The sequence below is a fragment of the Hetaerina americana genome, unplaced genomic scaffold, assembly GCF_022747635.1.
Source record: "Hetaerina americana unplaced genomic scaffold, ioHetAmer1.1.p SCAF_76, whole genome shotgun sequence".
Taxonomy (NCBI): domain Eukaryota; kingdom Metazoa; phylum Arthropoda; class Insecta; order Odonata; family Calopterygidae; genus Hetaerina; species Hetaerina americana.
Window position 1 is genome coordinate 895,206 of NW_027287383.1, and position 53,812 is coordinate 949,017.

Genomic DNA, 53,812 nt, shown 5'->3' on the forward strand with positions numbered 1-53,812 from the left:
AGCTGCTACTCTGGATGCTACGCTACTCTGGGGGCAATGTGTTGGTTTTTCTTTGCCTCTCACATGGCAGTGCTGCAGCCGTTAAATAATTTTTAACTCTACTGCACTGAGATGAGTGTCACTATACCACGGTGATCTCCATCTTTCAAATCAAGGAACTGCTGCCCCCACCTCTGGGTAACTGGTGCCTACTTTTTGGTGGCAGTTAAAAGCTAAAACACATCACCGTCATAGTCTTTCGTAAAATATTTAGACCTAAACACCCATCTTCTACGTCCTCCCAGTGTCGCCATTTATTGTCCACCATTGATTTTTTAGTTCATTGGCTTATTTTACAGCTCACCTCAAGAAATAGAAGTTGACGTCTCAGAGTAGGCACTCAATGGCTAAAACCTCTACCACAAGAACTGCATATGTCATTGTAGAAACTACAAATTGCATATAATGAGCTTCATATCTCCAAACCAAATTGACAAGTCTAGCTAATACCTACATAAGAATATCAAGCAGAAAAGGCAAAAGGAAAAATCTAGACCATAGCCCATTCCGAGACTTATGTTGAACGATGTGAATAAAAGTGTTACGAAACCAGCCTCTACCGTTCGAAATTCGAAAAGGCGCCCTTATAAATGGGGGATGGGGTTATAATATTCATCGTTGGTGATTCTCAGAACACGACATCGACGATCATGACTCTAAGAAGTTAATCGCTGGTATTTGTGGCTAGTTAGTTCTTCGACGCTAGTTCAATGAGTCATTAAAGAAATTTTTTGTGTCGTAATTAAAATATTATGTACTTAGTTAAGTAGGGGTGGGGGTCCTAAAAAGTTTTGAGACTAAACAATTGAACAGCAAACATGGCGACAGCCATGGATGAGCATGGTAAGAAAATAGTGTGTGAACATACCGGTCACCCCAATTAATTATGATTACTATCCAGAATAAAGTGAAATTAATGGTTTAAATAGTTATAATTGCTGGCTTTGAGGATTTTTGTTCTCTTCTACTAAGGCATGTTGGTGATTTACGTGACAGCTATTTCGTGTCAAGCACTATCGGAAGATATTGCGCCCAAATTTTCTGTTTGTTAACTAGTTCCATATTTCATGTGTAACAATCCCATACCCTTAATAGTTGTTGTTTTAAAATTTATGTTTCTATGTTTTACGTTGTTGCAGTTCATCAGTGGCAAATTGATGAAGTTTACTGATCTAGTATTGTGTAGGTTGATCTCGGCATGATTGTGTCAGTTTATTTTTGTGCGACAAGAAATTAAGTTTCCAAATATAGTTTGATGAAAGTCAAGTTATGTAGGTTTTGATCATCAATTGTTAAATAATGAAGAATTAAGACTACTATTCCAAATATTTCCCGAAGGTGATGTAGTCAGGAACCGGCAAAGACCTGAAGAGTACAAAGGATATTTAGCTGTTTTGGAACTTTCAGTACTTATAAAAGTCGGTAAGAATAGAAAAGTGGGACTGAGAATTGATATAACCAATGTTCTGAGGTCCATTCAGTTCTTACGGCTACCCCGGTGTCAGCAGATTATTGTAATAGCCGGAAAGACTTCATGCAATTGCCATTGTTATTGATTCATGTTGTTGGTAATGGGCAGGACTTACTTTTTAACAACTGTGGAAGTTATATCCATGTTTAGGTATTGTAGGAATATGATATATATGTATAATTGGTGTCCATTTACTTTATTTTTGTTCTTGAGGTAAAAGCCTGCGATCAAATAATTCTTCCGAATCATTTTCATGCTTAGTGAACTGTTTTTTTAATATTCTAAGCCTAAATGATCATTAGGATAGCAAGGCACACATGTGGTTCTAACATACTTAGTGTGTACCAAATTTCATTTGCCTTATTATATGGAGTGGTGGTTTTTAGGTGGCACAATTGATGATAAAGTTTTCTTATATTGGTAAAATTGGTGTGATCAGTACGTCTGTTTGAATATGTGGTTAATGACATTTTTATATTTTGTTGATTATTTAGTACTACTTGACGAAGTTGTGACAGCAGTTGATGTTGCTGACGATATTGATAAATTCCAAGGTGCAGTTTTCAAATATGTTCCAAGGGTGCTACCAATTTTGTCAAGCCAGAAGGATGGAATACGCAAAAAGGTATTTATCATCGGAGGAACGCCTGAATAGAATTCAGAGCACTTTTCATACTTTGGAGAAAAGTCGTATTTAGTCCACATCTATATTCACCTTTGACTTTGGTTTTCTCTCGCCTGTCTCAGTAATATGGTTCCTTGCAAGTATCCAATTACTTTTCTTGGCTCGTGGAAAAGGAAAATATGCTCAATATGCAATTTATGTTTGTGAATAACATTCACCTTGCATGCAATTGATCGCAACGAATCGTCTTATATTTGAGCCACCACCCCTATTAGTCACATAGTACAATGAATGGAAGCAATTTATCATGAATTAAAGTAGTGATTTCAGAATTGATCAATATTTTCACTCTGAAATTTTTTAGATATTTTCATGTTTCCATTTTGCCTGTTGAATTCTGTGGTGATATTTTCTTAAAATGAATATTTGTAACCGGAGATGATTTTTTGGTGGACTTTTAATTTCTTTATAAATCTACTCAATTTTTCTTTCACTGACGAGAATTGGTTAATTGCAACCCTAAATTTTTCCATGTAAAGCTCGCCTTTTTGTCTTGTCTTGCCATCTTTTCTTTGGACTAACTGGTGTTTCTATATATACCTCGTTTCTCACTGACTGGACTTTTAATTTTATCAGTCCAGATGACTGCTTGCCAGTCCCACCTACCGTTCTTGTTTTCTCCTAGCAGTCATCTAGTGGATTTTGTGTGGGCAGTCCTCTCTTCATCTCTAGTATCTATCCTTGAAAGTTTACCCCTCATTATACTCATAGTATTCTAATGATTTTGTTATTTTTGCCGTGGTAGTTTTTCTCTCTTGCTCATGGTCTGCCTTTACATGGCTTTATGTTACTTGCTGGCCGTTGACATTAGAGCCTTTGCGACAGGAATCTCGAGGCTGGACTGGCATTTCCTTTTTTGGGACTTCCTACAGATGAACAAAATCTTGTTGATGTCTTGCAGTCTTTACAGCAACGTCAACCTCACCCTCCCATATTGATGTCAAAGAGATTGTGTAATGCTCAAATTTCTGTTCAATTTTTCGTTCTATATTTCACTTCAGTGTTCCTTAGATACTGGCAATGGGAGTAATCTTGAAAAAGAAACTGGGAATAACCTAGAATTGAGCCGTAAAACCTGGAGTTTTGGCATATTAATTTTATTTTGCTGCAAATAATTTGTGAATAGTGGTGGAATAAATGACTTCTTAATTTTCCTAATTTAATTCATTATGAATGACTAAGTAATGGTTATATTAAGCTAGCAACTTTCTCTGTGATACTTTTTACATTCTGCTTCAATGTAAAAAAAGTCACATCTATGTATTTTGAAGGTGAACTTGTGCGTGGCTGAGTGTTGCATTGAGAAACAACAGCCTACGAATGATTGTATTACAAATGATGAGTATCCATTAGGTACTTACTACTTTGAGGGAGAATTCATGGTAAATACTCCATTTTATAATTTATTATTTTAATTAACGATATATACCTACTGATATTCTCCTGTATTATCAAGTAATGTATTTCCCAGCCCATAAGATGTACCCTGATATTGCAGGTTAGACGTTATGAAAAATGCTTAAACAGAAAAGGTCAAAAATATTTTGATGTTAACACTTCATGCAAAGAAAATCTAATTGCTACATTAAAAAATAAGCAGCTATGTATACATTACAAATGATTCCCCCTGGGTGTGATATTTCACAGATATATAATCGGCAAATTTGAAAAACAGGTATCCATAGACAGGTAACTAGTCTTTATATCTAGAAAATGTTAGGATCCAACCTGTAGTTATTAATGTGTAACTGCTTTCATAATCACTCTACTTACATACTTGAATTCCCCATTGTGTAATTTTTCATGAAAAAATAATTGACAAATTTGATAAACAGGCAACCATAGGCATTCATAATATCTGGAAAATTTCAAGATCCAACCTATTATTGTTAATGAGTAATTTCTGACAAAAATACATCAGAATTTGGCTGATTAAGCAGAAGTGAAATCCCCTCTTAAATGACTGAGCTCATGGCTTTTGACTCCTAGGGGGAGTTGTATCTAATTCCAAATTCAACATTGTCAGATTCCATATTGTTTCCATAAATGTTTATATTTGTATAGTATAAGTATTGCCAGTGTGTGCAACATAAACAGTATGGCTTTGTTCCTCATTAATTATTAGCAAAATGAGGTTGAATATGCTATACATTATTGTGTCTGAGCTGCAAGCTTTGCTCTTTATTCTTCAGTGTTAAAACAGTTTTGTATTCATTGGTCAATTGTAAAATTTAAAGACTTGCCATCAAATGAATAGAAATGGCCTTTAACTAATTTGGTGTTGATATTCGGTGAGGTTGTATTTTTAATCTTTTCAGCAAATGTTACTGTATCAAAGCCTCTTAGTTTTGTGCTTAAATTTTATGGAATTTTTATATTATTTTGCGGAATAGTTATGTTAAAGTATTGAAAATGTTTGAAAATGCATATCTTTGACCTCTTCTCTATCATGAGGTTAAGAAACTACCCCATCGCCCCATTTTTTTGTGCCTGTGCAATTATGTTAATGGCTTTTCCATCAAATAAAAGAAAAAGTTTCGTAATTATTTAAACGAGATCTGTAATTTCCAGTATTCTTTTTTTATATCCCAGGTGATGGAAGTGTTGCTTCATATCAGTAAAAGACTGAAGAGCGAGCCAAGTGTACAGCTGCCGGTTGAGGAGTTGCTCACTATTTTCAAGGATCCTGAATCTGACTCCTTTGTAACAGTAAGTGACCAGTATTTGTTATAGTTAGACAATAGGTCATTTTCAGGACTGAATGTTTAAAATATTTTGTTTATTTTGGTACAAATGTGAGAATTTTACAAGTGTATACCATTCTGGTAGGGTAAATATGTGTGAGGGTGAAAATAAGCCTCTTATGTTAGGAATTATATGCATTGATTTGCATGCCTTTCCCTAAGAACACCATAGAATACAGGCTGTAACCTGTAAATACCGGCTTATTCACAGAAACTCCAGAAAATGCCACAGCAGTGACTTCATTGGAGTCACCTACTGATGTGTACACAAATCTGAAAATTTTTGACCATAAATCAAGGGATCGAGGTTCAAATCTTGGCCAAGGTAAATTATTTTTTATGCTTTGAACAGTCTTTAACCCTTGCATTGGACTACAATGATTTAAAAAGTGTATAGTGAAAACTAGGCATTAAATGCAATTTAACAATTCTGCAAATGAAAATAATCTTTTGCAGATATGTGGTAAGTTCAAAGGCAGATTGGTTAGGTTTTAATGGGTATGGTGAATACAGAGGATAAGTTGGTTAATGTGTACTTAGTTTGTGCACAGACAAAAGTTTTTCCACAAAAAGTCACTCACAGCATGAATTTATAGCTATATATGCTCAGATAATGTAATTCCATGCCTGTGGAAGGGCAATGGATTGCATTTATTTTTTAATTTAGGATATTTTTGAGACCTTATACCATCACTTCTGGTAAGTATTACTTCTACCACTGGTATTACTTCACACGGCCTGTGATTCAACACATGTCATCTTCTCCTATAGTGGAAATCGCAATTGTTAATTATCAACTCTCTCCAATATGGAAAGTTTCCACGAAGTCCTATATGGCACAATAAACTTTCTTTTGAACATTCATGCATTTTCCTTGTGCATGCTGAAGCGCTAGCAGATGATCAGCACATCCTCTTTTGCGTAAAATCATATTGCACTCCCAATATTTTGTCCATACACTCTCGATCAACAATTTAATAAATACATTTCTCAATATACTCCAAAGAGTAATTTTTGTATTCCATCTTATTTCCTTTACCTTTGTACAAAAGTTGCATTCTTCCAGTCATCTGATAGAAATAAATTTTTCAAGCATAAGTTAAGCATAATGCAAGGTTAGCAATAAGTGAATAGCCCCCACACCTACTTATTTCTCTAAATATATGTTCTTAAGCCCATGCATCCAGCTTTTTGTTCATTGAAATTCATACTGCTTTTGCAATCTAATTTTCATGCGCCAACTTCCTTGCATTCATTGTCGCCACCTGATGCATTTGGCCCACATTCATACTCCACATCACTATTATACAAACTGTCAAAATACTTAAACAGTCTCAAAGTCTGTATTGATCCCATGCAATATCACCGCTTTTATTCCTTAATGTATTCTTCCCTTAGCCCTCTCCTTGCTTTGACCCTTTCACCCACATATGTATTTGAAACTTTAAGTGATTTTGTACATTCCCGGAAAGGCTTTGAATGCATAATTTTTAAATACATAAAGACCAATTATGCACATGGAAACTTTGTGCAGATGGACTATTTCCTTAATGCTATAGTTAATCAGGAAGATGATAAATGTATATTTTGTTTCTTTTTCTTTCAGAATTTCTCTCTCAACTACATAAAAATGGGTTATCCACGTTTGCCAATTGAGAAACGAGCCAAACTAGTGCCAAGTCTTCTTGAATCTCTGGATGGGAAACCTCAGTCACATCTGGATGGGTAATAAGCATTACCTGACATAGGCCTGACCATATCATTTTATAAATTATATTTCCTTATGTGATAATGACATTACCTATAATTTGATTGAGAATGGGATTTATCAAACTTCATATAATATTTATAATGAACTATTTCTTAGGATATTGATGCTGATCATACCAGTATTGGGAGAAGTGGATGTTCCCAGTGATCCTGAAGAAAGGTCTAAGGAGTTTGGGTTGCAGGATAAACCTGCTGTCAGCAAAGCCTTAACTAGTTTTGCACTTGACGTCCTTCTTCTGCCTTATGGGTGAGTTAGATTGTGAAAGTGTTTGAGTGAACATTTTCAATTTATTTGAAATGCATCCAAATTTATAGAAATTTCAGTAATTGCAGCCATTTTTGTAATTTGTGAATGCACATTTTTAAGTAATGGTTCTTTCAATTGTAAATTTAGCATTTCATTTCCTTATTTATATTATATCATGGGGGACATGGCAGTCCAGTGGGTAGAGCATTGGACTACTGACTGGAGGGCTCTGGTTTGATTCCAGGGGATACCTCTGGGCACCCTCAGCTTAACCCAAGTTTTTTCCAAGAATTTTTGGGAACCAGGTGTTCCTATGTGATACAGGGAAAGCATTTGACCCCATGCCCTGATGTGTTAATTTCACATGCTGTTGGGTATAGTACTAAGTGAGCTATACCCTCACGTATCTAACCAATCTTTGGGCTGATAATTGTGGTTTTTATATTATATTGCATGATTTAATGTTGAAATAGTTTTTATTAAAAGCAAAGTTTGCAAATAATAACTAATTTCTAGGATTCATCACCGAAACAAATCAATAGCATATGATCAATTGGCGCAATGGCTTTCTGGTGTTTCATTTATAATTGATTTCTGATGATTTATTAATGAGGTCTGCAGTGGCATCCATAATATCTGCTCTACAGTATGTTAGTTCCTTTGTATTCTTTCTACCCTTGTCAAACTTAATTTAATGTTTTGAAGGGGGAGTCACCTAAATCACTCATAAGTGAGTCATTAGTGTCTCAAGCACACCAGTTTTTCTTGCTGTGACTTAGGAACCTTTTAGTGGTCACATATTGTGGGATTAGTTGCTCCCAATCCTGATGATGGAACATCAAACAGAAACTTTACATCCTTGTAGATTAAGTACTCACGAGTTCTTTCCATCATATATTTAACTATCTAATTTTTGTATATTTTTTGTCTTCCAATAAATATTTTTGGATCCAAATGAGCTATACAATATAAAAGTGCGTACCAGACATACTTGTTTAATTAATATTTATCTGAGGTTTCATGAAACATTAGAAGATCTAACTGACATTGGCAAAAAATATTACATATAAAGCGCTTGAAAGCCAGTTTCAAGCATGATTTGAAATTTATATTTCAATTTGTCTTTGGGTAATTTGTTGCAGAAAGAGTGTGAGTCATCATGGAGTAGCTGTAATGGTGGAGAAAAAAATATTAAGAATCAAATACTAACTGATGAAACATTTTTTAATAATAGGGTAACTACAGCCAGTATACGTGCTATGCAGCGGTCATCAAGGTCTTCCTCCTTTAGAAACTCAGCACCTTCTAATTCGCAGCCACCTGCATTCACCTATGCTCCTCCAGGCATGAGCGAATACTCATTGAGAAGAGTTACTGGAGAGAATACTCTCTCCAAAGAGGAGCTAGAAAAAGTAAGCATAATGGATTACTCATATGTTGAATCAACTCTTGTGTTATGTTGATTTTTAAGTGAATTTGTTTTGCTTGCTATTTTTTCTTATTTATTTCTCTTGAATAAATCAATGTAACAAGCTCCAACAATCTCATATGCCTGTGATTTTCTAATAATAGAATATTACTTTTATGAAATTCCCCTGTGTTTTCATGACTAAAAAGTGATAATGCCCATGTTGCCCTGTATTTTATGCACCTCATTGTCATGTTTCCTGCTTTGTGCATTTTTCACCTTCTGCTTTTTCTGATACAATGTACTGTGAAACTTTGATTTTATATTTTTGAAGTGACCTATGAAAAAGGAAGTAAGAACTGAAAATGGATATAACGATTTGATTTTTCCGAGGTAGACAAAATTTTCCGGGGCATTCCCTGTTTTTGTGTTTATACTATTGCATGAAGAACTCCATTAATCCATGGGAACTGTGAATAGTATTTTCATTTGAATATGAAAATTCCTGAATGCAGAAGTTTTCAATTAATTGAACATGAGATGTTGAAATAATGAAGACTATTGGAATTATTTTCTTTTAAGCATTCATACCTCAATACTGAGAAAATATTTTTTTGTGTGCATTCATACCTCAATACCTGGAAAAATTTTGGCTGGACTTGCTCAATACTAGCAATATCAAGTTAGAATATATAGTCCCTAAAAAATACTGTTTGTTGATAAACCAAATGCAAATAAAATATATAGTATAGTAGAGTTGTAGATTACTGTTAAAACAAGAAAGGAAATTATCGCTTTCTGAAGTACTTAAATTTTTGTTAAAAAATTATTGTAACAACCTCTTTTAAATTATACTTTTGGTTCGAAGACAAAATTCTGGAATAGTATTTATGTAATATCCACTACATGCATTGTTTCAGGTAGTAACATCTGAAAGTAGTGTGATAATGATTATATCAAATTAATTATAAAGTAAGACCAACAAGATATTTGTCCTGGGAAACCTGAATAAGTTTGGGAACATTGAAATAAGAAATTTTTATAATAAAAGATTTTGTTTTTGTGGATGAGTAACTCTTGAATATAATCGTGGGAGATTCTGTGGTCTCTTTTATTCTCCCCAGTGTCCACGCAGTAGTAAATTTATGGTGCAGGTGGTGAGAATGGCTTTTTATTTTTCAGACGAAACTTGATGTCCTGAGTTTTCTTTCATCTGGAGTTCTTCCTCTAGAGGACATAATAACTCATCTAATTGTTGGTTCTGCGGACCCTTCTGAAGCTGTGTCGCAATCAGCTGGCATTGTGTTAACAAGTGCTGTTAGGTTAGTTGATACTATATATATATATATGTATATGATAATTTTTAGTTTACTTGTTGTGTTCTTCAAATTTTCTGTCATGTCTTGAGATGAAAACTGTAAATTTGATTTTCATAATATTATATTTAGATTAGTGCTGTCAAAGCTTCTATGGACAGGTGTTGAAAGATACTTCTACCTCAGTTCAGGAGCATTTAGAAATTCAGGTTCAATATGTATCACTCTTCCTAGGTTATGATTTTTCTACCTTGGCAACTTTGTCCTTCCTCCGAGTTACCCAATTCCCTCTACCCATTATCCCTATCTGAATAACAGGTTCTCAAATGCATATTCCTGATGACATTAGTTCAGTGAAGAGGAGGAATTCAAACTGGAATTTGAAAAACCATTGTTTTTGGGAAAGCTATATCTTGAAATCTTGGTTTTCACTGCTTGAATTTTTTCATTGCTACTAATATATGTAGATGGATGCTATGTATGGTTTTTCTTATGTCTTGGGTAAAAAAGTTGTAGCTTTCACTTTTGGGTTTACTTCAATTCATTAATTACGAGCATTGTGAAAACTGAAATTTTACTGTTAAGCATTGCTGCTAATTCGATTTCTTTGTTTGTTATTTCCTATTGAGAGTTTCAGTAGTGCATTAAAAAGAGAACCATAGCAGACAGATCTATTGAACTTGTGTCCTACTAAAGTTGGAATTTATCTTGTTGCCTGAACTATTTTAAAGTTTAGAAAAGCAAAGACGTGCAAATGTATGCAAACAGTTTGAAAAAACTTCATGTTTTAAATTTATTGGAAAAACTATTGGAAGTCTGGTATTTTTTTTAGATTAAAGGGAATGTTGTAAATGTCGCAATTATATGGATATGCATATTGCAAAAATGTATTCCCCCAAAACATTATATCTGGGGATATAACATTAGATCAAGATATAGGGTTATCAAGAAAAGGGGTAGAAAAAAGTGGTGGAAATAAAATTACGACAGTGTACCCACATTAGTTGAAAAAAGTTTTAAGAAGATTGGGTTCTCATCTGGATAATACCTAATCAGGCGAAGCCATATTTTTTGGTGAGATGATGAGAAGTGAGTTGGATGATGAGGAAGGTGATTCAAGGATATTTATTCACACCTCGCCGTATATCAAACATAAAATGTGTACAATTCTGTGAATTACATTTCATAATCCCTGATGTCCAAACCTCTAATAACAGAACTTTTGAACTGAAGTTATAAAGTATGTAGGTTTTAAAACCAAGTTAACAAAACTTTATTTTATTCAATACAGGAAAATTAAGTTCAACACACCCTCAGTTGTTCAACCATTGTATCAGCTTTTCCTAGGAACTGCGAGGGATCGTTTTGTTACATCCAATACATCTAGTCTACCGTCATCATCATCTCGAAATGGATCCACAGGTTCTCCTTCGTCGTGTTTATCTTGTTTGCCCTTCACTTTGCCTGAGCCTTCATCATTACCTCCTCCCCCTACAAAAGCTGACCTTCAAACTACTCCTGCAGATTTTAGGCTTCGCCTGAGTTTGCTGCCATATATTTGCCGCTCACAAGGCTCAGGAATAATTTATCCAGATTGCCTGCAGGTTAGTATGCAGACCATAGTTTGTGTTTTGTATCAAATATTGATCATGCACTGAAATATATTTTCAATTTTTTGAAATGAATTATTTATCAGGCAATAGAATACAATGAACAGTAGTTTTTTCCCTCAATGGGTTTTACTTGCCATGTATGAGGTCTGTTCAAAAAGTATTGCGACCTTTGTGTTTCTTCAAATAGTATTTATTTATTCATGAATATCTATTTGGTCCCCTTCAAAGTAATCCCCGTTAGATATTATACACTTGTGCCAACGTTTTTTCCAATCCTCAAAGCACTTCAAAAAATCATTTTTTGTGATCTTGTTGAGCTCCTCCTTTGGTGCGGTCTTTATCTCATCAATTGTAGCGTAGCATAGTCATTTCATGGGTCTCTTCAGTTTCGGGAACAAGAAAAAGGTCACTGAGGACCAGATCTGGGGAATATGGTGGCTGCGGCATCATTTGTGTGTTGTTTTTGGCCAAAAAATTGCACACAAGTAACCATGTGCATGCAGGGGCGTTATCATGGTGCAAAAGCCAATTTTTGTTCTTCAAACAAAGCCGGACGTTTGTGGCGGGTCACTTTGCGCAAATTGCTTCGCGCCACAGCTTTCAAATATTAACAGAACATTCCAAATGGCCGAACTTTTTGGCATAAGTGAGAGACATAGTACCAACATAACGTATTGTCAGCAACCTAGTCACAAACCTCCTAATTTATGGTGGTTTCAGTATCAAACTCCCAGGGGTTGGGATGGTGTGGTGGCTAACGTACTGGCTTTCCACGCAGATGGCTGGGGTTTGAATCCCAGAGGAGGCAGATAATTTTCAGCAGTATCCTGAACCCCACTTGTGGTGCTCTGTGGAGGGCACTTGGTGTTAGTACGCCGTCCGTCAGATGGGATGTTAAGCTGTGGGCTCCTTCTGTTAAGAGTAGGCTAATGCTGATGCCGACAATGGTTTCTCTCCTCCTGTCATCCTTTCCTATCCATCCCTAATGGTGCCAGTGACTTCACCTGTCGGTCGCCTCCCCTACTACTATCTAAACACCCAGCCAAGAGCTTCTGAAATTCCAAAGAAACTGCGGGAGATGCCGCAACAGTAACTTTAAACAGAGTCATCCGCTAATGTGCATTTCAATGCAACAATTTCAGAGTGTAAAAATCATTCGCCTTGACTGAAGGCGAATGATTTTTACACTCTGAAATTGTTGCATTGCTTCTGAAATTGTTGATTGTAGGGCAAACCAGAGTTTTTATTTCAATGTAATTACTAAAGCAAGATTAACAATCTCTACGATTTAATGATGTATGTGATGCCCCGTTTCATAGTTTTTAAAATTTCGTTTGATGGTTAAGTCTTTCTGATTTGTAATTGGTAAAATGTTAAGTTCAAACTTCTCCCTCCTCACCATATTTTGTGATATTTGGATAATCCCTTATTTGTTTCAGATTGAATTTTCTTCTTCTCTTATAGTTTTGTTGTTTTTTTTGCAGATAGTTTATGATAGCCTATATTCACCAGACTCCAACTTGAAACTGAAATTCATTGCCCTAGAATTTGTCATTGTCATCATTTGTGAGTGAGTAACAAAATTTTCAAAGCATCAAATATCAAATTTTTGAATGGCATTTATTACAAAGTGTGCATTTTCCTAGTTCCAGTGCATCAAAGCTGCAGACCGTTGGTAGTGTACTTCTGTCGTGCCTTCTTAAGTTGATTGTTTCAGAGGTAAGTGGAAGGGTGAAACCAAATTTGGCCCAGTGAAATACATGTAAATTCTGATGTAACAAACCCAACCCATCTGAGGCATGGTGAAATAACCTTGTTACTTATGACACATGTTCTTGTTATTGAACTAGTGCAGTTACTGAGGTCAGCCTCTAAAAATTGTTAATATTTATCTATTATAATGATTCATGCAATAAAAATCAGGCCAAGTCATGAAAGTGAACAATAATTCACATTAATAGTTAATTAGTTTATTGGTTAAAAGTGCAGTAAACCATTAACTAATCTGAATCCAGTTGATCCGAATACAATGGAGCCTCATACGATGAGCCTAATTCATTCTGCAATCTTTCTCGTGAAGGGAAACACACGTTCAGTGAAACAACTTTTTCCATGTAAATTAATGTAAAATACGATAATGTGTTCCATTACAAAAATAAATATGTGCAAGGTTTATTCGAAGAGAATTATCTGCACATTTTTTAGGATAGTGGATCATGTTCATCTCTTTTTCTGATGTGGAAAGAAGCAACTGGGAATGCAAACTCTATTTGTAAAAGCAAAAAAGAATCAAAATAAATTGCTTATTATTTATGATGCATACGTTATTCCTTTTTACTATAAAGCTGTCTAGAGACCGTGACCTCCACATAAAATTTAGTTTGCTGTTTTGGAATTAGCACTTTTTGAAGGCCCATAAAGTTACTGAATGATAAACAAGCTGAGGTATAATTTTGAAATTGCCACTTGTATTTGTGCAAAATAGCAGCATCAGACAGCCTTTAAATTAACTTGTGGCTGGGCAGTGCCATCTTTTCTATTGTCATGTGAACAAATATAGGTTTGCATCTGCTGCTACGAACCATCTGGGACTATGATCCCGGAGAGAAACACACTTATACACTGCCTAAAGATATTACTCGCCTATGAGTCTTTACTGTGTCTTTTCATTTTAAATTTTCTTCATAGTAATAAGCCACTTCACGGCCAGACGGATCTCTTTCTCCGTCCTCTAAGTTATTTTAGTATCATTTTATCCGCTTTACGGTCTTGCTGTCACCTGCTTCCTCTTGCCCAAGTGTAATTTCCTGCTGTGGGTAATGGGCGACCCTCGCCTCCGCTTCCTTTTTGTACCACTCTATGCTCAGAGTGTGCCGGTGGGCTGTTAGTGCTCTTAGTGAAGTACTTTTTTTTCTTTTGTAAAAAGCCTTTCCCTGTCGGCTCTCCTTTCTTGTTAGATTAAGAATTCATATTTTATTCCTAGTTTTAAGTTTCACTTTCTCGCAAACCACACTTCCACCTCAGCCATGTTTCTTTCTTCAATGCCGTGCGTTTCTTATGTACAATGACCGGTAAAGGTGGGACTTCACACACCGGGATGGTTTATACTTGCCCGCTTGGGCAGTCAATGAACTTTTGTTTGTATAGGTTTGCTTCAGCATCATCTTCCACAAGAGATCCATTTCGCACAATTGAAAACCTGTTGGGGCAGGTAGCCCTCTGAAACTATCAGCTTCTTGAAGTCACCGATGAAGTTCTCTGCTGGCTTTGACTCAGAGCTTGCTGCTTCTCAATGCCGTTGATGCCGGTTCTTCTCGTAAACTTCTCCTGCCATGCAAAGCTCCCCCTAAATACCTTTTCAGCCATGGATGACATCTTATTAACGAGGTTGACGAAAATAATTTCCTCCATTTAACAAATGATATTCTCATTTATGGTGTCATATGGAAATTGCTTTTTGTTGTGTGATGAGAAGCAACCTTTTAACATCATTGAGAATACGTAATCATTGCATGGATATTCTTGTCACTCTCTTTGAAGCTTCTATCTACTTTATTTTGTCCGTGTTCTTGAACAAAATGCAAATCATTGATGTCGATCGATTGTTGATGTGCGTTCTAAATCAGCCATGCTCACACCTTGTTCCGGATTGTTGGTGATTTTACTTTTCATTACTACTGTTATTTTTATTGTCTTATGGCTTTCTTCTTACAGATTTTACGTCAAGGTCATTTTTAAAAATATGCGCAAAATATTATTAAACTTTGTACAAAAAAATCTAATAATATGTTTGAACATAAGTTTGGAAAAAATTGTGATCACTGGCAATTTATATATGCTAGTGAAACGAGTGCTAAACACAAACTGAAGTAACAGGCATGAAATCGATCTGAGATTTCCCCTCTCCTCGTCACTTGCTATGCAAAAAGTTGCTTTTTGAGCGGATCATTTTCGGGGCCAATATTTTTGCTGGCAATGGGAATTACTCGCTGTGCTAGGTGCTTGCTAAGTGAGGTTCCTCTGTACCCACTTAATCGATGCAGACTCAGGCCATGTATTGGAGGTTGACCTCCAATGAGATCACAAGGTGGCCAAAAATTTCATTCACTGATGGCTGAATATGATTGACAATTATGTCAATGATGTATTGCTGGTGGAATGCTCCTGATCTGGAGAGTTTGGCCAGAAAGTACTCAATTTTTACAAAATAAACCGAAGGTCTTTGGGCAATAATAGCAGAAAGGAAAGGGTCTCTATACTTCAGTGTGCAATTGCAGATGATAGCCACATGTTGAAGTATTGTTAGGGTAAAATTCTATAACCTTAAGCTATGAGGAAAAAAATTAATGAACTCCCTGTACTTAATAGGCATTTGGCAAATGCATGGTTTACTAGAGGTATCATAATGGATTGGTTCTAAATTTACTTTGTTCCTTTGTTGTGAAATACCAAATTGATGATATGGAAATAGCAAAGGATAAGAGAAAAGCATTTCAAATTTTGGACAATCCCTTCCATCCTGACGTTGACAATTTGCACAGTGGGGATTGCAAGATTATAGGTGCTTTGCTTTGTCCAGAAATATTTATTATAATTATTTCAGCTGATGTATCAAGCAATTGCTTACAAAAGGTTGCCCTGGCAAATGTTTTAAAAGTGCTACGGTGAAGTGTTGATGAGATCGAAGGCAGAGTGGGAGGAAACAACATCGAATATAAAATATGAAGTATTGTTGTATAGTATTGCACTTCAACTAGGCCGATTCTTGCAGGGAGGTGAAACAGTTCAATATTGCAACTGTATGGAAAAAGATGTACGATTTCTACTTAATATGATTTGAACCTGATGATTGTCTGGCATTAGAACTAAGCAACTTCAAAGAAGCAAGTGAAGTAAAATAAGTAAATTTTTCATAAAATTTCCTATTTCTTTCCATGTATGTCTACAGCCTAATACATCATGTGCCAATGATGAAATGTAAAAAGTCCATATGCATGTGTGTTTATGACAACAATGAAATATTTTTTCTGTGTGCTTAAAAATAATTAAATTTTCTCTTCTCATACTACTTTGTAAAAGTCAACATAATTTGGGGTGAATAAAAATCATTTACAGAAAGTGACATTAGTTACTAGCTTTTAAATTTTGGTAAAATAGTTATATAGCAGAGAAATTCTTCAAGGAATTATCTTAACATGACTACAGTGTTGTAATATGTATTATTTAACTCACTATACTATTTAATTATTACTATTTTATTAATAATTATCATCATAGCGATCATGAAAATGGAAACAAATACTCTCACACTGTAATTCATTAGTCACTTCATTTGAATGTAGAATCCTGTAATTTTATATAAAAACTTGAAGAATTCAGTTGCCATTAACTAGATCAGCTGTCACATTGAAAACTGTCTGTTGTTATATCCCTAAATATTCCATCACGATTAAGTTATCTGGCACAATTTTCAACAGATACAGTCATATCTATTAAATAGCATCCTGAGTGATTCGCTTAATTGGTGTAAATTGATTAAGTAAATGGGATAATATCATAAAGTGGATTGTAATGCATTATCTGTGTAGATTGAAGTTACTTATGAATAACTGACAATATTTCTGAGGACATTCTGTGATGTATTTTATTTAAATACAATAATCCCAACTCTTAATAAGATATTTTTACATTTAAGGCTTCCTGTTCATTATATAAAGTTATTTTAAGTCATCTGTGATTAAGTGTGCACAAGAATAGTGGTTAAAAATATTCTGTGGGTTGACATGTGTCAAATCTCCAATTAATATGGATTTTGCTCAATCCAGACAACCTCTGTCCCCATGTAGTTGGGATCAGTGAGGGGTTTCTGTGTGTGTACAGGTATATTCAATGCCATGAACTGAAAATTAGGGAATTAGTTTGATGTTAAAATATATTGTTTATTTTCAATTTAAAACAAAAATATAAATCTCAAATTACTTAATTTTTCACTCCCTTACTCTGTGCCTAAGTGGTACCCGATAAAAATATAGAAACAATGTCACTCTCATGTGTTCAAAAATTAAAATTGTTTTATTATTTAGGCAACAAATGAATGTGTACATAATGTAGAGCAAAGTTGCGTTTTACTGTCTATTGAATCTAATATGTGTTGTACTAATAATGTTATCCATATGCTGAAGTATGTGGAATATAATTAGGAATTGAGTGTACTGACTTATAGGTACTCAAATTTAATCATGCAATCCTAATTCCATCTGTATAAAATTCATGTCTAGATATAGAAATGAAGTTTTTGATTCTCTTTATCGTTCATCCTTTTAATTTTGATTGTTTTAAAGGGAATGGAAATCAAATTACTGGCCTATCTTGCTGTTGGAGAACTGGGAGTACGAATGCCTAGCCTGGTTAACAAAGATTTGGCCCTTCTCTTTACATTCTTTGAGGCTCTGGACAAGGTAATCATTTAATATTTAATATCTATTTTGGCCAGTAATCATTAGTGATAATAAATACCTGTATCATATTGAAACTGATTTTTAAGTTTTTATTGGATGGTAAATTTACATTTCTGTAATGAAAAAAATGTTTACTGTTCTTAAAGGCTTAATTTTCCACCTGTAAAAGTAAACAGCCCTTGCAAATTAAAATTAATTGGATTAATTAATGTAGACCTTTTAAAGTTTCATTGTAGCTTTACTGGAGCAAACTGTAAAAGTTAAGAATATATTTTTGTGATGCACTACAGAGTGACCACAGTCCTTAGAAACAAGGAACTCTTCAGTCTACTATCTTACTGGAAACCAGGAATTCTCCTTCATTTGGAGATATTTTGGAATTTCTGTATGAATTTCCTTGATTTTTTGTTAAGTATGTGGAATTATCCCAGGGTCAATGCTTTCCCTTTAAATTTTGTTGTAGTTTTAGGATTGTCTTTAAATCAAGAAATTTTTAGGATGGAAAAGTCTTCATGCCCTGAGAAAGCATGCAATCATTATAGAACAATCTTTGGTGATGACATTGCTTGACATTTGTATGATTATGTACCAGATGCAGTGAATCCTTTGATTTAGGATAACTTTCCTGTGACTTAATCTCCTGTTAAATTAATTGGATTAGATCCAGTTACTCACTTCGGGAAATGAACTATTTTTGATCCGGGAAAACAGAAGGAAGGAGGGGCAGAACTCTTCCTTTTTCTCTTTTTGTATTTCCAAATGAGTGGTACATAACCTTTGATGAATTTCTTTGACATATTTCATTATAAACCTAAGCTGGGAAAATATTTATGCATTTTTATTCAATTTGCATTAAAATTGTCGTCAATGTGGCATAGCATTATCTGGTGTCCCCAAACCAGAATCTGTGTTTAATAAAGCAAGCAGAGGATTAATAAATCAATCTAGGGGGTTAAAAACCCTTATTAATTGAATATATTAGTGTGATCACTAGTGCAACTTCCTAATAGAATGAAATGTAGAATGAATGACTATGTTTTGATCCTTGCAGATGGAAGAGTATATAGTTATCATTAGATGCATACAGAATAATAAAAAGTTAATAAAATAAAAAAATATAAGTATTATTATATTGGCAATTTAAACTTATGTTCCATTTATAAATACTGAAAAAAGTTTTTCTTGATAGACTGAAAGTTTATTATAATAATTATCAATGTCATTCTAACTAATCATTTATATCTCTTATAAAACTTTTATCATGTAGAAATATTGACAATTTTGCAGATTTGTTGAATTAATTAATGAGAAGAACATTATTAACCTATTGTTGCCTAAATGATATCAAATTATTTGGTCATCCTACTATCTCCTTGCAGTTTTAATAAATAGTTAATATTTGCATTATTTGATCACTGTGTTACAAAAACAGTGAAATTGTTCAGTTTTCATAACAATTGGTTTTGTACCTACTCAATTCTGTCCATGTTAATCTAAGAATATGTAATTTGTAATTTAATTATTTTGCCATTAATTATTGTTCTTAACTTTTCATCTAATATCTGAAAATTTAAGATAATATCAGTTTTTTATGGGTGTAATACAATTTTATGGAGATGAATTTAAACCACCTGTTTCAATTAGTTTGATGTAATCAATGCTGTGAAATATCACTCAGGGAAAGGGTAAGTGGACATGTATTACTTCAGTGGAGGAAATAATTCAATAGCATCATAAAGACCATTGTAGAATAATTGAAATACATCTGACTAGAATATTAGATAACGCACTGGCTCAGTTTTGTATTCAAAATATGCATTGATACTCTGAAAATCACTTCAAAGGATATCTTTCAAGCATATAAAGAAAAATAATAATCAACTCTATGAGGAAAAAAATCTAAAGGCACTAAATGGTTAACAACAGCAATTGGTTTAGTTGGATTATCATTAATGAAATCTTATTACTCATTTCGATTAGTCTACTGATCAAGTTAGGTTTTCAGTAGATCCATCACCTACCAACTGCTTTATTTATAACCTCCACCTTGTGTTTCTTTTCCATTATAACTGCATGAGATAAATAATTGAATTGGTTTCCCATTGCTTTCCTCAATGCAGTTTTTAAACACTGTGACACCATCACTTTAAATGACTGTCCCACTGGGATCAGATGCCTTTGCAACTGCCTCACTGAGGAACAGACTCTGTGCAGACTATCTCTTGTTTGACTTATACCCTTCTACCTATCTGGTATGGGTGGTCCTACTGAGAGCAGTTATCATTAGTCCAACCAACCCTGCGCATTAGGCTATATGAACATGCCCTGCATCCATGTCAAGGTGATGCTCTTTGGGTGGGGGGGGGGTAGTCGAAACAAAGCCAACCATATTATTTTGCACATTAAAGATATGACTGTATAGCTGCAAGTTATTAATTTTGTCTTGGGAGTACTGTACTGAACATTAGGTGGAATGAAACCAGATGTTGAGTTTTTAGGAAAATAGTATTAACCCTTTGCACTCGGGTGCTTTTTTCTCGATTGCCTTAGTCTACTCTGGATTCAATTTTTTAAATGCCCCAAATTAGCTAAGCATGGCACTAGAATGAAAAACTGGAGTTTCTTTTCATGCAAACTTATTTATTTGCATTTTTTGACAGAATTATTGTTAACTTCATTGATAAACCATAATTTAAGCTCTATAATTTTTCATGGTATGATATTTTTGGAAGCATTCACCAACATGAAGACCTGGTTTACATTCACACATCTCACAGATATATATCGTCTCTCTTCTCCCTCCTTTGATTTTTCGGTCAGAGCAAACCGCACAGTCTTTATGTTTTTTGTTAGGGTGAGGTGTGATTATATGGAGTTTTCCATCTAAACGTTGCTCTATGTTTGTGGATGTAATCTAACCGTGGACGTTTGTGTACCATCTCAGAATTCTCCAAAGAGATTGTGTACTAGTTTCTTAACAAATTTCACATGCGAGATCGGTTTTTCATTTTTTCTTTGTTGGCATTCTTTATACAATATAAATGAATTTACAACACTGACCTGAAGCCCCCAGAAAAACAATTTATGCCACCATTTTAGAGTTTTCCTCATGAAACAGCTGCTTTCTAATTCTTTGGAATACTTATCCATCGTGAGGAGGGGAAAATCGTTCAGAATGAGCAACTAATAGCTGGCAAAGCATTCGTCCAAAGGGAAAGCATCTGTTAGAAGAGAATCCTTTGCCATTAGTGAAAACACCTGCGTTATGCTTCTAGAAACGTAAGTAAACCTCGGAGACTAAGATAAGGAAGGTTTTTTTACCACAGGAGGATGATGCAACCTCAAAAAAGCACAACTCTAGGAAAATGCCTAAGGTTCGTGTTTTACTATGAATATAATAGATCATATCTTGGACCCTCCGACTCAAGATTCCTGACTATGCAATAGATAGGAAAAGAGCAGGCAGAATGGTTGATGAGACCGCGGACACTAGGGAGAAAAGGAATTGAAAGAGTCAAAACTAGAAAGCAATGAACTAAGGGTCAGCTGACTGAGGTAACTTTACATTCTGGCGATCTTTTTTCAGGCACCGATAATCTCTAAAAGACATTGCTTTACATTTAGCTGACTTCCAAGTAATGACAAGCAAACAATACAAATGAAAAAGAACTTACAACACAGTAAATAGATTACAAAAAACATCTGCGTAGGTGGTGGCATACTTTGGGAGACGGCATTTATGTCGACGACGACATCATGGGTCGATACTATTCATTTATAAAACAAGCCATGCTATAAATTAAGCTTTAACTTTCCTTTTCCTTTCATGCAGATGACTACAAGAAAAGTTATTGGAAAAATAGACAAAAATCCCAATTCCCCTCGTGGTGAAACTCCGTGTCGAGTGTGGCTCGACATACGAGCTGCTACCGTTGCTAACCGTGTCGAGTCACACTCGACATCCGAGTGCAAAAGGTTTACAAAATAAATCACTCCTTAAAATGCAATTGCAAAAGTATGAGTCATGTATTAAATATTACCAATATGTTTTTATTCCAAAATAAATGGATTAAATAAACCTCTAATTTGGAGGTGACTTACTCATCTGATAATTACTACCAAGAAATTATGAATCATTTTGCTAAAATATCAATTAAAAAAATATGTGATTAGCCATGCAAGTAACTGCAAGCAAACCGTGAAAATGGCAATTTCCAACTTAAAAGAAATTAAAAATTACTGTTAGTTGGAAATCATTGTTCTCGCATAATCTTTCAAAACTATAGTAACTGCTCTTGGAACAATTGTGTCTCAGTAATGAGTCATTACAAGTAAAACACTCATCAATAGAAAGCCAGGTAGTCATATAGTAGAAATAAAAAATGTTTCAATTAAATCAAGGGTTTATTTATGTTAAGATTGGCAGAAGAGCTCATTTTTTGTGCTTCCCAGTTGAAGGTGCAATTTTGAAGATCAAAACTTGAACTTCAGTAGTAATTCCACATTTTACAGTTTCCCTTTCACAAGATATGACTCATACAAGGTGTCCACCCATTCAGAATGCCTGGGGAAAACCTAGACATTCTGATATAAACCTGGAAAATCCTTCTTTCTGCCTAACTTATTTTTTAAGAACCTGAAGGATAAGGCCCCCTCGTTACCTTCTTCCTGGGCCTTATATGACTGTAGTTGAGACAGGGCTGCAATGCAGGATTCTGGGTCCTCACACAGTGATGTCATTTGTTTCCTGTTTACTACACTGACCAGATTCTCCCTTTAAAAAGTATTGTCATCTTTTGTTTTAGTCAGATGGGATATATATGGATGGATATATGGGTGGAATGTAAAATCAGAGTAAGGTAGAAGGAAGGATAAGCAGTTAAATAATAAACTGAGGCTGGAAACAAATAGAGTGACAGAAGTATGGTGGCCTATTCAGTGCAAGAATATGGAAAGCTTATAAAGGAAATGAAAATGGTGCACTGTAGAGGAATGTGAAAGCACTGTCAGGGAAAAAGACTGGAAAATCTGTGCTTGCAATCAAAGATAAGTCAAGAAAATTATTAATTGAACCAGGGAATAGTCAAGAGAGATGGTATATTGTAAAGACATCAAGCCATCAATCTTAGACGTATAAAGATAATATGGCATTGATGAGGATAGCTTAGGTAAAGGCTCAAATTGAAATGAAATAAAGCTGTTGGGGTAGGAAAAATTCCCGCAAAACTATTTTAAGGTTCAGAAAAATGTGGGAGGAAGAGTATTTATGGAGTAATTCACGAGGGAACAATTTGACCAGAAGATTTCATCATATCAGTGTTAGTTCCTGTTCCAAAAAAGGTAAAAGTAGGCATATGTGAGGACTACAGAACAATAAGTTTGATTTTGAGCACAGCTAAATTGGTTCTCAGTATCTTGGGTAAGGGGATGGATAGCTGAGGAAATTATTACTCATGGTATAATCAGTTCGGTTCCGATCAACCTGCACTTGACTCAGACTGCTCCGGTACATGTGGCTGATAGAGAGGCTGGATGGACAGTGTTAGGAATAGGGGTTAGACGGGTGTCCGTTATCACCCGTGCTTTTCAATGTTTACGTGGAGTAAATGGTCAAAGTAGTTTGGGAACAGTTGGTGATAGGAATGTAAGTCGGTGGAGAATTCATAAAATCAGTTAGGTTTGCAGATAATCAAGATTTAGTTTGCCAGTCAGCCAAGGGATTGCAAGCACTGGTCAGTTGTAGGTATGGGTTAAGAATAAATTTAAAAGATAGGTAATTAATCCTTTATGAGTAAACATGTAATGCATCAATGCTCTGGGAAGAAATATGTGTAGCAGATGCCTCTGTCTTTTTGTTCCCATGTTGTGATTGGTAAAGATGGAAAAAAATTGAGCAGTGATTAAATGCTTTGTGAAGAAAGGTATGAAAGAAAAGTAAATTCATGCCGACTTTCAGAACACACTCGGGGACTTTGCTCCTTCATATTCAACTGTTGCCAAGTGGACAAACGAGTTTAAGTTTGGATGGGACAGCTAAGATAATGATTCACGTAGTGGTCGGCCAAAATGTGCCACTGCCCCAGAAGTCATTGCAAAAAGGTGTCAAGTGGTCATGGAGAATTGCCAACTGAAAGTGCAAGAAATCGCTGAAGCTGTAGGGATATTATCTGATTGGGCATATCACATTTTAACAGTGGAATTGGATATGAGAAAATTATCTGCTAGATGGGGGGCATGACTCTTGATGCAGGATCACAAATGCTTCAGAATGGAAATTTCCGAACAATGTTTGACCCAAACTTAGGTACACTACTCTGCCCCAGAGACCAAACAGCAGTCCAAGCAGTGGAAACATGTTGATTCACCTCCACCAAAGAAATCAAAGGCAATATGGTCAGCCAGAAAGACGATGGCTTCAGTTTTCTGTGATGCAAAAGGGATTCTGCTGATCGATTATCTTCCCAATACATTCGATAGATTCAGGTGAAATGTAGTGGAAGTTTGTCATTATGAGAAAAACAAAACCCTGGCCCCTACACAAGAAAAGCCCAAAAATGTTGTTTATTTATGTCGTCGTGTTTGCGGGTGATCTTTCCTATAAGATTGCCCAAAAATTTTATGAAATAAAGTTGAATATATAATTTCATAATCCTCATACTGTGGGAAAAATTCTTTGCCGCAACAAAGACAAACTAGAACCCATCCTACAGTCCAGCATTTACTAAGTGAAGTGTGATTCCTGTTACTTGTGCTACATAGGCCAGACTGGAAGAAGTTTCAAGACAAGAATAAAAGAGTATGAAAGATGCTGGAGGACTTATGCTGAAACGACACTCCTACCTAAGCTTCTACTCCGATCATCCCACTCATGTAAATTTCATCCTGAGACTCTGCACCGCAAAAACAAGGGCAAAAGACTTGATATTTTAGAACCACTTGAAATGATACAGTTAAACATGAATGCTCTGTCAATTGATCCAATTTTTTATAAACCACTCTGCGCTCCTAAGAATCCTGTTTCCACTGCAAACAGTGGAACTCCCTCTCTCCAACCTACTCCACCCGATGCAGTTTTTCCCATCCACCCACCTGACTACCCTTCACTCTTAGTTTTGTGTAGAACAACCTTTCCCTGATCCCTTATTAGAATCACTTATACATCATCCCTCAACCTGCCTCTGTCCCTTCTATGTCCCCTTCCTGCCTAACCCTTCTGCATGCCTTCCTCCTCTCTACCGTCAGGGTACCAGCTACCTGCCACCGTCCTCTCAATAATGGCAGCAGATACACATCCTTTCCCTCCCTCGCGTTAACCCCTTCATTTCTTTGGTATCTCTCTTGCCTTGGGGTTTTCCATCTTTCCCCTCTGTCCCCACCTACCCTACTCCTCAATCCTTTTCTTCCCCTTTCCTCAAACATGTAGAAATACAATGTATTCACTATTTGACATGTCTTATACCTGAAGAAAAACACGTAGTATGTTACCAATAAACTTGTGGAAAAGTGCAAATTTGTTTTTCTCATAAGATGATCTTTCCCTTTGATAAAACAATTACTGGAAAATACCACGCTAGCCTCCTGGGCCAACTACATAAAAAAATACACAAAAAAGACCAGGTTTGGCAGGGAAGAAAGTCGTCTTTCATCAAGACAGTGCACGCTCATAAAAAGTGTTGTTGTATCACTAAAATACGTGAACTAAGGTACGAATTGTTGCCACACCCACCTCATTTGCCTGGTATGCCTCCATCAGATTTCCATCTCTTCCCCAAACTGAAAATTTTCCTTTGAGGACTGAGATTTTGGTAAAGCAAAGAATTAATGGCCGAAGTTGACTGATATTTGGCAGGCCTAAAGGAATCTAACCTTTGAGATGGGATCAAGACATGGGAGCATCTCTGGACCAAGTGCATTAGTGTAAAGAGAGACTACATTGAAAAATAGAAAAGTATCACCGAGGTAAGTCGTTTATTTCTATTCCATTTTGAGAACTTTTATAACTACTCTAGTAGGAGCTCATAAACTTGAGCAGGTGGAATAGTTACCTATTTTGGAAGTGTTTAGGAACAAAACGGTAAAAGCAGTGGGGGACATAAGAAGAAGAATTGTGTTAGGCAAAGATGCTTAAACAGGAAGGAGGTTATCAATTGCAAGGATGTTGAGTAATGATGTTAAGAAAAGGCTCATTTAAACTTTGATATGGACTCTGGGTTTGTGTGGAAACATGGTCATCAAAGCAGGACAATAGGCATATTTTGGGGGCATTTGTAATGTGGGATGAGATGAAGGATGGGAAAGGTGAAATGGATAGAAAGGAAAACAAACAAGGAAGTGCTAGACATGTTCTGGGAGGAGAGTACAAGATATTGTTGGGGGAAGTCCAAAGCTGGTAGGAAAGATGGATGCAGAGCATTTTGAGTGTGAATGGGATAGTGAATTCTGTGATTGAGGGGAGAACGCTATACAAATGAGAAAGTGGCAAAAATAGAAAAGGTATGTTGGACATAATTAATTTAGGAAGGAAGTATGCTGAATTGAAGATGGACTTCTTTAAGTGTCAGATGTCTGGTTGTGTTTTGTTAGGAGAGGTTAGTGTATTTATCGATGTACTGTAGTATAGGCTGTGACCATCCTAAACGAAACTTAACCTGTATAATACTAATAATTATTATTATTTTATGACAGGAAACTGCTGAGGTGAAAATATCCATAAGAGATTGTCTGCTTACTCTGATGGAAGCATTTAAAGATCTTTGTGTGGGACCGCAACGTAATAAGCTTGAGACACATTTGGCCATATTGGTGGAGCGGGCCTCAGAACCTATGGCAAGGATGTTGGCAGTAAACTATGCTGCCTCACTCTTCCCTCCAGATCATGCAATGTCTCGCTTCATCCTTTTAATGGCGACAGGAGATCGGTGAGTGCATCTAAGAGGGGCATATAATTGGCTAATTTTAATTTGGGCATGATATTTTCTCTTTGTCGCTGGTTAATATAAATGATGTTTTATAAAAAATGCTGTCATTGTGCTAGACTGATTGAATGTCATATAAGATGTCTAAACTCTTGTTTCAGTGGTGTGGTACCATAGAGGGCTACCCACTACTTATCTTTGAGCTATTTATTAGGCTGCAAAATGGCACCAATAAGTACCATTGGGGTTCCATGAGGTTATCAGCCATTATTTTAAATAAAACCCATAGCTTCGGAAGAATTAGAGCAAAATTTTGTTTTGCTCTCTGACATTTTCATTACTCTCTTTATCTATGAGTTATAAAAATGAGATGATCATGTACAATGCTTTTGCATTCTCAAGCCTCTCAAGACTGAAGCAAAGTCTTCACTTATGAAGTAGATTGGTTGCTACAATATTATAGAAACTGAGCAAAACATTTCTTATACAACCTAAACTTGAAAGCCATCATATTTCAGTGAAATATGTAACATTGTACTATGTAATGTATGTAATTATAGGAAATAACTCATTATAGCTGCAGATAATTTTGTGGTTAGTAAAGTGAAAGTAAAATAAACAATGATTGTGAGGGAAATTCAATCTTTATAATTGAATTTTGTTAGTTAGAGGACGTATGTTCTGGTTAACTGCATTTAGCATGTTCATTTAATTTTTTTGCAGTCAAAAAGAGGTGGCCTTGGAGGCTGGAAGAGCCCTTTATGGTTTTGATTCAGAGAAAAAATCTGATAGTTCGGAAAGCAAGCAGTGCCTCCCAGTTCCCAGCTTTTTAAGGATGAATTTGTGCCTCTCCCTAATTGCAGAAGCTAGAGTACAATCTAACAAACAAAACCATCAATCTAGTAATCCAGCGCTGCCATTTCCTTTGCTCATAATGAATGAGGTGAGTAATTGTACATCCCTCTGGTGAATACATAATATTTCTCCTTTATATGCTATGCTAATGTAAAAATACACTGTTACTGTTGTGAATAATTGACATTACTGCAAGTGGCATGGAAAATGGGAAATTGCCCAAAACAACTTGCCCAGGCTTAGGAATTGAGCATTCATTATTTCTTAGAAATGTTTACAACCATGATTGTAAATAAATCAGCTGATATATACCATTGTTTTCCAGGTCAAGAATTGTATTCAGTATTGTTAAAAATTGGCTGAAGTCTTTGAGTGAAATGCTATATTCTCATTTGTGCTTACAAATGGTCAACTTTTTACTTGAGACATTTCATAGAACCATTCTTTAATGCTGTTGGTAATGCTTCTGGGAACTCTGGTTTTTGGATTTGTATTCTTGATCTGGGAAATTAATTTCTTATTTCTGTCTCAATATTCATAGATGCTGATCTACTTGAGGATGTGCCTTCTCAGGGAAGTGAATATTCCTGCCACTAGAACTGTTTCATATCACCCACAGTATACAGTTCCTAAAATAAGAGATTTTTTAAGTAACCTCCTTAGTGCAGAAGAGTCTGAGGGAAATACTAATTCCAAATCCATGGGAGCCCTTGATAAATATTTGCATCTCATACAGCAGTATTTGAGAGCTCAACCAGGTCATTACTCAAAATTCTTTGCATGTGTTTATAATTTCTAGATGTGAGTGCCCTTAAATTAATATTTGAGATGTTTTTCCATTTGTTTTCAATGAAGTGAGATAGAGGTGATTTTTTTTCTCTGCCACTCTAAAGTTACTATGCACAATGATTATTACTCCTGTAGACTTAATATCTTAGTAATTTTGAAATCATCATACTAATGAAAAATATTGTCAATTTCTTTTTAGAATTCATAGTGCTGTGCTGCCTTTTGGATTTGGTTGGAAGTTTGCCAGACTATTTTGCTCCGAAATTTTTATCTAATTTGAAATGGTTGGAGGTAAAAATAAGTTTCATTATAGGATGTAAATTTTTTCCAACATCATTAGAAATATTTTTTTCTTGTTCACTACTTTCTTCATTTTAATTAATTTATCTTGCTTGATTACCTTTTAAGAATGTTATATATGTTGCTTTTAAAATAATACTCAATGAAATTAAGCTCAGGGCAAAATACCACGTGTACTTTTTTTCAGAGCTTTGTTTTTTCTCCATCAGAAGAAATAAGGGAAGTTGGTTCAATAATTTATGGTTTTGTTGTTGCTCATGGCTTAGATGATGGTGATTACAATCAAACAATTACAAACCTCCTGCGACAACTAGGAAAGAAGGTAAATGGGCAATGGAAATATCTGATCAAAATTTCAATCAGCTTTTAAACAGTTGTATCTGTATATACAGATTCACAAGATATAATAATATCAATTTTATTTTATGATCTGGGATCGGAAGATGTGTAGTCATTCTCAATAAAACTGTATTCTGTTTCTTACAGAATCTAGACACTCAGCATGGGTGTATATTAGCTATATGCTACTGTTTGGAACGCCGCATTTACATGAAAAAGAGTCAGGAAACGGAGTCTGATTCCAGTGTCTCCTCACTCATCTCAAGGTCAACGTACAAGAAAGGAGTGAAGGCGATAATTCCCTTCCTTGAGCACACCAACTCCATGCTGGTCACTGCAGCATGCACAGCAATTGGTATTATTGGTCGCTCTGCATCTCTCCCCCTTCCAGATGGACAGCTTGATGAATCCAAGCAAGATGGTTCTACTAAAGGGAATCATCAGCTCACCAGCAAAATGGATGTAGTCAACAAACTTGGGGCTGTGATGGTCAGCCCTAACTACACAAACAAAGTTTGTAACTTTTTGTTTTTCCTTAGGTAAAGTGTAATGGTTTTTAACAAAAGAGATACTATAATTTACAGCTTTGTGATTAATATCATACTGTTATTATTAGTAGTAAATTAATTTCAAAATTTAATCGATTGAAAGTTTTCAATTTTTCATTCCTGATTCCAATGCCATAAATTCCTTTTTTTAAACCAGTTAATCCCAGTTATTAAAATTAATGCTCAAAAGTGTACAATTGTATGATGAAACTACTTGATATAATTTAACGATATGGCATAACATCAATTCAGTACAATTTCTGAAATTCAGGAAGGAATGCACCTAAAATGAATGTTTAGTGACTTAATCTTTGAAACAATTAAAATATGAAATAATTTCATATTATTATACTTTCTGTATTTAATATTATTTCAGCACGGTAAACATATTATCATTTAAAATCTGCAATCTAAAATAACTTGTTCTTTCATTCTCCTTTAACATATTTTAAAGTGGTATTAAGAGAGCCAACCATGTTGACTCAAGCAGGTTGAAGGTTCTTTCTTTTCTGTCACATTTTTTATACTGATCTATGTCAGAAAAGAGTGAAAAATGTTAAAATGTTCACAAGTTAAAATTATGTCTTTGCATTAACAGATTGCCTTCCTAACCCATTCTAATATGTGATGTGCGACCTCCAGCCAATGGCATGCCATGTCCATTATATTAAATGAATTTAGTCAATGAAATTGATTTGTACAGACACTTATTGTTACAATATGGCAATGCATGCTATGAAAATCATGCCAAGTCCTCAAAATGTACAATTTGTTATTGCTAACAGTTTCCTGGTTGATATCCATGTTCATATTATGTAAAATGCCCACATTGGTTACCGGTGTATCCTAAAAATTCATCAGAGTTAGCTAACAAGTAATGTATTTTAAGTCACCATCAGTGATAACATGAACTTGATACAGTGAGTGAATTTGTAGGGACTGTGTCCTCTTGTAATTTTGAGATTCAACTGTACTTTCATCCTGGAGTAGAATCAGCTTTCTTGTATTCTACTAGGATTTTGGTTCTTGGTATTCCGGGCCTCCCGTGCATTGCTTGAGTTTGAGCTAATTATTGAAAAATATGAATCATTGTGGGGAATAAAGGGATGCCAAGTGCGTTAAATTAATTAGTAAAAATGTAGTCTGTGCAAAGTGTTATGTCTCACCATTAGACAGCAGATTCAGATTGTCATATTCAAACGATTTGTGTGCTGATAAATTGAGTGTGATTGGTCAATCAAAGTGCCTACTGTTATAACAATATTTTTGTGGTTTTTCATGATGTTTCACTTAATGAAAGTTGTCACATCTAGGGTGAATTTTCTTGTTTATTCTGCAGGACGACTACCATGTCAGAGATCTCGATAACTGTATTTTTTATTTTTCCCCCCTCTGTGAAGATGTTAAAATTGGTACAGATATCATTAAATATTCTAAGTAATATTGTTTGGGTGTTAAATGAGTACCTAGGTATTTGTATTGATCATCAATCTACCACTACTTGGTTATCTCATACTGTACTGTAATTTCAATTACTTTGTGCCACACATGCATATCTATACATATTTTATTTTTTCAGGAAGGAATGAGGGTGAAATTGGAGGCTGTAAAAGCTGCAGGCTATCTATGTGTTGGGGAAAATTTTCCTCACAGACAACTTGTTATTAAAAAACTATTTGATTTAGCTCAAGTTCAAGTAAGTTATAACATTCCACTTGCTGTAGTTTTTTTGTCAACCCATGAAAACATTTTGGTAAAGTTTTTAATTAATTACTAATGCTAAGACAGCAAAGACTTGATATAAGTTAACCTAATGGGACTGTAGACATTAGCCCTTCACAACAAAGTTACCCAGAATGAGTGGTTTATTTTGTGAAATACATATTTTTTCTGTTTATTCACTCCTGTTTGGTGTTAGTCAAATAATTTCCATAATTGTTTAAGAAGTTATTGGGAGGTTTTAAGAATGGAAAAATACATGAACATGAGAGTGCTTGTGGTGGGATTATGAAGACTCATAAATGGAATGTATGAAATAGCTGGCGATAAGTGACCGACATTAATCCATTGCAGATATTATTATTATTAATTATCCTTGGTAATGGTCGCGGTAGTCCAGGGGTTAGAGAGTTGGACTGCTGACCGGAGGGGCCCGGGTTCAATTCCCGGGCAAGGCACTCTGGGCACCTGTAGCTCCACCCAAGCTGTGTGATTTTTCGGGTACCAAGATCTTCCTGGGAAACCATAACCAGCACAGGGAAAGGAACTGGCCCCCCTACCCTGATATATGAATTTCACACGCTGTTCGGGCTTTGTACTGGGTAATGGGAAGAACTGGAGTTAGGAATGAAAGTCATTGGGGAATTCATAAAATCAGTTTGGTGTGCTAATTATCAAGATTTTGTTTGTCAGTCAGCCATGGGATTGCAAGCATTGCCCAATGCATTGAAAGTTAGTGCAATAGGTATGGGATGAGAATAAATGCAAACAAAATGCGATGTGGTTTCCCAGAAAAAAGAAGGCTATATTAAATCTCAAAATAAGAGTTAATAAACGGAGCAGGTGGAACAGGTTACCTATCGTGGAAGTGCTCTGGACCAAAATTGTCAAAGTAGTAGGGACATAAGGAGAGGAATTGTATCAGGTTTAGAAGTTTTCAATGAGAGGAGGGAATTTGTGGCGGGGACATTTAAGTAAGAATGTTAAGAAAGAGCTCGTTTAAACTAAGATATGGACCATAGTAATGTATGGCATGGAAAAAAGTCATTGAAGAAAGATGAGTGACGTAGATTAGAGGCGATAAATCCAAAGAATGGAGGAAAGTTGGATATAGAGCATTTTGATTGGCAATGGTATGTTTAAATCTTTAATAGAGGGAACTTAGGCAAATGAAGAAGGGGTGCAAATAGGATAGGCATGTTGGGCTGAATGAACGGAGGAAGGAAGTATGCGGAATTGAAAATTGACTTATTGCAGTGTTGGATGTCAGGTTGTGGTTTGTTGGGAGGGGTAAGTAAATGGTTGGTTTTACTGTTTTATGGGCTGTGTCCATCCAAACCCTATCTTAACCGATAGAATACTGTTAGTAATAATTGTACAAATAATTCACCCATGAATAAGAAAGAGTTGACTGATAAATTGGCCATTACTTTTGATTGATTTTCATTAATTATAAAAATATTTAAATCATCCATGCCAGTGATGTACATTGTTTTGAGCAGGAAAGATTTATAATTCATTCTGTCGAAAAATTCTAAATTGATCACTTCAATCAGGCCAAATACTTTTACATTATTATGTGCTCACCACTTAGTGACTTGAACAGTGTATTGCAACTTTTTGCTACATTGAATTAAATCTGGTTTATTTTTTATAATTATTGTTTAAAATTAATGCATTGTATGAGCTAATGATGAGTAGTCATGTTGAGATATTTCTTAATCCCTTAGGTTAATGTAAGAATGGAAAAAACAATGACCTGTTGCATACTGGGTCCATTAGCATTTGCTAGTTCTGATCCCTGGAAATTTTCAAAAGATTCCAAAAACTTAGTGGAAAGCTGTGCAAAAGATGAATCCTGTGATCAAGTTGGTACTTGGATTTTAGATGAAATACTCACCAGAAGCAATGCAGATCCTTGTGTGGATATTAGAAAGGTAATAAGCTATCTCTCTAGGTAAAGAGCTGATACATCTTTATGATGGTAAAAGTTTTTAAAATTATAAATTACTATCAGCTATGCCCTGCTTTGCTAGAACAATTTCTCCTAACTATTTTAAGTGGATTTAATTTTTGTTATATTCTTTTTTCTGTATGCATGTACTGTGGTCATATTGTGTGGGTAAAAATATAAATATTTCTTAATAAAATATCCAATGTAATTTTGAAATACTGCAATGTGAGCAATATTAATGTTTGTAATTTGATCCATATTGCAATATAGTTTAATGTATAACATAATTTGATAATTATTGCTTGACAGTATTAGGTACAGCATTCGTGGTGTTGCTACTTTTCTTTAAAAGTTTACACTTAAAGAAATACAAGTTCTGTCCCAAAAGTGGTACGACTAATTTTTTCTCTGATAGAAGGATGGACTGGTGGTGGTTTCTGTGGCTGGGTTCGAGGGAGGGGAGTTTCAGAAAAGGCTGGAGGCTGGTGGTGGTTGGCTCCCAGCCATTGTGGAGTGTGGATCATTCGTTTGCAAAACCTCTTTAACATGACCTCATTGCATTCTGTCATGAACTGGTTATTGGAACAGTGCTATGCCATCAAATTTTGCGTGAAACTGACAAAACCAGGAAAGAGACTCATGGCATGCTCAAAGCAGCTTATGGTGATAATGACGGTAGATCGGGCATATTTTAAGCGAGACAAGAGTTCGGGAGGGTATTTATTTTATTTATTTATCGACTTATTGGGCGAGGTTGGGACTATTAGTCCCTTCTTCCACCTAACCCTACATTACAGACATTATGGTGAAGACAATTACATACAACCAAGCCCTAGATGGAGGGAAATCCACCTTGGCGGGAATCAAACCCGCGACCTTTGGGATAGTAGGCGAGGACGTTACCCCGCCGCCACCGAGGCCGGCTAGGGTAGGGAAGATGTCGAAGACGCAAAATGTTCAGGGCGCCCTTCGACCTTGAAAATTGACGAAAATCTTGCACGAGTGAAGGCTTTGTTAGACAGGGTTTTTAGGTTTTGTTCGCATGATTTCTGATGCACTTGGCATCCCTAAAAGTGATGTGCATCAACTTGTGACTGAAAACAGGGGCATGAGAAAGGTGTGTGTGAAGTTGATGCCATGAGCACTCTCAGAGGAACCGAAGGAAACATGTATGCGGATCTGCCAAGAGCTTCTCAAACATACCTCAGCCACCCTACAGCCCTGACATTGCCCCAGCAGACTTTTTCCTTTTCCCCTGCCTCAAATCTGTGCTGAAAGGACGTCACTATGACTCGGTGGAAGCATTATAATAGGTTATGAGAAGAGAGCATAACAAAATTCCAGGCGCCACCTTTCAGAAGGCGTACAAGGCATGGAAAACTCACTGGCAGTGGTGTGTGGACACAACAAGGGTGCTATTTCAAAGACTTATGAGTAAATGTATCAATTGTAACGATACATTTTTTTTAATCGTCTCAGTCCTACTACTTTTGGGGCAGGCCTTGTAATTAAAAGCCATCAAATTTCACAGTTGCAGTTTACTGAAGAAACATTTAAAGAAATAAACTGAGGCTATGAAATTTTACAGCAGCCATTTACAATGTACAAAAGCATCTTCCCAGCCATTGCTATCAATCATAATATACATTTATAAATGTTATAATTTCTAGTGAAAGAATGCAGCTTTTAAATTTTTCCTCCTCATTTAAGTAAATGAGTTGCTTGTAAAGTCTGAATGAATAAGCTGCAAATGTCAGCAAGACAAACTCAGGAGTTGATACCAACATTTCACATGAAACACTTGGAACATCCATCATACAGTCACAACTTAGCCTCCAGTGATTTTTATCTTTTTGGTCCATTAAGAAAATCATTTTTGGTGGCTGACCTTTTGAAAATGATGGTACCATTGGCCATAGAGGTTACTTGTTGGCTGCGACAGCAAACAAAAGACTTGTTCCAAAGAAACTGCGGGAGATGCCGCAGCAGTAACTTTTAACGGAGTCATCCGCTAATGTGCAGCTCAATGCAACAATTTCAGAGTTTAGGATGCCTGGATACACTTTAGAGTAAGAGGACGCCTCGATAGCTTAACTGGCTAAAGCAGTCGACCGGATATTGAGGGATCTGGGTTCGAATCCCAGTCAAGGTGAATGATTTTTACACTCTGAAATGTTGCAACAAAAGACTTCTTTGCTGCTAGTTATCAAGGACTTGTGAAGGGATTGGATAAGTGCATGAATGTATAGGGTGACTGTGTAGAAAAGTGAAATAAATTTCAGGAAGTTACTTTGATTATTATTGCCAGTTTTGCAACTTATTAACTTTCACTCATATATAAGAAATGTAGAAATCGTTTTTGCCAGTAATGCTCTTATTATTGGTGTATACTTTTTTCTCAGTTTAGAATTGGTATGTTGCCTTTGGTGTTTTTCCATCCAATTGGTGTCCTTCTTTATTATAAGATAAAAAGACAATGAAATTTTCTTCTTACTAGGCATGGTTTCGGTGGATTCCTGTTTTGCTAAGGTGCTGTACCTGTGAAAGGGAAATGACTAAGCATTTAGTAAAAGGGATTCCAGACTTAGTTGTCCTGAAAGTGGAAAAAAGGAGTAAGTACATTTTATTTAACTATGCCATATATATTTGATTTTCTCCAGGTTGAAACAATTATAAACCTCTGGGGATATTATTTTTGCTTGAAATCAATTGAAACTTACTAAGAGAAAGCTGTTGTGTATTCTTTTAGGTTAAACCAATTCCCTTGTGGTCACTTTATTCATGAAAGAGTACCTTAGGTTTTAATCATATGAGCATGCAGTATTTATATTGTAAGCCTTTTTGTATTTTGTGCTTTGGCTAAACCTATGAAGTGTATGGTATTGAGGACACTATCTTAGTTTCTCTCTCTTTCAGCATTTTCATCAATGCCGCCAACTTTGTTAAGGCTTGTGGGGTCAAGTCCATCAATTGGTGAGGTAATCAATTCTTATATTTCCATGTAAATCAATTCTCTAACCTTCAACAAGCATATACAGCTTTATCAATTTAAAACCTTGCTCCACTCTGTTGTTTAAACTGCCCAAATACTGTCATTGTAGCTTCTGCTTTGAATTTTTGGGGACTTTCCATTGTTTTATTGCTTTTAGTGTGTACTGTGGAACCTCATACAATGAGCATAATTCGTTCTGCAATCTTTCTTGTAAAGCAAAATACACTTACTTTTTGCATATAAAATAAGGTAAACTATGATAATGCATTCCATGCCAAAAAATATAAATTATGTACACGGTTAATTCGAAGAAAATTATTTATACATTATTTAGAATTGTGGATCATCATCTTCTTTTCTTCTAATGTGGAATGAAGCAACCAGATATGCAAACTCGATTTGTAAAATGAAAAAAGAATCAAAATAATTAGTTATAATTTATGGTATATTCCTTATTCTATTTTAAAATAAAGCTGCCTGGAGACATTTGTGTTTGCCATTGCTTCAAAATTTTGTAGAGATGCGATTTTTGGTGTGCATTGCCACTGCCTCATTAGGGCGATGCCTCGTATGGCCTTTCATTGGCTTGTGGCCTTACAATGCATTCTCCTCTATGTATGCAGATATTGTTTTGCATTGGCATCTTTTTCCTAAAGAGACCTGTCTTGTCACAATTAAAAACCCATTAGGGCAGGTAACCCTCAGAAGCTACAAGCTTCTTTAAGTCACCAATGAAGTTTTCTGCTGCCTTTGGGTTAAAGCTTGCTGCTTCAACATTCCTCACAACGCCGTGGATGCTGGTTCTTCTCGTAAACTTCTCGAACCACTGCAAGACTCCTTTTAAATACTTTTTCAGCCATTGATGAACCTGAAATCTTATTACCGAGGTTAGCAGATTACACTTACCTCTTTTCACAAAAGATATTCTCGTTAACGGTGTTGCATGCAATTGCTTTTTGTTTATCCATACCAGAAGCAACCTTACAACATCGTAGATCAGTCTCACTCACACCATTTTCCCAATTTTCAATGATTTTACCTTCATTTCTGCTGTTATTTTAATTCTCTTATGACTGTCTTTTTACAGATTTTGCTTCAGTAACATTTTAAAAACTATGCCCAAAATATTATTAAACTTTCCACAAAATAATCACAAATGATGTGTCTAAACGCAAGTTTGGAAAAATGCAATCACTATCAACAGTAAGGTGCTAGAGAAACAAGGGCTTAACATAAACTGAGGGCTTAACACAAACTGATGTAGCAGGGGTGAAATAATTCTGGGAATTCCCCTCCTCTTGTCACTTTTCATTTTCAGGACCAATATTTTTTTCCTCAGAAATGTGAAATACTTGCAGTGTGAAATGCTCATTGCACATGGTTCCACTGTACAGTTATATGAGTTTGGCATGTTATTTATACTGCCAGCAAATTTACAACTCCCAAAAGTCCTTCACCTTTGGAAGTGATGAAATATATTTTATCTTTACCATCCCAGGGTTTCAAGCATTTCAAATGAACCTGGCATTTTGCATTTGCAAACTCACGTTCATTTGAATATCCTGGGTTTTGTAACCACTTCTATTGACTGCCTAGTAGTTATAAAAGAAAAGTTCCAACAGTTTTATATCTAAAATTCTATAAGAAGATATCAAAATCTACAAATATTGAATAGCAAGCAACTATTTCCCTCAGTCTTTGCAGGGTGTAACTAGTTAAAACAGATGGAAACACTGAGTGGATTTTCTTTGATGAATTTGGAGCAACCCAAGTGTTTTCGGAATGGTGAGACCCCAAAACAAATTGTAACTGGTGAATTTAAACCATAACCCAAGTTAAAACCAAAATTTAGGAGTGCCATTATGAGTTAGGGTCATATTAACCTAGTGGATAGAATATCTACCGAATAGAGCACTCTAAGTCACATCCAGGTGATCCTCTGCATTTTGAACTGCATATTGTCAACTTCACCCAAGGGGTGATTTTTTTAATACTTGATATTCATTTTGGGGCCTGTTGAGTAAAGCATTCAGCTTCTCTCACCAGAGGATCTGGGAGGACCCATTGAAAATCCTCAACCCAAGCATGGGATATATTTGAATTCCAGACCTTACTGGAAAATAAAGTGACCACACTATCCTGATGCATGGATTGCTCATACCATACTCTATGGGGATCAAAACACTTGAGAACGAGGTGGTTTGAAAAATAGCTACACAACTCCAGAGCTTCACCATTGTTCCATAATAATTAATCATAAGATGTCTGAAAATTGCCCATTCTGTAGGAACAATCATCATTGGAAGCCTTTGCTTTTTTTATCCCCAGTTTGATGTGCATATTAGTAATTCAGTTCCTGTTTAATTGGATTCTTAAAATGTGTGACAAAAAGTGATGATCCTTGCTGTAAATATTTCACACAGTTTTTTTGCACATCTAAACTATATGGAAATATTTAACATTTCTCTTTTTTGATGTAGCATCCTGCTCCATTGCCATTGCAGCCAATGCCAACAGTGTGGAACCCAAGTCTCAAGTTGCCTCCACAAAAACCTGTACTCACGCTTTCCAAAGTAATTAATGGTAAGCAGATAGATGTATGGCAAATGAGGTCTAACCTGTAACCAGTCTGTCAAATGATAGTGCTCTATCCCTTGGGTAGTGCTGGTGGCTGCACTAGTTTGTAGGGTGGCATCCTGAATGTGAGGTTGGTGGGAAGTGCTGGTAATGAATTATAAAATATCATGAGAGAAAAAAACTATCCTCCATCGAAAAGCTCCTGCTGTGCTAAGGGCTGAAGAGATAATCTGGGGGATTAAAGTCTTCTAAAAGAAATAACATAATGGTACACTGCTCATTGAAACTACCAACAACGTACAAAGTGAAAAACCACTTTGGATGAGAATGCTCCTTGATTGTTACATATCTGTAGAGATTCACTGCACCTTAAACACCTGCAGGGGAGCCAACAATGATTTGAACTTATTAACCATGGAATTTGAGGAAATAGAAAACATATATCCTCTCAAAGCATTAATAAAATAATAACTCCTTACCAGGTGAAAGGGTGAAGTAATAATTACTACCTTCATTATCTTGATGATCACCATGAGCAAACTTCCCAATATTGCATTAATTAGTTTTGAATCAGTACCAGTCCATCCTTTCATCCCTGCTCCCATGTGTTGCATTCAATGCCACAGCTTCAACCATGCTGCTACCAGATGTGAGGGCATGACTACCTGAGGATAAGGAAGAACAATCATGAGAATGAAAGTGCCCCACCAACCCATCTTAGATTAATTGTTGCAGGGCAGGGGCACCCTGTGTACTCTCACGATTGCCCAAAGATGGATGAAAGGAAAGTCACACATGTAGAAATAAGAGTAACAATTTCAGATTGAAATTGTTGCATTGAAATGCACATTAGTGGATGACTCCATTAAAAGTTACTGTTGTGGCATCTCCCGCAGTTTCTTTGGAATGTAGACATAAAGATGCTCGACAAGATCACTTACCTAAAGACAAGGAAGAAGTACTGGGAACAAATGTTACTCAGTGGTCTTAAACTTACTTGGTGATTTCAATGCCCACAATTCTTAATGGGGAAGTTCTGGCGTATGATGTAACCATTAAAGATGGATTTGATCTAGTTTTATCAAAGAGCAAAGAGTCTTGCTTAATTTTACTGAACAATAAGGAAAAAAACTGATTCAGTTCTTTCACTGGTGACTTCTCCAACATTGACCTTGCAATATTTTTTAGCAGTGTGGCTACAAGCTTAATTCCGTCCATGCCCAATGATTTATGTGGGAGCAATCACTCCCAAACTTTACTTGCAAAGGTAGGATGTTACAAAACTTATTTATCTAGACTGAAAATTGGAATACCGGTTCCTGAAATCCAGCAAAATGGTAAAGTCATAGTCATAGTCCAGTGATAAGATCCCTTTTTGTAGATGGCCTCACCATTTTTGTAGGGCCTCCAGATTAAGCACAACAAAGCAAGCTCTCTCTGTGGCTGTTCATAGGTTGTAGAAATGATAAAAGAAAATGGGGCTTCAGTTCTCTGAGGTAAAAACAAAAAAGATGCGCCCTAAAATATTAAGTGGAATATCCTCAATTCTCCATAAATTTAGGTAGTAATCCACAGCATTTTACGAGTCCGTTGCATTCCTGGGTTATTATTCAACCAATGGCTCACCAGGCAGCCACATGTAGGAGCTTTGAGAGACAAGTGTCTTAAAACCTTAAATTCACTATGCTATATCAGCTGCATCTCCTAAGACACTGACCATTGTATAGATTGTTGGCTCAGTCTAAACTTGACCATGGCAGTTTCATTTACTCATCAGGGAGAGACCAATACTTAGCCCCACTGATGTCAATACACAATTCAGGAATATGATCGGCATCAGGGACATTCAGGACCAGCTCAGTTCTGAATTAATACTTGGGAATCAGTGAGCTACCACTGGACATCCAAAGGAATGTTCTTATGTTTAATTATGTAGCCAAGCATTTATCTATGATTTATCACCTCTGTTTAAATATTGTTTTTAAACCTTGGCTTTTAAATATTTCAGCATTGACAAATGTCTATGATGCCTTTCAGGATTCATTTTAATGATTTTATGTTGAAAGCTAATTTTGTTTTGCTGAAAATTTTACCCAATTATGTAGGGGTTCCTCCTCCCATTGGGACTGCCAATTTCTATTGTTTTGGTGCACAAAATCATCCACCACTGCAGTGGAGACCAAAGTAAAATTAGCAAGTTGTTGAGCCAACACCCCAGTGTTACAGCAATCAATATGAATGATTCAAAATTGGCAGGTGGAACTGCGCACTCTATAACTTCTTCCTATCTTGGTCTTATTCAAGTAAAGATCCACTTTGTAGCATCTTCACAGCTTAGCACTTCATGATTAAACTCTCCCTTTGTAAAATCCACTGCAGTAACAGATGCTTTCTCATCTGCTTGGGCTCATTTGGTGCATTACAATCCTATTCTGGATATTTTCCCTTTAACCAGTCCAAAAAATTCAGTCAACTCTCTTAGGCTTAGAAGTTCAGAATGTTAACATATTATTCCTGTGGGTTCCAGGGCACATTGGAATAGCAGTAAATGAGATGGCCAATACAGTGGCAAAAGAAGCTCTAAGTAAGTGGCATTTGTATTCACAATCTGTTCTGGCATAAGATATAAGGATAAAGCCAAAGAGAGTATGTTAGTTGCTAAGTGGAGAACAATGTGGTATGCCTTAAATAAAAGGTTTTGGGGTGTAGAACCAGAAGTCTCTCCATGGATGTCTTCATCAGAGATGACAGTGAGAGGTGGTCATCACCACATACCTAAAGATAGGGCACTGTGCCCTAACTCATGCTTATCTCTTCACTGAGGATAAAGTCGGACTGTGGTGCAATGTGAGGAAGATATGAATATGTAAATATGAGGGGAGACCTTGATATTTTTCTTGGTGATAATCTTGAAGTCATATCCAGCATGATTTTGTTTTGTAAGGAAGACAGTTTGTTTAACACTTAAGTATTAGTTGTAGAATATTAATTTACAAAGTAAATCATTGGGGGAAAAGGATATTCTAAACATTCTGAATTCCTTTCTTTTCCTCAATAAAGACACAGTAAGGTGCAAATGACCTCAGTTGTCGAGGCACCTAAAAAACTAAATTACTACTGCTACACAAATCCAATAAATAATTAATAAGAAGTTTTCAGTAATGGATTTTTTAACTCGGTAATTATTTTTCTTTTAGGAGTTGTTCTATCCTGGAATGTCCATATAACATCAAATCATGAAGAAATTGGAAAATACCAGTTGTTTGCATACCAGGAAAGTAACTTTCCCCCTTCAACTTCATTGTGGAAAAAGGTTGGGGATGTGAAACCTCTAAAACTGCCAATGTCATGCACTCTGTCACAGGTATGAATTCCCCATATGTTTCAGATCAGTATTTTTGGATGAATTATATTGTGTCATGTTTTCCATTTCCAATAGAAAATCAATTCTTAGCAAGTCATGGTTCACTACTCCAATAGTTAATTTAAACTAAAATGACCCTTTGATAGTTTTGTCAAATATCATCAATGCCACAATAATGGTTAAGTAGATCTTAGCTAGATGCTAATGATTGTCTATGCTAATATCGGGTTTTGTATACGACAAAACCATAGTGACACCACTCACTGTAAAGGTTTTATAAAATAAGTACCTCGTCTTAATTATTCATTTTTTCTTTGCTTGGTGAAATCTATTGTTCTCTTAGGATTTCATTCATAGGATTTCAGTCATATTTGACATGCCCTGTGCTTGTAGAGCTGAAACCAATAGCTTCTTAAAAATTATGCAAAACTAAATAAAGAAGAATTTCTATTTGCAATACATGTTTATAAATAATAATTCCTGTATGCCATAATCAAGCATGTACAAACAAGTTTTCACTTTCACTAATCTTCTGTTGGTATGTAATTCATTTGTAGCAACAAAAGCATGCCTATCACTATTTTATCAATCTCTGCTAAAATTAATTGAGTTTTATTGTGATGACTTCTATTTAAATTGATAATTTTGAATCCAGAGCTGCATAAGGATGATTAAATAATAAAAGATAATAGATTTTAATTTGGTAAATTCCAAAGAAACTGCGGGAGATGCCGCAACAGTAACTTTTAACGGAGTCATCTGCTAATGTGCATTTCAATGCAACAATTTCAGAGTGTAAAAATCATTTGCCTTAAGGCGAATGATTTTTACACTCTGAAATTGTTGCATTTAATTTGGTAGCTATATTGCCATAATTCTTGAGTTAATTTATTATATTCATGGAATTATTGCTGTCAAATGTTATTATGCCTGATATCACTCAATCTTGGTTTATTTATTTTTTACAGTTTACTAAAGGATATAGGTACTACTTTGCAATACGAGCTGTGGATGTTCATGCCAGAATTGGGCCATTCAGCAAGACCCTTTCCATTCTCTTGTCTGACTCATAAAGTACATATGATGATGTAAAAAAAAGGTCTTATGAGGAATGACATACACCAAGAGGGCCTTGAAAGGTGATTTAAGGAAATGCCTTTCTGCGGTTTTTACTTGGCTGTACTAAATATTGTCTGATAATCAACACCATTTTATTGTGTTGTGCAACTGAAAAATTATGCCAACTTTTTGAAGAGTAGAGAAACATTGTGCTGAAGTTCAATTTTAAGGTAAAATAACAATCTTCAGCTATCTCGGCCAGAAATAGTTTATTTAATGACTGTTCCTTCCTGCCATCTTTGGTTGTCATGCAGGTTCAAAAAATGCTTTTTTTGTACATAACTTTTTTCTGTATATTGACTAAAAATTGTTAATGAAGTTCTGTGTTAACAAAATCATTGATTATCATTTCTTGTCAACTTCAAGACTTGAGGTATAAGGCAATGCCAGTGTGCCAGACAGGTGGATTATGCACTTTCCTGCTAACCAGAAGGTTGCGGATTTGAGTCCTTTGACAGGCATAAGTTGTGTCAATCTTGAAGTCAATTGGCCCTTGGGGAACCTGATGACAAGCCAACTGCTTATCAAGAACCCAAGGGGCACACAGCACATTAGAGGCATCCGGAGGACAAAAAAAATTAAGGAAACATTAAAATAAAATGGGTACAATTAAGCAGCAGTCTTGTATGTAATTGTTGAGGCAGTATTCAATATATTTAAATGTGATTAAGAATCGAAAAAGTTATCCCTGAGCAAGCAAGGTTGGGGTAACTCAGTTGAATGAAATCGGCAGTGGAGGGCAACATTGGGAATATTTGAGAGTGATCCGAAACTATTACTCAAACTGTCAAAAATATTAACCATCATAAAGCTGTGTTTTTCACCATAGGGAAGCCTATCTGTGTCTATGAACACAAATGATAGAGAAGGAAGAGGGAAAGAAAGGGTTTGGGGAGGTGGATGGGGTATGTATGTCTGTACAAGGGGAGAGAGGTGAGAGTAGAAATAGGGTATCAGTGAGTCCTGTTGATCCCAGAAATTTCAGAGTAGCTGGCAGTGAGCCATCTCTTAAGTTCTCATCTCAATGCTGCTGCACACTCCAGGAGGGGTTTGATATTGGAGAGGGTAAAGCATCTGTCAAAAGTTTGGTGATCATATCAGATCGGTGATATCTGATGATAATCTTCTATTGATCTAATACCAGTAATTTGCATCCCTAATGGTCACAGCAGTGATGTCATTGGCTGGGCAGACAAATGCTCTCCAAGAATTCTTACATACTTTGGAGATATGTGAATTATTAAGTAATTGAAATTTCATGACTATTCTATACTGTGATTTAAAAAACTTCCAGTCCACATAATTTACATAAAATGACGATGAGTTTTTTCAAACAGGAATGATTAACTTTGGTCTAGTAGAATTCTACCCAGCCGCCCTGCCTACCCATAAAATATTCTATTCAGCCATGTATAGCTCTGCAATGTTAGACCACAACTGTTATCTAAGAATCACTATCTTTCTTACTGATTGTGGAATGAAGTAAAACCACATGCATGAAGTCATGGGAAGTTAGGATGCAAAATGGAAAGAATGCTGGCAATTTTAATTGGAGTATTAAATATTTTTACTTTTTGATTTGGTAAGTATTTTTATAATTCTCTTAATATTGGATTTCCATCCCTGAAAAAGATTTTTAAGAAAAGAACAGTGAGTCTCTCTAAGGTAAGTAGAAGAGAGCCATCGATAATGGAGGGCTTAGTGAATCTATTGACTGCCATTATAATATTTTTAATAAAATTTAGTTCAGTCGAATATTTGTCTCAAGATAGTCTCCTACATTGGCAGAGTGCAAGTATAGTAATTAATAAAGAGAAGTTCCATAAAGATTTGGTGCTTTCATGGCATTTTTTGAGTAAATTATGTATTGTATTATTTAATGATTCTTAGTTTTTAGGTCATATGCAACTGTGGTCCGTAGGTACCATTTACTTAGCAGAACTATGTGTTAGTAGTGTGGTACCTATGCTGTCACATTTGGTGGATATCCAGTTGAGATGGAGGAAAATGGTTCTCCTGAGAGGAATACTTTTCTGAAAACTACTCGGGTGATGAATTTTTCTTTAATTATGGTGATTGCATAAAAAGACCATAATTGACCAGATGGCTTTTGATGTGGCTATTCCTGTGAATACAATCAAAATTTTAGTTATGATTGCCAATTTATTTATGCCTAAGTAATATTCATAATCAACAATGTTTGAAGTTGATTCGGGATGGATATAGATAACACTATTATAAGCATAATGTTACATGCTGGGACATCTTTCTGCTTCTTTTATTTATCCAACCATATGCAGTAGTGAAGGTGGTAAAACTTTTTTTGCTGACAGCCTAATTATATGATGCAAGTATGTTAGTTGATATAAATTTGTTTATGTATGTTCATTTAATGCATATGCAAATTTCTACAGTGCATAACCTTTTTTATTAGTTGATGTGTATGTGAAATCCATCTGCATTTCTTTGTAGTTCATAGACTCGTCCTGTATTTCATAATTTATAATTTTCCATAAACAGATTTGATTTAGTAAACCAAATTAGTAAGTATTGTGTAGAGGCCTGAAAGCAATCAGAAATTCGTAGCGTACAAATCAGTCTTCAACGTCCCATTCCCAATTAAAATTATTGATTTTTTTGATTAATGAACATTTTTCTGATGGTAAAAGAACCTTTAATTACTTTTTCTTTTTATTATTTCTATACCACGCATACCAAAATATCCTATACAACATGCATTGCAAGAGAAGAGGGGTTCATGCATGCCCTAGGGGGATACCTAGGTCAGCATTAGGGGAGGTGGTTCAGAAGATGGGCATTAGTTCCCAGTGCTGTACACTTGGTTGCAGCTAAGCTAATGTGATTCGCGTGACTGCCATCTGCTAGGCTGTTTACGTCAGTTGATTTTCATTTTTTCAGGTATTCAAGAGACCGTTTTGTGTAGAGAATAATAGAATGAGTTAATTAGAATTGCGATTTGTTGTACTACTTTTTATAATCATGACACGGCAGGGGCGACAGTTTAATGTTGACTTAAAATATTTATTAATTGTTCTTTTACTGTATATTAACTCTGTTGTTATATTATGCACAAACGATTATTTGAATAATTCAAAATTTCCGTTATGTTCCCGTTTTTGTATGGTTTTTCTAGTTGCAAAAGAAACACTTGGTTTTTCCACATAAAATATGTATTCACGACCTAGGTTTCGACGCTCAGCGTCATCTTCAGGTGACGCTGAGCGTCGAAACCTAGGTCGTGAATAAATATTTTATGTGGAAAAGCCAAGTGTTTCTTTTGCAATATGTATCGTTTCCACAAAGTGACGCCTGAAGTTATCTCCTGGTTTTTCTAGCTTTACGTACTCCATAGAAGTGTTACGTGTTAACATTTATTATTAACGTACATATTTCATTCTAAAAATATCATGAGTAATATTGCTCAATATTTTTTACAATGCTCAAAAGGAGAAAGAAATCGATAGGGTATATGATCAGTTAGAGGAAATAATAGTCTGTGTGTTCTTGCCGAGCAACATTTGATAGTGATAGGGAATTGGAATGCAACAGTTGGCGAAGGAAGAGATGGGTATTATGGTTAAGGCAGAAGGGATTACTGTGGGGAGAGAGTAATGAGTTCTGAAGGAGAGAGGGGTTAATCATCACCGACACTTTGTTTAGGTATCACAAAAGGAATTGGTATACATGAAAAATGACAGGGGAATTAGAAAGATATCATTTAGATTATGGTTTGGTACAGATTTAGGAAAAGCTTGATCAATTCGTACAGTCACTGGAGCAGATGCAAACTCTAATCACAATTTAGTTGTTAAGAGACTGTAGTGTCCGATTCAAAAAGATAAGGTAGGGGAGGTGAGCTAGGAAATGGAATGTAGTAGCATTGTCTGAATTGACATTGAAGCAGTATGAGCAGGCTCCATAGAAAATCATGAGTGAGGGAGAGTAACTGAGTACTTTATAGAAAAAATGGAAATATATGAAAAACCACAAAAGAAACTATGAGAACTGTTGATGGGAAAAGGACAAGGAAATCATTGATTAGTAATGAGATGATTAGAAAAAAAGATGAGAGAAGGAAATGGAAGAATATCAATTTAGTTAGGTATAAGGAAGTACAAAGAGTTAAATAATAAATTGAAATGGGTAACCAATAGAGCTAAAGAAGCATGTTAGAAGATGCAGCACGAGGATTTGGAAAGTTTGCAAAGGAAGGGTAAAATAGTACTCAATACAAGAGGGTTAAAACTATTAGGATTAGGAGATAGAATCTTTGTTAACAATTAGAGATAAGTCAGGAAAAATAATAGTTGAACCAGGAAAGATTGAGGAGAAATAGAAGGAATATATAGAGCTGTTTGGCAAAGAACCTAGGCCAGCAAGGTTAGACATAGAAAAAGAATATTACATAGATAAAGATAGTTTACGTCCAGGCTTACTTGACAGTGAGATAGAATGTGCATTAGGGAAACAGAATCAAATAAGTTCATAATGGTAGACAACATTCCTGCAGAACTTCTATAATATTTAGGAAAATGTGGAAGGAAGAGTTTTTAAGGATTAATTATAGCATTTATGAGAGAAAGAGCAAACTGGGTAAAACTAATGAGTATATTGTAGAAATAGGAATGGATAGGATGCTAATCCACCGCCTGTACATGTCTCAGACTGCTCAGATGCGAGTACGAGATGGAGAGCCCGGATGGGCAGTCTTAGGAAAAGGAGTAAAGCAGGGTTGTCCATTATCACCTGGGCTGTTCAGCATACAGGGTCCACTTTAAAAGTAATGTGTATTATCTGGGAAAAATAGATTCATAGATCGTACTAATACAAATGCTTAAAATTGTTCAAAATACTCTCCCCCTGCATCAATACACTACAAAGACATGTCTACCCTGCCTGGAAGGCACCCTGAAATTCCTCAATGGGAGTGTCTCTCATGAACTTTGTAAGATGTTTTTGGATGTTTTCCATGGTCTCCCAATGCTTTCATTTCAATTCTCTCTTCAGTCGGGATAACAAAAAAGGCTGGGGACCACCGGGGTGCTCCAGTCCAGGTAGTTGGTAAGGATGAAGGATGTGTGGCTGGGCACTCAATCCATGTTATGCAGTCGAAAAACGCGCTTCACACGGAGGTGCGTCTCTATGCTCAGACTGCTTGGAGCAAACTGGCAACTGGCTGCATTGAAAGGGCAGACTCCCCTCAACATTTCCCAACCGGTTTTACCTTACTGCTATGGATAGTCGCGTCACAATTAAATCATGCGCATTAATTCAATAAGGACCATGTATGTAGAGGACATAATTAAAGAAGCATGGGAAGAACTGGAGAGGGGAATGAAAGTCAGATGGGAATTCTTAAAATCAGTTAGGATTGCTGATGACAAAGCTTTTGCTTGTCAGTCAGCCAAGGGGTTGCAAGCATTGCCGAGTGCATTAGAAATTCAGTGCGGTAGATATAGGATGAGAATAAACGTAAATAAAACAAAGGCTATGCAGTTTTCCAGAAAGAGAAGGGCTAAGTTTAAGATTTAAATAGGAGGGCAAAAAATAGAGCAGGTGGAACAGTTTACATATCTCAACCAAAATGGTTTTGGACCAAAATGGTCAAAGTGGCATTAACATAAGAAGAATTGCGTTTGGCATAGTAGCTTTCACAAGGAGGAGAGAATCGATGACAGGAACGTTGAGTAAGTATGTTATAAAAGGGCTCGTTAAAACTTTGATATGGAGTATAGTTATGTACGGCGTGGAAACATGGTCTTTGAAGCAGGATGATAGGCATAGATTGGAGGCTTCTTAAATGTGAGTGTGGAGAAGGTGAAATGTAGAGAATGGAAAACAAGTGAAGTGGGGGGAGTGAGTATGGTGGGGGAGAAGAGGAGATTATTGAGAGAAATCATAGCGAGACAGGAAGGATGAATGCAAAGCATTATTGATTGGTAATGGGATGTTGAAGACAGTATATAGGGGAGGATGTAAGGCAAATGAGGAAGGGGAAGGATGTTGGATGGAATGAAGGGAGGAAGTATACAGAGATAAGGAGGGGCTTGTTGTAGAGTAAGATGTTAGGCTGTGTTTTGTTTGGAGAGACAAGATATTTAGTAATTAGTTTTATATAATTTTATTCCATAATGCAGAGCCAGCCAGTACTAATGGCTACAATTTCGTAAAATTCTTTAAAAATATACCTTTAAATGCGAGCTCAATGCTGAATTGACTGGATGGAATTAAAGAAATAATTAATTTATTCTGATTTTAAATCAAACTTTGTTTGTTTATATGAATTGAACTAATTATTTTCTCATTATTTTTTATGTTTTATTTAATAATTATTTTGCGGCAAATGCAGATGTTTTTATTAACTTCGGATATTACTTAGAAGGTTTCATGTCATTTATTTGTTTGGGTAAAATTAAATAATACCAATTTAGTATTTTTTGGGGGATGGTATTCCTATCATGCGGCAGGAATGCCAGTGCAGGTTTTACAGCCGAGCAGATCTGTCTCGAATCGTTCAATTGAACGAGTTACTTAAGTGGGTGTGATGATCTGAGTCGTTTGAAATGATAACTAGTCTTTAGTGAACGCTTGGCGGTTGGGAATGCTTGGGACTGATGCCTCCGATGCTAGCTCAAAAAACATCTTCCCTTGACTCAGAGAATCGAAGAACTCGCGGAGTTTGCAGTGTGTGAGTGAAACAAATTCGAATGACTGACTGCTTCAATGAATCAAAAGAAAGGAGTCCTTTCCAATGAGTCCGAGGCACTCGGTGGAAATGGTGGGAATCTTAAGTCCCAGAAAGTCCGTAACGTTGATATTTTGGAGTTTGTTTATGGAATGAGTAATTGGTGCGTTATTACTTGAACGATGTGATAAATTCATGTTATGATTAGTTTAATTAATTAAAATCTTCATGGCGTGTTAGTTTCAGGTTTTTTGACATATCAACATGAGACAGATATAACGTCAATATTATTGTCAATGTGGTGTACATTATACAGATACATAATAACATAAAATATTATAATTATAATAATGGTTATTTGTTGTCTAAATAATTCATTAATGGCCAAAATGCAAGAATTTGAATTCATGGAAACAGAAACACATGGAATTACCCATAACATGAACTAGATATCTACATTATGCAGCAATAATTTTTACTAGGCACTCACCTTAAAAATTACATACACACTGAATGATAAAGATTACACGATGGTATACATACAGCAAAAAATATGAAAATAGTCAGTGATGGGGATACAGTGTGACCCATTGACCTTCGGCAATACTGTATCAGAAAAATAAAATTTTCTGGCAAAATATTTTAAGATAACTGCTTTCCAGATAATTCATTTTCATTGAAAATCTTATGATTTCTTTAATATAGCAACAATGATTATTGCGTCGTCAAAAATTGGAAATATTTTGAAATTTACTAACTCTAAACTAAGCAGTAAGATACAAAGAAAAAAGAAGCATTTTGCTCTTCCAGTTATGATTTCAGAAAGTTATAATTGACAATTTTTTATGGCCCAATCGACTTCTTTTCTCAGCAAGAAACTGGTCTCCCTTTGTAAAAACACTTACAGTGCACTGAGGTGGCCATCATACAAATTCTTCTTTGCATTAACCTATAAATCTTAGGGTAGACCAGTTTCCTGCTCATTCACCTAATCACCGTGCCAAGTACTTCCTGGAGGTACTGGCCCACTCCAACTATTGCTGCAGATTTTGCATGTCCCTTCTTTTGCTGGCTATGGTGGAATCCAACTCCTATATTAAAAAGTTTGTGGGGGGCTCTGTTTTCCAGGTTCTGGTGATTCAGTAACGGGTACTTGCCTGGGTTTATTGCATAAGACATGGTAAGATGCCTTAAAATGGAGAGAAAACATTTTTTAAATCTTAGATCTAGTAAGCATGCTTCTTTCAATACACAATTTATCTCCACGTCATTAAATCTCTTCTGGAGCCTCTCCATCATTTTCTCTGCCATAGACTTTATTTCAGGCAACTCTTCATTCAAAATTTTTTATTTGTGTTTAATCAAAAATTTTACAATAAAGGTAATTTTGGAAACATGGGTAAACTTCTGATATCCAATGTGGCAGAATAAAATTTTTCTTATATTTCTATTGCCTTTTTGAAAACACCACTCCTTTTCATCTACCTATGTGTAGTATCTGGAGGTTATGACAATGTACTGCTAATGTAGAAAGGATTGGCTTCTTCTACTGTGTGAATTGTTCAAACATATGGATGGAATTCCCCCTGGTTGGCATGTCCTGTTTTACTTTTAGTGTGGGAGTCATCTGTCTGTGTTGCTTACAAGTTTCCTGCTACTTTGGGACTTATTTTGAAAGTTCAACAATGTTTTTAATATTTGTTTGCAGGGACTTTATTTTTGATATACCAGTCTGCACCACCAAATTCAGAATATAAGCAAAACATTGGGTGGGATATAGGATTACATTGCTACCCACATATCCTTATTGCTGCTGTAATATTGGCAGAATTTTCACTCACAACAGCAACAACTTCGTTTAACAGAGACCAATCTATTAAAAGCCACTTAATTTCCACAGATAAGTTTTCTGAAGTATGTCTGTCCCTGTAGGGAAAGTGGTAAATTAAGAATGAGTGAAAAATAAAATCTTTATTAATTGAATGAGCTGTCAAAGTCAGATAACTTACGTAAATGGGAGAATCAGACCATCAGTAGTAATGAGCACTCCTGTATCACACAAAATATTAAAGGAATTCTTCTCTCTTTAAAAAAAATTGTGCGAACAAATTCCCCGAGAGAAACTTTCTAATGGGTAAAATATAATTGGGACTGAGCATCTGCATAATTTTTTTTACTGTTTGTTTTCAACTACGCTAAATGGTTGGCTGTCTCTCGCAATGAAACAAACAATTTGTTCACCAAACTATCATTTCATCCTCTAAGAGGCCCCCATTGGTTTGGGTTTAAACTGACCTAATGTACATTGTGAATATATGTGGCCTCTCAAATTGGGAAGCTGGTATTCTGCATCCACAGATGTTTGATTGGAGAAAGATGGAGGATTATTTGTGCCCAAGTTAGAAGATAGGTCTCTGGAAGCTTTGATGAAGACGGGCTTGACTGTGAGAGAGTGAGAGCAGCATGACTCCTTCAAGTTGCCCAGAGACCTGGTACACTGGGATACTTTACCTTATTCATATAAACAGCATAAAGAAACAGTAATTTGATTTCACTGATTTTTGAAATCATTATTACTTACTGGGAATAACATGATAGAAGAGACATTACCCTGATGTTTCTTTGTAGATTGGACACTGAGCCACCTTTAATAGTTAATGTAGCAGAGCAAAAGTCACTTCTAGTGAACATTGTTTAAATAAAACTTCTTCGCTGAGATTCCATATCCATGTCTTCAAAAATCAAGAAAGGATCCAAAATTTTGCTGAGATTCTCTGGTGATCACGACTGCCTTGTGTTTGGTCTACCACTGAACTGGTCCATGAATGGGTGTATTATATATACCTTAATTAAATAAGTGCTTTTTTTAACCCCACCTTCCTGCATACAGGGGGGCCCTATTTTCCTCGACCAGATGGCCATCCCCTTATCACAAACAGGATCTCTATAAGGTCTCGTCTGAGTTAGCGTTTTTGGTAGTGTTGTCGTACTGCGTCCGACTGCACCTTTATAGAGGAAAACATCTTTGAAGCCAATGTCAGTTATTTGCTCCCTCCGAAAATCATTCTTTCCCGCATTCGGCTCCGTTGGCTCTCCCGGCCAGGTGCAACCACCATAAGCAATGCTATGAATGCTTTTCATGGCTTTCTTTACCACCCTGAGTTTTTGAGGTAGACGGGTCAAAAAGACCAAGCATAGTTTCCGAAATGCAGATGAGTAAACACAGGTGGGTTTGGGTAAAATCAACGGTCTAGCAATATATAGCAAATATGACGGCCTCTATTAGGGCAAATTTTTTGTCGAACTTTTCCAATGAAAATGATTGTACGAAAAATCTCCAAAGTAAGTTGTCAGGTCCAAAATTCATAATTTACATTATTTGGCAGACAGAGCTCGCGGCCAATTAAGTTTTACAAAGATATCGAAAATTATATTCGTGTGCAATTATATCGTGACCACCTTTCCTAATTTCGAACGGGCGCTACACGAGATTCACCGATTATAGTACTCCAGTAGTTTTGTGAATCAGGAAAAATGTCATAGCTACCAACTATTTAATGTACTCCCATGGTTGCAAATCTAATTAATTACTGTTACTGGAGCTACTTATAAGGGCATACTAATGGGCGGGAAGTGTGTCAGTAATTCGTAGGCCTTTAAAAAGAGAATGTGTGAGGTTAACTTTAATATCTTCTGGATTTAAAAGGATTAGGGCGAGACATATGATCAAACAATATGGAGATTAGTGTAAAAACATTTTCAAGTAGTAGTAATATATTGTGATTTTGACACCTTAAGTTTCTGTTTTATTCTTTTACTGCATTGTACATAATGGTTGACGTACGATTAATCTTTCAGAGGAATGATTAAAATGATACCCCCAA

General features: G+C 35.8%; 1 protein-coding gene across 2 annotated transcripts; it reads left to right on the plus strand.

Annotated features, from left to right (window-relative positions):
• The first annotated feature begins 855 nt into the window (after positions 1-855).
• On the plus strand, positions 856-43,782 carry LOC139697423 (proteasome adapter and scaffold protein ECM29-like). 2 transcript variants are annotated; one of them, XM_071596122.1, is made up of 25 exons: positions 856-882; positions 2,005-2,135; positions 4,788-4,904; positions 6,546-6,664; positions 6,807-6,956; positions 8,191-8,368; positions 9,547-9,686; positions 10,972-11,284; positions 12,778-12,863; positions 12,940-13,012; positions 17,635-17,751; positions 26,437-26,669; positions 27,390-27,609; positions 28,063-28,279; positions 28,510-28,601; positions 28,798-28,932; positions 29,097-29,462; positions 31,077-31,193; positions 32,947-33,153; positions 35,668-35,782; positions 36,087-36,148; positions 38,643-38,745; positions 41,267-41,323; positions 41,937-42,103; positions 43,072-43,782. In XM_071596122.1, exons 1-25 carry the CDS (start codon positions 858-860, stop codon positions 43,174-43,176), a joined length of 3,645 nt encoding a protein of 1,214 aa, XP_071452223.1. In that variant the 5' UTR covers positions 856-857; the 3' UTR covers positions 43,177-43,782. The 2 variants fall into 2 exon arrangements, with proteins under 2 accessions (XP_071452223.1, XP_071452225.1); XM_071596124.1 differs by lacking the exon at positions 41,267-41,323.
• Positions 43,783-53,812: the final 10,030 nt, after the last annotated feature.

Bases quoted from the DNA above. Each gene is read 5' to 3' on its own strand.
- LOC139697423 (XM_071596122.1), top strand. From the start codon at position 858: ATGGCGACAGCCATGGATGAGCATG. The intron at 13,013-17,634 runs GTAAGTGGAAGG...ATTGTTTTAAAG, and splicing joins TTAAGTTGATTGTTTCAGAG to GGAATGGAAATCAAATTACT. The intron at 35,783-36,086 runs GTAAGTACATTT...TCTCTCTTTCAG, and splicing joins CCTGAAAGTGGAAAAAAGGA to CATTTTCATCAATGCCGCCA.